The sequence below is a fragment of the Erigeron canadensis genome, chromosome 2 (genome assembly GCF_010389155.1).
Source record: "Erigeron canadensis isolate Cc75 chromosome 2, C_canadensis_v1, whole genome shotgun sequence".
NCBI lineage: Eukaryota > Viridiplantae > Streptophyta > Magnoliopsida > Asterales > Asteraceae > Erigeron > Erigeron canadensis.
The window spans coordinates 4,995,616-5,057,292 of record NC_057762.1 but is presented as its reverse complement, the minus strand read 5'-3'; the positions used below and the strand labels follow the sequence as shown (position 1 = coordinate 5,057,292).

Sequence of the window (61,677 nt, the reverse complement as noted above, 5' to 3'; positions counted from 1 at the left end):
GCGAACAAACCCTCAACAAAAGTTAAACCGATTGAGACTCGCCGGAAAATTTACCAACTTGCCGGAAAAATTAAAATCACCATAACTTTGTTGTTTATTCGAGTTTCGACTTGAAACCAACACCAAATCGCTCAAAATTGTTGTCCGAAACTCGAATAAACAACAAAGTTATGGTGATTTAAAATTTTTCCGGCGAGTTGATGAATTATTCGGCGAGTCTCAATTGGTTTAACTTTTGCCGAGGGTTTGTTCGCGGCTGATTTTTTGGGTATTTTGGTGCCAATTTCGTGGTCTAATTCGAAGAAACGAAGGTTTAATCGGATTTTTAAGTTTTCCGCGAGTTTGAAAAAAAAATAATCTGTTTTTTTTTAATTGTGTGCATAAACTAATCCCAAAAAGTTATTGTGTGCATAAACTAATCCCAAAAAGTTATTGTGTGCATGTCACGTAAGCAGTCAACGGGTCAACGTGAAAGTGGTGGCCGACTAACTTTTGACCCGGTCACTTTTGCATGCTATAGGACTATTGAACAAGTTTCCTGAATACAATAAAGTTGACCTAAAGTTCGTGCACACAATAACTTTTGAGCATTAGTTGACTGCATTTCTGGGTACTTATTCCTTGATTTTAGTACCACAACTTTTGATTATTTACCACAACTGTGCAGTTAATTTTTGTACAATTTGCATTAATACTTGTACATTGTGGTAAAAATATTTAAAAAAAAATGATACAAATATCATTACCCTTAATAAATACTAAAACAGTTTGATATAATATCCATGTCATTTCATGAAAAGACTTATTGTCCTTTCTATATGTATTTTCTTTGGAATTTGGATATGTTTTGACATCACTAAATCTTTGAATGTTAATAAAAACTTTATGTGACTATGACGAGGAATGCCAAGGTGAAGTTGATGTTGGCATATGTCTAATTTTTATAATATTCGTATAGATAGCAGTTTATGATTATATTTATATAAATTTATAGCTAAAATATAGTTGCCCCAACCTCTACTTAAAAAGATGTTAACATTTCACACTACGTCTATACTATGATTTTACTGAAGTATCATCGCATTGATTATTATACAAGCCCATTCTTCAACTTTTTCAATTTGGATTAAAGTGGAGGTGTATACTGTATAGCACATTAACTCTGTATTTGGAGTTTTGGACCATAATTATCCAAGATCGAATGGAGTCTCTTTCTCAAGCCAAGCCCAATTCTAAGTTAAGACTTCTTGATTTGTCGAATTTATCAATTTGAGCTAATTAAATCAAAAATCGTAGATTTGAGCTTAAAAAGGTTTATATGACTGACTCGAGTTGGAACTCAATCTAAGCTTGATGGAGTCAGTTTGTTGATTTCGAGTTCATATAAATATAAGAGTTAAAACATATAATGAGTAGGGATCAAGTCTATAAGAGGTCAACTGGAATTTTCATTAAACCTTTCAAACACTATTCAAGTGCTAATAATTTTTGGTGGAACTCGATCCGAGTTTGCTCAAGTGTATATAGTTCTTGACCATTATTAGTGTCTAGATATTCTTGAGCCAATATCAAAGCTATATCAAGAGAACTCGCCGAGCCAAGGAATCGAGTTAAAACTTGATCTAACACTACCTATAGAGTTGAGTTTTGCAAACATAAGTGTGATTCATTTACAGTCTTAGACCATACTTAATTACTCTTACAAAGTAACATGGTGCATGATTATGGACCATAACTAATTCACAAACCATTTATACGGATACAAAAAAGTTGCACCTCAACTCAACTTAAGTGAGTATACATCATCAAGTAATTTACACTTCAATGGGACTTTACTTTTTAGCCATTTCCATATATCTTACTTTATTAGACAACACAATAATTGAAGACATGAATAACATGAGATGTTTCCAAATTATTGAAAAGAAATCTATAAAACCCAGTGGTCTTCATCAATAACCCCATTGCTTTTGTGGGCCTTAGGCCCCAAAAACGCAAACTTCGTGCGCTGAATTTTAGAGGATCAAAAGACCCACATTAAAAAAAAAAAAGTTTTGTATTAAAAAGCAAAACAACACTTGCAAGCCACATGGGGTTTTGATACTTTGATGAGATTGTTTGGAAAAGATGCATGACATCCTTTTTGTTGTCTATAACCACTTGCAACTTTTTAACACCATTCTGTTTATACTCATTAGCATTTTATCCACACTTTATAATAGACATTTTCTATAAAACAACAATAATAATATCTAATCGTATCATGAAAATATATATATATATATATATATAACAACAATAATAATATCTAATCTTCGATAGAAAAAATTTGACAAAGATGAGATATAAATAGCCTTATCGTTATTCGAAGATAGAGAAACTAATGGGGATAATATATGGATATGTTGAGCCTTTTGGAAATCATAAATGTCCATGTATAGTTGATGTTGAATATGCAAAAAATATATAATACAAAACAACACAAGCATTCAATTACAAAATGTTGAGGGGAGGGTAGTTAAGATGGAACCAATCGAACAAACAAATGAAACCTAAGGCTTATACATCACATAACGATTGGAGACCAAAAACATGCACAATTTACCTACTATTTTTGTCTACATAAACCAACCCCTTTTATAATCATATGCGATGTTGTTGTAGTTGCAAGAGCCTAGAGTAAGCCCCCTCGGGTCGGCTTATAAGATCACCATGGCTACCTTGTTCCACGATTCGACCATCTTGGACCACACCAATACTGTTAACCCCTCGGATTGTTGATAAACGATGGGCTATCAGAACTGTGGTTCGTCCCCTCATTAGTCTTTCTAGTGCTTCTTGAAGCACGCACTCAGATTCAGCATCTAAAGCACTTGTGGCTTCGTCTAGTAAGAGAATTGTCGGGTTTTTTAGAACTGCTCGGGCAATTGCGATTCTTTGTTTTTGTCCACCCGAGAGTTGAACTCCTCTTTCACCTACCGGAGTTTTATACCCTTCGGGCAAACCACTAACAAATGCATGCACATTTGCTGCAGTTGCAGCTGCAATAATCTCTGCCTCTGTAGCTCCGTCTTTTCCGTATGCAATGTTCTCCATTATACTTGTCGCGAATAGTGCAGGTTCTTGTTGGACTAACCCAATTTTTAAACGAAGAGACTTTAGATTTAACCGTCTTATATCTTTCCCATCAATCATAACTTTTCCTGCAGTCGGGTCATAGAACCGCTCTATCAAAGCAATAACTGAACTTTTACCCGAACCACTAGCTCCCACTAGGGCTTGACTCTGGCCAGCCCGTATTCTTAGACTAAAGTCCTTGAAAACGATTACATCAGGTCTTGAAGGATATGAGAAGTCTACATGACGTAGTTCAATCTCACCCCGGATTGTTTCAACCATATCAGCATCAGGATCATCCGGGTCAATTCGTGTAGATCTATCTAGAATTGAAAATACCGACCCAATGGCTTCACCACCTCTAATGATCTCAGGAGCAAGGCTAACGGTCTCAGCTACTGAGTTTGCCGTGATAACCAAAACGATAAACACCTTGATCACTTTGGAGAAAGTGGAAAGGCCTTTTGTAACAAGGTGTGCACCATACCATAAGATTAGAGCTTCAGATGCAAAAAGAGCGAGTTGAGAGATACCAAAGAGAATGCCAGAGAACTGACTACGACGTAGGCTTTGTTTCTGAGGAACACTAAGTTCAGCAGAGAATAATGAAAGGATCTTGTCTTGGGCGTTGAAGGCTGCAACTGTTCGAATGTTGCTTACTCCTTCCCCTGCGATCATGCTCGTTTTTGCATGTGCTTTTGCTGTGTCTCCAGCGAATCCTTTGAGAGAAAGTTGCTACAAAATGCAAAATCCAACAGCATTCATTGTCAATAAGTTAAAACTAGGTCATGCTAATTTCTTGTTAAGCACATTACAAAATGCAGTATAACTAAGCTAAGAAATTAACCATTTTCAGACACAAAAAAAAAGAAAAAAGAAAAGCTAAGAACTTAACCGTTTTCAGACACGATAAGAGTTGAGTAGGTAGATTTAAGTCGCAGCTAATCAATCTGGCATAGCGTTTAGAAGGTCATTATCTGATTAAGTGACAGATAATCAGTTTTTTAGCGTTTGAAGACACCAAAACTCGTGAAATGCATGATCATTATCTGATTAGATAACAGTATAATAATCCAGTTTTTATATACATTTCATCTTAAGTTCCTAAATATGCGATGACATATATGAAATGTTTGTAAGAAAAAATGCCAAACACCCCATATCAATTTAACTTGACTTTCATCTAAAAAAATGGGGAAAGGATAGGTAAAGCATGCAATACCTATCTTAGGTAAAGCAAGGGGGGATTATGTAAAATTTAGGAGGAGATTATGTAAAATTCAGAGGGGGGCTATGTATGTTTATCAAATTCAAAGGTTTAATTTATAACTTTTTTTAAAGTAGCAGTACCTAAGCTTAGGTAAAGTCTGCAGTACGGATCATTTTCCCTTAAAAAATGTAATTACTTTTATGAAAGATATAGTGTAAAAGTGTGAAATGTTGTACCAAAAAAAGTGTAAAAGTGGAAATGACAAAACTAGCCTTGGTGTAGAATAAAGTGGTAAAAAGTTAATTAAAAACAAGAAGTTAATTTCATTTCATGTCTGGGAACTGGGACCATGAAGTGTTATAGAAGTAAATGGGTATATGACAAAAGAATACATATATCTGAATATTATCTATATTATAGTAAAGCCAATGTGCTGGTTGGTTGATCAAAATACTATAGATACAAGTCCCACATACTGTTGAAAACCAATGTAAGTGTATCAGTGCAACAGTAAGTAACCCATTTCAATCAATTTGACTCGAGATCGAGACAATGTGGTTGGTGGTGTCAATGCTTTGGGCTTGATTTTTTTTTTTTAATAGAAATTTTTTGTATCACACCACTATATTATCATCGTGCCATTGGTGGGACTACGAGATCATATTCCGACACCAAATCATTTATTCATTATCCATGAGAAAACACAATTTTTTGAGAAAGCCCCCCATAATATACGAAACCAAGACCTTATGGTCATTGAGCGTTATCTCACTTTCAAAATGTCGGTTGATCTAAATCATAATGCATACATACATTGAGATATATAGAAGAAAGAAAGCAACACAAATGGGGCCAGGGGCTAATTGGCATGATGTATAAATGCAATCTGACAACACTTGAAAATTACGAATAGAACAGTGAAAGTTGAATACCAAAAAGGATAAATAATGCAATGCATGGTGTTAGTTTATAAATATAAAAAAGGCGTGCAATGTTCACGGGATTAAGAATCTATCTCTGCCAACACTCGTGCCATTCACATCTAACATTGTCTTCTTTTTTTTTTTCTTTTTTTTCTTAGTAAATTTTGTAAGAAATTGAGGCTATATGTCCTCTTTTATCCATCTTGACAATTTTTCACCTAGGACTTTTTAACCAATAAACAAATTTTTTTAGTCATACACCACTAAACATATTGTAACAACAGGAAGCATGATTAGTGGTGTACGGCCAGATAAAAGTGGATCACCACCCCATTCAATATATATATGTGTGTAAAAAAACAGTATTAGGTGGTGCTGAAAATAAGGGAAGCGTTGCAATGACTCGAGAAATATAAAGTCAACCAAGAGAAAAAAAATATTGATTAGTAGCATTAATATACTTAATGGGCTCAAAAGGAATCATTTACAAAATCTTTGTAGTGGTCATAAGACCAATATAACTTTTCAAATGTTTTAAAAGACAGTAATATGAATTTTCAAATGTAAAATGTGGATCCTTTATTGAAGCAAGAGAGTGTATGTGTATATATATAATGTATAATTGTATGTATATTTATATATGGCAGTCTGGTGTGAGTTTCGGGAAAGTATGAACCCAAATTGAGGTAGCACATGGAGTGCAATAGCTTGATTTCTGCCCACTTTGAATATACGTTCTTGTCGTTTAATATCACAGATAATATTACCCAAAACCAAGATTCTTATATTATCAAAATTGATGATCTTCTCTTTCAAGTACAACTATAATTAAATTAAATAAATCAAATTCTATGTCTCCACATGCCTAGTTTCACAAAGTTATATCAAAAATTATCAACTTTGGTGGTTTTATATCTACAGTTTCTTCTATCTAAGATCTTATTACAAGTTAATAAGTTAACTTAGTAACCGTGGATTTCTAAACTTTTTGAGGAGTTTTTACTTAAATAAGTAATTGCCTTTGTAAATAAAATTTTCGGTTTCTCCTTGCTTAAAAATGTCGCCGAAGTAGAGTTTGACGGAAATTATTTTTTTTTTAAATTATGGATGTCTATAATGTGAAACATGGCTTAACCATTTTCTCATACTTAAGCACATTTTAGGTGTATCAATTATTATTTTTAAAAAAATTAATACCATATGTTTGCCCTTTAGAACAATAATAGAGGGATTATTGATGAGAGTAAGTTACCTGAGCAAAATGGGCAAGAACAAGAAGAGGGAAAGTGCCAAGGATGAGAAGTGAGACCCTCCATTCTACAATGAATGCAACTACAAATGAAGTGAGAAGAGATGTCATGTTCTGCAGTATAACCGAAATCCTCTCAGCTATTGCTGATTTCACATCTGCAGCATCTGTGGCTAGACGTGCTGCGACTAAACTAGAATTATGCTCCTCCTCATCGAACCATCCAACTTCATTCCTCATTATCGCTATAAAAAAACGGTTGTTACAAAGTTGCCGTATATAACTTTAAAAGAAAGAATTTATGCAAGTAGAAAATACCTGAAAGCATCATTCGTCTTACTCTCGTAGTAAGGTTCTCTCCCATAATACTAAAGAAGTAATGTTGGATTAAGTATGCAACGACAGCGTATAAGCCGGCTCCAACGTATATGAAAACATACTCCTTGGTTTTTCTTTCCATTCGAGCAGGGTTATTGAAGTAAAAAACTTCAATCATATTACTCATTACAATAGCGAAAGTTGGACCAATAAATCCAGATAGAATTGATCCTACAGCACCCATTATCGAATAAGGCCATTCAGGAGCATTCAATTTCAGAAGGCGAAAAAAATACCCTCTTGGAGCTGGATTTTTTCTTTCTGTTTCAGCATTGGATATCATTTCTATACGCCCATCAGCACCTGTACTATATTGATAGCTTAAATTTCTTAAGCTCCCGGACCTGAGGCTAAGAGATTTTGTTGACAATGAATTGCTCAAACGTGATGAACGTGTACGGTGAGTTGAAGGATTTGAAAAGTCTCGATTTCCCACCATTTCTTGGAATCTTATTAAAGATGCATAGGCTCCTGGTTTTGAAATTAGTTCTTCATGTGTTCCTGACTCCACAATTTGTCCTTGTTGAATGACTGATATTGAATCAACATTTCTTATGGTAGATAACCGATGTGCAACCACAACCGTTGTTCTTCCAACCATTAACCGATCAAGAGCTTCTTGAACGATGCTCTCGGAACCTGAATCAAGGGCACTGGTTGCTTCATCAAGGAGGAGGATTTTTGGGTTTTTCAACATTGCTCTAGCGATTGCAATTCTCTGTTTTTGGCCACCAGACAGCTGGACCCCACGCTCCCCTACTTGAGTATTGTAGCCATTTGGAAGTAAGGTGATGAAACTATGAGCATTGGCTGCAGAGGTTGCAGCCTCGACTTCAGCTGTGGTTGCATCGGGCTTTCCATAAAGTATGTTCTCGAGGATAGTTGTAGCAAAAAGTGCAGGTTCTTGATTCACTAGACCAATTTGATCGCGTAACCATCGTAGCTGCAGGGTTTTAATATCCACATTGTCTAATAATATTTGCCCTGCATAACCCGGAATATAAATAACTTGGCAATAACACAAAGAAAATTGTGATGGTCATGACTCGGGTATGTTGGGGGGGGGGGGGGGGGGGGGGGGGGGGGGGGGACGTCAGTAAAGGTCGTAACAGGCTAATAGGCCATTTATTGATACGGGTCAAAATGAAAATAGTCGATTTGCGTTGACCCACAGTCCATTTTCTTAAAACTTCTATATGAGACTAATGGATTAATGAGATTACAGAAACATGTTATTATAGATGAAAAATCTAGATTTTTGAATACAATGATAAAGCCTTATAGAGATTGTAACCATATTTAAAATACTCTAGGGGAATTTCATTCCATTTGGCCCGTTCGCTTTTAGCTAACTTAATTCATTTGGCCTGTATTAGATGAACCAAATCAACTCATTCATAAGTTAACAGGTCGAAACTGACACCTTACTCATAACTTTGGAATACAGGAAGACTTGTCTCATTTACCTTGATTAGGGTCGTAAAACCTTTCGATCAGTGAGACAACAGTGCTTTTACCAGATCCACTACCACCAACCACAGCTACCGTCTTTCCAGCAGGGAAGAAAATGGAGAAATTTCTAAAGATAAGGACATCTGGCCTTGAAGGATAACTGAAAGATATTTCTTTAAACTCGATATTGCCATTAACCTCCGATAAACACTTCCCATCTGTAGAGTCCTGAACTATAGTTGGCTTTTGGTTAATAATTTCCAAAAGCTTATAACCAGCAGCTTTGCCTTTGCTGAATGCTCCAAGATTCGAAAACGACTGACCCAAACTCCTGTTTCCATCAACTTACTTTAACTAAACCCAAACAATGATCATTCATAAAACAAGACAAGTATAGTAGAAATCTTACATGCCACCAACAATAGCAGAGAAAATAGCAGTGAACGCTTTTCCACCATCTGTTTGCCCGTTCCTAATAAAAACCCCGGCATACCAGAACACAAGCGCCCATGACATACACGCAATTCCATACGTACATCCCAGTCCCAAACCCTTTGCCATACCGGCCTTGTAACCGAGTTTAAGAGTGTGTTGTATTGCATCTGAATACGAGTCAAGGGCCTTGGTCTCACCGACATACGAGTACACTGTTCTTACTTGTGCAATAGCCTAATCATCATACATAATAATAAACATTTTAGACTTGTGATTCACAACTTGATAAATGTATATCATTATATTAGTAGTTGATTTATACCACACTAAGGAAACAATAAGTTAAAGGTGAAGGGGTAAAATTAAAAGTAACATATAAAGCAAAGTGTTCTTATTACTGTAGAGCATGCTAATATAATATATGATCACATAAACTTTGAAAGTACTTTAGTTTCAATGGTGCTCATAAAGTAACTAAATTATTTATTAAGATAGGGAAAGTTCAGTAAAATTTGTAAAGAAAATCATAGTGCTATGAAACTTGTCACAAAAGCTTGAATTGTCAAAAATCCCAAGTTGTTTTATGACTTTATCAACGTGTTACAAGTCAAGTATAACAGGCCAAGAATTAAGATTACCTGCTCAGCGATGATGCCAGCATTGGCATACGATTCACGGCTTTTAGAAGTGAGACCTGTAAGTGTATAAGCGTATAAGCCGCCTGCAAATGCGATCCCTGGAATTACTGCAACACTAAGAAGAGCTAGCTTCCATGCGGACACGAAACCAACCACCAATCCGGCCAAAAATGTTGATAAATAATGGATAAAGTTTCCCACCTAATGTTAGTCCATAGTAAATTGAGAATGTATCAGTTAAATGCCTAATGTTAAACATCAAAATTCTTCAGAATTATAACGGATGTGATACACAACTAATATTCTCTATACACTATGTTTTACACAGATGTACGCTATCAGCATGTTGATTTATGATAAAAGTGCACCATAAAATAATGTTACTAAAGTATATATATATACCCATAAAATAAGAGGTAGTTGGTCCTAAAATAAGAGGTGGTCTCAAAATATCTCACCCCATATATATATAGCCTTCTAAACACTAAAACTCTCATCATATCCAAAATTGTGTAACATCATGTTTACCTTTTCGCTAATGGCATCTTGAACAAGCAGTGTATCAGTCGATACGCTAAAAACAATATCGCCCGTTCTAGCATCCGTATCGTAAAATCCGACATCCTGTTTCAAAACTGCTTCCAAGTACCTTTTCCTTAATGCACTCGCTTGCCTTTCTCCAGTATACATCCAACATCCTATTTCTGTTAATTACTCACATTAATTAAATTACTTATTATTTTTCCAACAAAAAAACAAAAACTAATAAATTTAAAAATGATGTGGATGTGACTGAAACATACATATCGAAAAATCAAAACTTTGACCAAAAGGACAAAGGATAACAAGTAACCCACGTGCACCTGATCCTAATTGCTCAACTGGCTTAAATATACATACATATTACATTACATAACAAAAATACTCATTTTGTAACATTATGTTTTTATATCATAAGAAAAATAAACAAATGTTGATAAACATATGTAACATGTGACATGGTCTAGATAAATAGAAACTAATTTAATTAAATGTTCATATTTAGTTATTTACTATAAATAATCAAAGTTTGTTTGTCTAGCAATTTTTTTTGATAAATAGATTTAAAAGATAACTTATACACGACATTTTGTCCTGAACAAATAATTCATAAAACGAGTTACATTTTTTAAGCAGCAAATTATCGTACTTATAAATATAATTTAAATTAAATTCAGGACTGTTATTAGCTTCTCACCTGCGTAGGAAGATACACACACGACCAATCCGAGATAAACAAAATACAAAGCATACTGCATTAAATTACAACAAAAAACAATATTCAGATCTCAATAAAACTATATATTATGTATATACATGTAAAAATGTAATATAATGACTAGTAGTAATAAAAACCTTGGAGACTTCATGAGTCATGGTATGTAAATCAGATTGATTTTTGCCAAAACCATTGACCATTTGACCAAACAAAAGGAAGAAAAATGGCATGGAGGATCCATGAATGACAGCACCAATAGTACCAACAATCATTAGAAAACAATCAAGTTTGTCTGCAAATGAAAACAGTTTATAAAACGGCAACGTTTGCTCTTTTTTCTTCTCCGGCATTGCCTTGGTTGTTGTTGTTGTTGTTTCTGGCGTCTCCGCCATTTTTTTTTAAATTATACTAAAAACAAGATTGTTTGTGTGTCTTTGGTTTTTTTTTTTTAGAAAGAAGTTGTCATGGAATGGAAAGAAAGAGAGAAGTCAGTTGTAGTCAAATGGTGTGAGAGTGAGAGAATGTGAATGGTGGATGTTGGGTTATATATAAAAGAAGTGTTTAACCATGGTTTACAAAAAGGTTGCATTTTAAGGGACATAATTGGAATTTCATAATTACATTTGCAAATCTTTGTCAAACGAGTAAGCTTTGTACTTTGGAAATGTTTATAAAGGAAAATTAGCTTAGATACCTATAAATTCATAAAGATATACTAGTAGTATCATTTTACTATTTTAGCTAAGTTTTTTTCAATTTTTCACTAAATTCAACAAAATCACAATAAAAAACGCATAATCGCAATGATTCGCAAAATTGCAAACAAAAACCAAAAATCGCAATGAGAAACATGGAAATCACAATGCGAAATTCGGAAAATCGTAACGAAAAGGTCAAAAGAAAATCAAAATCGCAACGATGCGATATACTATTTTAATGCAATGTTCATTAGTCGCACTATTTCTATTTCTTAAGATAATCGCCCAATGATGGTTGTTTCAATACAATGTTTAGTTTTTTTTTATAGGTTTGTAACGTTAGATAATAAATAAATGTAGTAGCGTTAGATAATAGAAAAAATGTAAAGACGTATTTTTAATTTTTAATGTAGGAGAAGGACATAATGGTCAATAAAAAATTAAATTATTAAAATTACAGAAAATAGCTTAGAAACCCAAATATTCATAAATTTATATCATTTAAGCCAAGTTTTTTTCAATTTTTACCAAATAACCAAAGCAAAATCGCAATAGATTCGCAAAATCACAACAAAAAAATGCAAAATCGCAAACAAAAACCCGAAATCGCCATGAGAAACTCAGAAATCGCAATGCGAAACTTGGCTAAAATAAGATTTGTTTATGATTTGTTGGATATTGATGTTATTTTCTCTTTTATTAATTATTACTCGTATATTATATGAACTTATCTCTTTCGATGTATGAATTTTCTCAAATTCATAACTTAGGCCGCTTCATAAATAATCAAGCTATAATACGAGTAACTAATTTATTTGTAACAAAAAACAAAAATGAGATGGTAATTAATTATCTTTCTCTCTCGATGGTTCATAAGCATGAACTTTGAAAACATGCCGCATATTTTAATATATGAACTTGGTAATGGAAACGAACTAACGGGATACCCGTACAATGTGCACACCAGCAGTGGCGGAGCCACCTTGGGAGTGGGACGGACCATGGCCCATTCTAGACTTGGGTTTTTTAGATCCAATATATGTATATTAACCTTGATAATGGGTTTTATTATCTTTTGGCTCATCCTAGTTAGAAGACATACTCATGGTCCAATGGAAAAAACGTGTCACTGGAGCTTTCAAAACAAGTGACATTACTGTTTTCTTTAAGTTGAACTTTACAATATTCTCAATTTACAAATCTATATAGGTTTTCCTTATATATTACTGGATTGTGATTGTGATAGCATAAATCAATGCTTCTTTAGTTATAAGTATGACTTATTTAATTATTTTTTATTTTAATTCATTATAAAGTATGGAATGATTTAACATCGTTAAATTGTGAATTGGTTTATTAATTCTTTTAGACCTTTGATTTTATTAATTCTTTTAAACCTTTGTGACTAGATAGTGCCGAAATTTTTTTTGGCCCGTCCTAAGCCAATTAGCTGGCTTCGCCACTGCACACCAGATTCGATTACGTTGTAGCTTTTATATCACCGCAAAGAAATCTGTTTGAAGAAGGGTGTCCTCGGTGATATCGGTCGTGATAAGTTTCTTCATCTCATCATCGATCATACGGGGTCGAACGACGATATTGTTTGATGATGATATCATTTAAAAGTGAAAATGGAAGTTTAATGTTCTAACAGAAAAGATTGAAATTGGTCGTGTTTGGGTGGGATGAAATGTCCCTGTATAAATAGAGTGAATATTTTGTATTTTGGTCGTTTCAAGGACTACAAGTGTTACTATTTTTAGTTTTTGACTATTTTAGGAACCAAATGTGAAAATATTGTAAATATTTGACGGTTTTAGGAAATACATGTATAGAAATTTTGAATATTTTACTGTTTCAAGGACTAAAGGTGTAATTATTTTAAGTGTTAAAAGATATTTATTTGGATGGAGATTCTTTAAAGTTATAAATAACTTTCGGGGTAAAGTTAATAGGATCTTGACATTTGGATTGAAATCAAAGGTCAAAATTCAAAGATTATCTTTGAATCTTGATCCTTTAAGGGTTGAGATTAATAGCTTTACCTCTAAAGTAATAAATAACTTTAGGGAATTCCCATCCTATTTATGTAGCTTTGTGTAAAAACATAGACAATAATTAAAATTTTAAGGATGTAGTGAAGAATAGGTCCTATAACTAGTGAGTGTTCTAGGAGGTGTTCTAGAAAAAAGAAAAAATATGACGTGATGTTGGTATGGCAGGAAAAAATGGGGAAGAAATAGTCCTTTTAACAAATGGCCTTTACTTAGACAAAATCCAAACACATTAGTGAAATTCAAGAAAAAATGAACACATTTTTGTTGATGGGTCGATTCATCGTCATTTTGGCGCATTACAAAAGCTCCATTCTCTATCATTTTTGTATGTATGTTGATGGAAACGAAAGTGACTTTACTGGTTATAAAACTTAAACGAGTAATCTATAATATTCTATATAAAACAAATATATTTGAGTGATTTTAATCGCTATAAACTGTGAATAAATTTAAAATTGTCATGTCACGTAACGTACTTAGTGTTATTTGTGTTGGGGATGACTACTAAAACGAACAAATCTTATATACGAAAACTCTGAAGGCGTGTTTACTTTTAGATGGAATCAGATTTGGCGGTTTACCTAAATACTTTAATCGGATACAGTTAGGGATTGAGATTTTTCGGTGCGTGATGAGAAAAAAAACCCAGCTAAGATAAGAAGATCAATGAAGGGAAATCTCATTAATATAAATCCTTAAAGATTACGAAGTTTCAAGGTTTTTAAATCTCTTTAATATCATTACAATCAGGGGCTTCTCCCCTAATGTCATAATAAATTCAGATAACTGTCCACTTCGTACCTCCAAACCTATATTATGTCTTACCATGACGATATTGGTTAATTAGTCGGCGCAATTACGTTAAAATATCTAACAATACATTAACCAGTAAAGGGTTTAACGTTTTCTAGATTTACAAACGTTATACAAAATACAATTTCTATCAATTAAATCATGTTTGGTTTCTCTCTCTTTCACTCTTTATGTTTATTGATTGGACCACCTCACATTACACATGTGTTCATAAAGATTGGTTTATAAAACGTTTGTTATTTTAGCATTTCTTTTTATAATACCTTTTTGTATGTTGTTTTTGTTATGTACCTTCAAATCTTTACAAACTTAAGCAACAGGTCACAGGTAGCAGTTGGGCTACTAGTATTTTGGGTCGGACGAAGCAAAAGCCCGCGTAATTTGCAAAAGCATCAACCTACTCGACAAATGAAATATAGAGGTTAGGTATTGTAAAACAAGTATTAAAGTAAAACAAATAAGACAAGATCTTGACCCTTAGATCATGGTTAAATTGATGCACGAAGATTCACGAAGCATTTGATGTACGATGATTTTCATGATTCACGGTGATTATCAATGAATAAAACCTATTGTTTTATTTGTTTTATTTTAATACTTATTTTATTTTACCTAAAATCATGAAATACATTAAGCTAAAAAGTATTCGAAGTATGATCTATATATGAAATGAAAATGTTTAAAACGATACTTTCGACACAAATTTTATACTACTTTTGTGTGTCCTTATCTTATTGTTTTCTTTAAAAATATAAGTAGAAATAGAAAAATAATAGTAAAAAGGGATGTTTCTACCTTTTCTAAGAGTATAATGGTTTTATGAATTAAAGAAAGTGGTTAGTGTTAGGGCTTTTGGGGACAAAAGATTTGTTTTAGTGAATAATTTAGACCTTATAATATATGTGGTGCCACATAAAAAGGGTTGGTAAGAAGGGCATGTGATGTGCTTTATAGGGCTTAATATTTTAGGACCACTTTCATGTTCAATGTAATTGTTAATTTTGGCATTGAAAAATATGAATGTTGTTAATTCCGAGTGTTGTAATGATATTGATTCGTTCAATTCTGTTATTAGTGTAATTATTACAACCTTTGAATATATGTGATGCTTTTTAGTTTTTAGGGCTAAAATAGGTAAAATACAAAACAAAAATCTAAATTGTGTAGATTAACTTTTAATACCCCTACCGACGGCCTTGTCACTTGTTACGTCGGTTGTGTCAGAAAAGAAAAACCATTGGTATCAGTTTTGATATGTCGCTTAACTGATGATATCATTGTCTCATCAATTTTACGCGGAGTTTATATATATGTGTGTGGAATAAAGTGATGAAGGAAGTCATTAGTGTTATTAGCATGGGTGTCCCAATTTAAAGTATTTACATGACCGCTGATATGACAAAATTGACAATCAACTGATCTCGTTATTATTGGAAGAAGTCAAAGTTTTTGGGAAATTATGACAAGCTATGAACACATATATAAGTCAATACGGATTAAGATCCCTTAAATTTGATATAGGTAAAATTAGGGAATTTTGACCATTTAATTAAAATCAAAGGTGATTCAAAAATCATCCAACTTTACTTATAAAGTTGTTTCAACTTTTGAGATCTATTAATTACATTACATATAATAAACAATAAAACATGAGTGTTACATGAAGTAGTACGTTGATATATAAAAACATGACTAGATCTTGTGTTAAACCTTTTTCTTTATTGTTAGACTCAAAGTTATAATATCACTTATTAGACAAACACAACAATTGAATACAACAATTGTGTTATATGTTTTGTACTATATATAAAAAGAAATATGATTAATATGTCTAAAATTTAGGCTTAAAAATACGCATGATAAAGAATGATTGACACATGCAATGACAAGATAAATGATAAGGATTAAGAAAGAGTATATGTGGAATCCATGTGTCAAAATTTAATGAATTAAGCATACTTTTAAGCATATTTACTAGACATATCTATCATTAACCATGTAAAAATGATGTAAAGCTTGTGTAAATCTTATGTTTAAGATCTTAGGTATCTTACATCTTACAATAATTATAAAACAGCCTCTTTAAATCACTTTTGAAAAAACCGTAACCATTAGATGAAATCTAACTTTGGATTATAGCTCTTGGATTGTTTGATGACGTCATTTCCCTTTTAAATACCACAACCATTAGATGAAATCTAACTTTGGATTATAGCTCTTGGATTGTTTGATGACATCATTTTCCTTTTAAAGCTTTACTTACTATGAGTAATTTTTATTTGTCATTGTAGATTGTTTATACGTAGAAGTTTCTCCCTAGCATTTCACTATTTAACAATTCAGTCCTTAGGGTTTATGGTCTTTAATTTATCATATCACAAGTTATTGTAGATGATATTTTAGTTATAGCATTGTATGGCAAATCAATCTTACTCCGACGTAGGTCTTTTTTTCTTCTAATTTCATTATTCATGATATATTTGAGAAATACATGCAAATAACATAATGTCATAACTTTTTTTTTTTTTATCTATTAAACTTATGTTAAAAGTCCAACCCCAAATTGAATTTGGTGCGTAATTTATGTCACATGAAACCCAATTAAGGAACCCAAGCTACAAAATAAAAGATAACATAAAGCACAAATATATTGAACATATCAAAATTATTTGAAATAATTCAAGCACATGAAAAGACACATAATACTGTTTTGTTTTGTTTTTTTTTTTAATAACAAAAACAAATATTTTCTAAAAAACAAAAAAGAAAAGGATAAAAATTATGACAATATAATATGAGATTTAATACCTTAGAATGTAAACAATTTTATCTGAATTATCATGTGTATTGAAATAAAATAACATAGATAAGACATTGTTATGACAACATAACATGTCAAAATTAAAATAACATATAACACAGGGGTTATGCGTGTGCCAAAAAGGCACATAAGATCAGACGGTTCCAATCAATATACCTTTTTTTTATATAGACATGCATTATACTTTGGTAACTTAACTTTAAAGGATAACTTTTGAACTCTGATGTAATTTTGTTTTATATTTAAAAATGGTGAAGTACATATAATAACATTAAATAGATTTTAATTTGATGTAATCGAACATTATGATTGAGTAATATTTGGTTTTCATTTGATATAAAATAAAAATAAAGATGTCATTGTACCATTAGCTTAAAATTACATACTTTTATCTAAACCAAAAAATAAATAAATGCTATATTTAGACCACATATTACACTTAGAGCCTGTTTGTTTTTTAAGAACGGATGAAGTAACTGAATGGATATATAACGTTTGTATAGATTATATTTCACGTAATACGCAGATAGATATATATAACTAATAAAAATAACATTTTATAATATCGTATAATGACAATTTTTTAATTAAAAGGTGTCGAAATACAATAATGTTATATTTGGTTACATATGATGAAATGATTCTAAGTATATATAAAAAAGAATTGGTACGATGTATATTTAAAAAAAAAAGATTTTATTGATCAATTCTCATATACTTAATCATCATATGTAACAAACATAAGAGCTTCAAGTTCGATGCGTCATTATAAAGATGGTGAAAGACAACAGATCGTAAGTTTTTAAAATTTGTAATTATATTAACTCGTCTATTAATAATTTTATTTGTATCTAAGAGTTTCCATGAAAGCAAAAAATTAATAATAACTATTCATATGTTTAAATTCATATATGGAAATTAAGTATTGGGGTGAGAAAAACCTAACCAAAAACCAAAAATCATATTTAAAACGAAAAATCCGAAAACCAAAAGATAAATGGTTTTTGTTTTGATTTCCAACAACCAAAAGATATGATTCAGTTTTAGATTCAGATGGAAAATCGAACCAACCCAACCGAAACAAAATATATATTGTTTACTTAATTCTTTATTTGATCATTTTTATTAATTTAACAAAAATAAATAAAAGATGTTAAAAAATGATGATGTGGTCATTTTTATAATTTTTTATCTTTTGATTATTCTAGACACCATGTACATATCAGAAATATGTTTTATTTAACTATTACAAGAGATTAACGATTTAAGACTAAATACTTATAAGAGTTATATAACCATAACCAATATTTATTACGTTATATAATAAAAAGATATATAAAGTCATAATCTGAAATAACAATAAAATAAAAAGTGATTTTAAAAATATAATCTAAAGTTTAGGAATTATTTCACCATAATTATATCATTAAATTAGTTACTTTCTATAATTGTAAAATGTAGACAATTATTTTCCGTAATTTATAACGATATATGAATTTATTAAATTAAAATTATATCTAAAAAGGTTATAAAGGTATATGACATCAACATTTAATCTAATGATTCTATTTAAAAGTTAAACTTTATCCAAAAGTCCAAACTCCTCCATTTTGTAATTAAGGTTTCCCTTTTATATATATTTAGAGATTATTACATAAATAGATTTTCATTTGATGAAATCGAAAATTATGATTGGTTAATATTTTGGAATATGTAAAATAAAGATAAAAATGTCATTATATCATTATCTTAAATTTATATACCCTTATCTAAACCAAAAGATAAATAAATGCTATATTTAGATCACATATATTTTAGACTTAGTCTCGTGTCAATTACATCAAAAACTAACGATATTTTTATAATAAAATGAAAAATTAAATTAATGTAAATAAAAAACCTTATAAATTCAAATTTAAAAAATATAAGAAAAAATGATAATTCAATATTTACCAAAATATATGATTCTTTGATATATTATTAAAATATATCGATAATTAGTTTGTATTTTAGGATGTAGATATAAGTTATCATGCAGATTGAATTATTATCATCACTTGAAACATAGATAAGTTTTAGATTTATTGTAGAGACAAGTTTTTAATAATTTATTTATAACTAATCATGAAAACTGAAAAGTGGTAATTGTATTTTATTTAATATTTTTAAAATATAGTTTTGTATGAAATTAAAATGTGTCAATTAATTATAAAAATAAAAAAATTTAAATTAATAAGACTTTCTTTTATAATTATTAATAATATAATTATACTTAAAGCTCTTGTGGGCATATATATTTTTTTATTTTTAGTTATAATATAAAAGTCAAACTGAAAATAAAAGTCAATTTGAGAAAATAATTATGATTAGTCGATAAGTGGTTAGAATAAATATATATTAATATATAAGAAGATGACATGAGTTTTTTTATTAAACAAATATAAAACAGATACATATATGTGAGTTATCAAGTCTTCATTTTAAATATTAATTTATAAAGTTTACATCTCTTACAAAAGCTAATTATAAAGTATTTGAAAAATTAATAATTTAAAATTTCAAAAGTCTTGGGTTCAATTTTCATTAAGAGAAATTTTCTTTCACGTTTATGGGATTCCTTACATATAATATGTTTTTCTATTGGAATATGATCAGGTTTATTGTTGGTATCACATTGATTACTTTTAATGTGTTTCTTCGCGTATTACGTGGGTAAATAATCTAGTATCTTTTGTAAAACATGCTTCTTTGTAAAAATGCGACTATATAATTTTATAATACAACTGTTTGGTTTCCAACTATGAATGATTAGGGTTTGAGTATTTAACAGTCTTGATGATTAGTGAATCTTGGAAGATGTTTAGAACCTCATAATCAAGTACAAGAGATTGTTGCAAGTAATAATTACATCCACCAAGTTGAATAAAGATTATGCAAGTTTTCCTTTCCAACGAAACAAATGATGGTGCAAACAAAAGTAGCATATAAAAGGGGCAACCAAATGGACCAGAAAATACCTGTCAAACTATATCTCTTTTCTGGCTACGTCCATGACTTTAGATGTCTCCATTCTTAATTTTAAATGTGTGTGGTGTTTCATCGTAAAGGAGTAATATCTATTGATATCTCAATTTGTTGTTACATGTATATCTAATAGATCAAGATATCTTGCTAAAATGAGAAATGGGATGACATAGAAAGTAAAATGTCAAAAGTTTGAAGTTAGATGCCCCAGTTAATAATAAAAGTTAATATTATCGATTTCAGGGACACTCAAATCATACAAAGTTTTTCGATATGGTTTGTGGAGTTGTTAATGTCGATCCCAAGAATCCCGAGCATTACAAATTTCAAGCTCAAGTTAAACTCGAATAAAAGGAATAGTTCGATTGGTACCAAATAGCAACATTTAAATGGTTTTTTTTTCGTTCAAATAGTTTGATTGATTTAACAAGCCTAACAAGCATATCAAATTTGAATCTTATGTAACCTCTAAAGAATAATTCACTAATGATGAAAAACTTTATCAAAATGCTCCAGCTCAAATTACGGATCGAGCTTTATTTAGCTGGAGCTTACAAAGTGCAATTTGTGATTTAAAATTAGTTAGTTAGCTGTTTTAAAATAACTAATCAAGTACTAAGATGTCTAATAGTTTAATATCTCGCTCGATCACTATTATAAAAGTTATTGGAGCTCAAAACAAGTAGTTATTAAATGAGTCGGTCCAAATTTCTTGGACTTGGCTCGATTTGGTTGGCTAACAACCCTAGTTGCACATGGCGCACCATAGAAATGATCAACACCAAAAGACTCAACTCTCATGTATCGATTTCCTATTGTACAATAAAGGTGCTCAATGTCACGGGTATCAATTTAAGACCCAAGTAGCACTCGCAGATCCTACATTATGGATGTTAAGTATGCCTTTCGCTCATTAGGGGAGTGTGCCCAACTCTCAACCTGCCAATACGAGAATATACTCATGGCACGTACGACACCTTAAGCGTTGGGGATTGGGGTTCTAATCTCATATAAGAAAGACTTGTTGGACCAGAAACCTACACGTTCATAACAACATGGAAGAGCTATGTGGTGGAAAATAGTAACCATGACAACCCCATAATTTCTAATAAACTCTATATATTTGATTCTATTTATAAGTATCTATTTAGTTTTAGGGTAATTGGAAACTCCAATAGGGTGTAATTGAATTGTATAATTTAATTTCACACTTATTAGTATCATGAAAATTGTTCGACGATCCCAAAATAGGATTCCTGGCTCTGCCACTGTTAATGCCTTTATAATCTAGTTCGTGATATAACACTTAAATAATACATTTTAGTCTGCATAATACTAAGTTATTGGCGATTATTTTACTACATTACCCATAATGTATTGATATATCAAATCTTTAATCTCTTTAGCTCAAAATTGTACAGTAACCCAAAATTAAAATTTGGTCTTGTGATCATAATATATATATTCTTTTACCTCCTCTTGTACCTAAATGTTAATACGACTTTAATATGACTAGAATAAAAAAACAACCCATTTTGATCCGACACATACCAATATGAATATCAGTATCATGTACAACCGATACTGGTTCAATACAAATACGATTTATTAGTATTTTAGTTTCGTCTCAGGTTTTCTTACCATAACTTATCAAAAGATTGAATTAACAAAGTAATATTGTCGATCCGTACATTACTTTTTATCACCGCAAAACATGTTTTATATTGGTATACGAGTATACATATTTGTTTGATATTTGGGCTAGAAAATTATGGTGGATTCCTACGTTTGGCCCAAAAAATAAAATAAAACCAACGCAAACACAACCCAAAAACCAAGCCCCTACTCATAAACCTCATTCAAACGGCCATTTCAACAAAGTCACCCAGCCTGCCAGCTGCCACTGCCAGCCAGTCAACCAGCTATCCAAAATCCAATTCCATTTCAAAATTCAAAACATTGCGTTTTTGGAGCCATTTTAACGCACCCTCCCACTTGCATTTCTTTTTACCCCCTTTCTCTCTCTCTCTCTCTCTCTCACTATTTATATTTATATAAATGTATATATATATAGAATAACAACAAACCCTAATTTCACTCCACTCTTTTTTCACCCAAAGCAAATTTCACTTTCTTCTTTAAACAAAAAAAACAAAAACAGCTAACAAAAATGAGAGAATGCATTTCAATTCATATCGGCCAAGCCGGAATCCAAGTCGGTAACTCTTGTTGGGAACTCTATTGCCTTGAACACGGCCTTCAGGTACTAATCTGATCTGACAAATATATATATTATTGTACTGTTTAGATCTATCATTTCAAGTATTTTGTTACAATTTTGTATGTATACTCACACGCAATGTATTACTAATAATATTACATATCTGTAATTTATTTTTTATTTTTTTTATATCGTTGTACTTTTTAGATCTGTGTTGTATTTATATGATTATTTTAGTATTTTGATGTAAGTTTTTTTTAATAGTTATATATGTTAGATGTATCTAGCAATACATACACACAAGTATCTGTATATGTACAATTTTTTTTTATAAATATATTTTCGAATTTTAAGTATTTAACTTTTAAATTATGAGCTGAAATTTTTTATATTTTGAAGTAAGTACTCCATCTGTTGTGTTTTGTTTTCGGCTGAATATATACGCATATATGTATAGATACATTAATTGAAATTATTTGCAGATCTGAAATCTGACTTTTTATATTGTTTAGATCTGTGAGTTGAAGTTATTTGTGTTTTTTGACTCAGTTTTGTTGATTATTTTATGTTTTATTTTGTTAGAGACAGTAGATCTGGTGGTCAAAGTCACTTTGACTTTTGCGGTTTGTTAGGGTTTTTTGTTTTAAAGTTTTTTTTTTATTTGTGTGACAGCCTGATGGACAAATGCCAAGTGATAAGACTGTTGGAGGCGGAGACGATGCTTTCAACACCTTTTTCAGTGAGACTGGTGCCGGAAAGCACGTTCCGAGGGCTGTGTTTGTTGATTTGGAACCAACTGTTATTGACGAGGTGCGGACCGGGACTTACCGTCAGCTGTTTCACCCTGAGCAGCTTATTAGTGGTAAAGAAGATGCTGCTAATAACTTTGCCAGAGGTCACTACACAAGTAAGTCATTCGTCTTTCACTATTTGAGACATTTTGTTGAATACTTTGGCTGCCTTGTTTAATGTGTTTATAGAGTTTTTTGAGTTATTTTCCGATTCATTTTGTAATGCAGTTTTTGTTTATATTTCTTATTTGCTGTAAAAACATGAATATGAAGTTATTATGTAAATGCTTTTTATGTTGGTATATATGTTCATTGATACGTTGCGCTGAATATGTTCTGTTTAGTTTGTTGACTACATATGTCTAGTTTTGTTATTGAAGTTTTTGATTTAGGCTGTTGTATTGATTATATAGAGTTTTTGATGAAAAAAAATGCATTGTGAACTTGCTTTACTATTTTTGCTATCAAGTTAGATGAGTATCTAATTCTATGGATGCGTTATGTTCAACAGTTGGGAAGGAGATAGTGGACTTGTGTCTTGACCGTATTAGGAAGCTTGCTGATAACTGCACTGGGCTACAAGGGTTCTTGGTTTTCCATGCTGTTGGTGGCGGGACTGGATCTGGTCTAGGATCACTGCTTCTTGAAAGACTGTCTGTTGATTATGGAAAGAAATCGAAGCTTGGGTTTACTGTTTACCCTTCTCCTCAGGTCTCCACATCAGTGGTAGAGCCCTACAACTCGGTGCTCTCAACTCACTCTCTCCTTGAGCACACTGATGTCTCTGTTCTTCTTGATAATGAAGCTATCTACGATATCTGTCGCAAATCACTTGACATTGAAAGGCCTACTTACACCAATCTCAACAGGCTTGTCTCTCAGGTATATTTTTACCAAATGCTTATTGAGAACCTATAATAAGTTGTTTGTATTCAAGTGTCTTAAGTCTTAACTTTTATTTCTTTTTTGCAGGTTATTTCATCATTGACAGCTTCTCTTCGTTTTGATGGCGCCCTGAATGTGGATGTGACCGAGTTCCAGACCAATTTAGTGCCATACCCAAGAATTCATTTTATGCTTTCGTCGTATGCACCTGTGATTTCAGCTGAGAAGGCCTACCATGAACAATTATCTGTTGCTGAAATCACAAACAGTGCTTTTGAACCCGCCTCTATGATGGCCAAATGTGATCCCAGGCATGGAAAGTACATGGCTTGCTGCTTGATGTACAGAGGTGATGTGGTTCCAAAGGATGTCAATGCTGCTGTTGGTATCATCAAAACCAAGAGGACTATTCAGTTTGTCGATTGGTGCCCGACTGGGTTTAAGTGTGGTATTAATTACCAGCCACCAACAGTGGTTCCAGGTGGTGATTTGGCTAAGGTTCAACGTGCAGTGTGTATGATCTCAAATTCGACCAGTGTTGCTGAAGTGTTTTCTAGGATTGATCACAAGTTTGATCTGATGTATGCAAAGAGGGCTTTTGTGCATTGGTATGTGGGTGAAGGTATGGAGGAAGGAGAGTTTTCTGAAGCCCGTGAGGACTTGGCTGCATTGGAGAAAGATTATGAGGAAGTTGGATTGGAGTCTGCTGATGGGGAGGATGATGGTGAAGATGAGTATTAGGTTATTTCGTTCTAGTTTCAGTTGCTTTATGAATCCTAACTTTTACAAACCAAACTGGCTCTTTGGTTTTGATTGCTAAAACTGATGATTATGACTCTTATTTTGTGATTTTGTAGTGTCCTTGAATATTAGTGCAATTGGTGTGTTCTGTCATTTTAATGTGCTTTAGATTCTGATTATGAAGTTGAATGACTTCGAATCATTGTTAGATATGTGGTTTTCTTTTCTTCTTAAGTTCAAATGGATTAATTGTGCATTCTTTTAAATATCATATGTTCAGTAACATTTTTAATCGTTAGTATAAATGCTTAATCACTAGTTATACGGAGTATTAGGTAATACTTTAATCAATAGTTATATATGTGGGTATAAATTTATGTTTAAAAATACAATACACACTTTTTTTTTTAATAAACAGTTAGAATATCCATATCCAATCAAATATAAACTGTAAAGATCATGTTTGTCAGTAGATCAAGGTAAATATTCATGTTTGGAGAATATTAGATGATGACCCTATGATATTAAACTTGTCGAATAAGGGGTTGGACATTGACTCCATCCCCTGTCCTTTGTGTAATACTTCTATGGAATCTTTCAACACATTTTTGCTTCATGTTCCATGGCTCTCTCTATTTGGAACTCCCTTGTGAAATGGTGCGAGTTACCTGCTGTTAATCCTCCGTCCCATATTGCGCTACTTCATTGGGTTAAAGGCATGCGTATTTCAGTAGTAAAGAAGAAAGTAATTGAGTTCATAGTATGTTGTGGTTGGTGCATGATTTGGAAGTTTAGAAATGATGAAGTATTCTCGTCCGGGAAACTCAAGAAAGACACCCTCTTTAATTCAATTTTTTCTTATTCTAACATTATATTTTCTAGGCGATGTCAAAAAATGACCTTATTGTGGATTAAGTCACGAGTGGCTTAGAATCCACTTCTCATGATGTAATTACTCACTTTTGGCTAACTGTTGATCCCTTTTCAATCATGTAACGTATTTATTTTAAGAAATTGCAGTTAGAAAAAACATCATCACTTTTCTTGAGTATAAGTTGTAAGTTTATCATAGAATCAAATAACAGCAATTTAACCTTTTCTTTTTAATAAATAAAACAAAGATGAGGAAATCAAAGATACTTAAAAACCAAAATCCTGAGAGGGAGTCAAAGCCCAACGTTGGGACGTGTACTCGAGGTCAAACCCGCCGCTGCAGCAATTGATGTGACTGTACTTGAGGTCAATCCCGAAGTTCGTATTTCAGCAAAGCCCGACGTCGAATAACACAAAACAATCCTTGTTATGCAATGGAACACAAGAACGTAGAGTATATATAAAAAAAATATTTGGTTAGCTGATAACAGTTTGTGTAAGTATATGAGCCAATTAAAATATGAGGTTTAGTTTGAGTTGAGCAACCAATTCATTCATCAGAACTGTTATCAAAGTATTGAAGCTTTATAAGAATTTTATACACCTAAATATCATATTTCCACGAAAATTTCACATAATTAATACTCCGTAAAAAGAAAAAGGGTTAAAATTTAAAACGTTTTCAACAATAATCAAAAGATATTAAGACCTATTTGGATGGCGAAATTCATTTATCAGGATAAACTTTCTGAACTTGGGGAATTCCATTAAGGACCAAAGAAGATATAAATGAATACCATGTGTTAATCAACCAACATTTATGACTCATCCATATGATTCAAAATTGACCCACCAACCTTTTTTAACTAATGTATTAATCATGTGAGTTAGACCCAGATCATAGAATTAGAAAATTTATAACGAGCCAACCATGAACTCAAATTGCAAAGGATATCCCCACCTTATTAACAGCCTGAGTGGCTAAGTATAAACATAAAACAAATTTAACACAATTAAGCCCAAAAACATATATTGATTTAAAAAACCCAACATCTGTGGAGTTAACACACCAAATTACTCGTATTCTGAATCACCAATGCCATACAAAAGCAGCCTTTCTGGCCTGCTTTGTGTTTCTAAATTTCTTAACACGTATCGAAACACCAGATGAGCAAAAAGGAAACAAAATAAATTATGATTATGATACTCATAACTACCAGAAGCAAAGGATAACTGCGTAAGAATCTTTCAAAGCTACTCAAGTAACATACGGCCAACTAAAAGATCTCCAAAAGCATTAGCAAGCTTCCATAAGAGTAGTTTACAATAACTAGAAAGTTTCCGGACGGGGAGACATTAGAGCTAATAAGTAGTATATGACGCAACAAACCAAAACCATCTCAATAGTGGATTACAGTACAACCAACTTCACCTGTGGATGAAAAACACGTGATGATAGCTTCAATTTTGCATGGGACCGACCAGCCTCCTCTCTTTTCATAGCCTCGCTTTCAGACAATTCAATTAAATCATAGGGATGGCAAGAAGGATCTATTGTAATATTTTCAGCATTTCCTATCATGTACAAAGCAATCTGAACGTCACTCCTTATACCACGATAACCACTGATCTTGACATGCTTGAAACAGTGACCAAAAATATTAGAGCAAGTTTTTTTCTTTGTGATCGGTGCACACCAATGTAGCTGCAAATAATCATATCAATATAGTTTGTGAATTAGATAAAGTCATAAATAGACTCCTCATTGACAAGTAGAATTTCAACATATATTCTACTTATATGTACATTATTTACATGAAGCTAGCTACTTGATTAACTGAAAACATACCGATATTGTAAAAGTTTCCAAACTTCGGCACTTCTTTCCAATTTCAATATACTCTATTATAGTGTCATCGAGTTCAGTTGGCAATGTCAGGTTCAATGTCTTGACATTTGGTAGTACCGGAAATCCAGGAACATTAATTGGAATATCTTCCTGGGAAAACATAGAAACAGTCTCACTATCTTATCATTAAAAATTAAAAACACATAAATAAATTAGAGACAAACTACTAACCTTTTGACGATCTATGTCAAGGGAGAGAATCTCAAGGGTGGAAGCAACACATGAGATCATGCTAAACACCTTATTATTTAAGCCCACACTCACTTGGCCAATATCAAGTTCTTTAAGCTTTGAAAGGTTCGTAAGACTTATTTCTATCTCTCGGCCGATATACATGAACTTTTCAAGATCAAAATCACATAAAGAAATGGACTGAAGCTCAGCCCAACCCATTAACATAAAGTGCTTCAAGTTGATGTCGCGTCCACCAACATTAACCTTAGTCATCAAACCAGATCCATATAAGTAGAGTGTTTCAAGACGTGGAGAATTCTTTAGCCATCCAATTAGGGACGGTTCACTCACGTTGACACGCATAAGCAAGAGCTTTTTAAGAGACAGAGTCTCTACAACCATGGAACTGGACGACGGCCATTCTGAAAGGTGCACCATGCTTCCCTCTAATAAAGGTAGTGGTAAATCATAGTTATCCTTCGTATCACGAGGTTTGTGATGTCTTTCAAATAGATTCAGTTCAAGAAGCTCAACTTTCTTGTCAAAAGCATATCGGATCCAGTCATCAATATCTTTGGAGTATGTCTTATCCAAATTGAAACGAATCCGGAAAAACTGAAGTGTCGGGCTCACGTGACTTCGAATGACATTGTTCACCTGATTGATGTACTTAGCCTCCTCTACAACACACAGTTTCTCATCCATCTCATCAAGAGCGTCGCTACCATCAAAGTCCAGTCTTTTCAGATAAGGCCACACAAACCTCCACCTTTTGGAGAGAATGCCGGTAATCACCGCATTTTTTAGAGGTAAAAGAGATAGTATCTTCACAAGAATATCATCTGGCATTTGGCTGATGAAGTCAATCATAGTTGGCCCAGGACATTCATCATCCTCCTTCACAAAAGCAAGTCATCAATAATAAGCAACAAATACATCACTGAACAAGTAACTTACACCTTTCAATGGATAGAAACCTATAATCATCAAAGTGTACTCTGAATATTTTAGATCACAAAAAGATATAAGATATTTGAATGTACCTCCATACCCGAATCGCCCACTTTCTTCTTCCCTTTTGTTCCTGAAATAACACCAAACAGAAAGATACGAGACACAGTTAAAAGCTTAAATATATGAAATTATGATCTATGAACAATCCAAGAATAAATCAGCTGTAAGTAGTCAAACAATATACCACTACTTCTGACCTCCCCTTTTTCCACCTTTACATTTGGAAGGTCCAATAACACAAAATATCATTGTTATGCATGGAACACAAGAAAGCAGAGTGTATATAGAGAAATATTTGATTAACTGATAAGAGTTTGTGGAAATATATGACGAAAGATACCATTTAGAATTTCAGGTTTAGTTTGAGTTGAGCAACCATTTAATACCATTTACAAGAAGTTCTTCGTCAATAGCTTGCTGCTTCACAGTGTTCCCTTCAGTATATTTCATCACACGGCCAACTCCAACCCATTCATCCGAACTGTTATCAAAGTATAAAGTATATATTGAAGCTTTATTAGCATTTTTATACACTATCTAAATATCATATTTCCTTCATTGAATGATTGTATCACTTATCCAACATTCTATCCATGGAAATTTCACATAACCAACCAAAAATAGTTAAAACATTTTGAATTCAGAAGATATGTTCAGAAACTAATTAAGACCCATTTGAATGGCAAATTTCATTTTTTGGAATTTCTTAAAAAAATTCTAAACTTCGTGAATTCTTTGAAGGACCAAAAGAAGACATAAATGAGTAGCATGCCATAGAAGAAAAAGTTATTGGTTAAAATGTTTGCAACTTTAAGGCATTGAACATTTAAACGAACAATTGCACTAAACCATAATTATATAGTAAAATGTTACTTGTTTCTACAACGGAAAATCTAAATCACACTTCAACACAGACTTTCACATAAGATTGGCTTGTAGCCGACTTCAAATCCTAAACTAAAGTGCGGGCCGCAGGCCCCGTAATCATACTTCTCCCTCGGATTAAGTTTTAGCCTCCAAGGGTTTAAATTTTTGGATTTTAGAATGCAACTTTTCTAAAATGTATGCATAAAATCAAAAATGATTTTGCATTGATTTTTAACATTATATATGTGAAATCAATTTCGATTTTACACAAATAGTCTTAAAAAGACACTTATACCTTAAAACGTACAAACTTGAACTGTATAGCTTTTTCATGCTCTATACTTTTCTAAAATGTATGCATAAAATCAAAAATGATTTTGCATTGATTTTTAACATTATATATGTGAAATCAATTTCGATTTTACACAGATAGTCTTAAAAAGACACTTATACATTAAAACGTACAAACTTGAACTGTATAGCTTTTTCATGCTCTATTCTTAAAATCAATTTTGATTTTGAATGGTTTTCTTTGTATGGAACTCATTGGATTTTGTATAGGTTTTACCCAATGTATGCGTAAAATCATTTTTGATTTTGAATAGTTGATTTTGTATATGTTTTTCACAATTTATTCCTAAAATCATTTTTGATTCTAGGCATAAGAACATAGGTAACTAAAACCTCAATACAAAATCAAGTTTGATTGTAGAAACAAAGTTATAAAACACAAATCTATAGAATCTATATATAAAATCAAATATGATTTTACACATACAGTTACAAAAACAGAAATCAATAAAATGTCAATACATAATCAGATATGATTTTAAACATTAAGTAAACAATAACAAATAACTTACATAATCAAATTTGATTTTATTCAGAATTATAAAGGTGATTAAATTAATCATATTAAGTTTTTGGTTTAGACAGTTTATCAAACACCTTGTATGCAATACTCAATCAAATATGATTTGATTCTAAATTATATATAAGAAACTTTGGTTTAGACATTTTATCAAATACATAGTAGGCAATATTGTACCAAACAACAAAATTAATCAAATAACTGTTAAAATTTAACAAATTCAAGATGTTAGAATAGATCTAATCACATGTTATTTAATTACATTGGATTATCACATGACAAATTTTGAATTTACATAAAAATAAAAGTCATCTATTTATATTCAATAAATCTTCCATTGTTTATTAACATATTCAAGATCAATTGATGATGACTGATGGAGATAATTGCTGCTACTGATGAGTTTCCAAGAGGGGGAAGAGAAAGCGATCTGTGTGTGTGTGTGTGTATGTTTTTGGAGCTGAGAAGAGTAGGGAATGAAATAATAAGCCAAATGACAAAACTACCCCTCTATGTGTTTTTTTTTTAATTTTGAGCCGTGGATTGTTTTTGATCCAAAAGCTGAGATACAGCCCTTGGTTTCACCACTTTTTGTGGTTTCTTTTAATCACAACTCATAATAATAATATTTATTATTATTTATTATTACAACTTGTGTGATACTGAATTGTGACATTGTCCATATATAACAGGTAAATGAGTTAAAATTATTTTTATACAAAATATATTTTGGAAAACCGGTCCCTTTTAGTAAATTATTTACTCACGTTCACATTCAACAATCATCAACTTGCGTTCACACATTTTTGGAACATTCTGTATACTAGCAAATGATCCAATTTTTCTCATGAAGACATGTTACTCCAAGGTCCTAACACCGAATGTTTTTTTTTTTTTTTTTTTTTTTTTCTTTTTTCCGAGTTTTAGTCCTAATATCTGCAAGGACTATGGAATACGTTGAGATATAGACAATCTTACATCTATTTTAGGTAGAGAGACTACTTCCTGGTTCTATCTAAATGATAGAAAAGACTTCTAGCATTTGCTGAGATAAAGATTGAACCCTTGACCCATCTCTCCAGAGACAAAGGTGTTAACCACTTTTGTTTGTTTGGTGACTTAATAAACTTAATTGACACAATAAAATTATTTAATTTATTAACTCAGTCGATATTTTTTTTTTTACATAATAAACGAAAACAACTGTATTGATTTAATACAGATAGACATTGTCTATCCATTTAATTACTTTAACCTATTCATGTAGAAAAAAAATTGCCCTAAGCATATTTGGAGAAAATTACAACTATTTAATTTTTACATATGATAAATGTAGGGGTTTGAATGTATTTTTCTTTCTAAATGTCTAGGTGATAAGAGTTTCTCACTCAAAGAGTTAAAATAAGGATCTATTTTGCGAAACTCTTTAATGCGGACCAGGTAAGTTAGAATTCATACGTTTCAAAGTTATTTTTAAAAATTTAGGTGCAAGATGTTAAAATACGCGTTTGGTGAGTAGTGCAATAGTTTGTTCCTTTAATTATTATCAACTAAACACTAAATCAAAAGACAATTTAGGTACCACCTATTAGGTTATCAAATTAAGTTAAAATGTTTGATGTGAACCAACAAATATTTATTAAACTCTATCTTCTTCTTCTTCTTCTTATATATTATTAAAGGTATTAATCACACACTTTCATCAATTTTATTTCAAGAAATTACAAGTGCAACTTTTATGAGTGACCACATTCGTTTTCGATACAAATAATATTTCAAGATATGGACGAATGTGGAACCAACCGTCAAAAGATCACTGTTTGAGAAAGTCCAACGAGAGTACTTCCTGTACACATGACTGAAGACTTTTGCTACAATCTAGTCTATTTGCCGCCGGCACTAACCTCCATGTTCTGGAAATTAATATAGGTAAAAAAAAAATTGTGTGTTCACCATAGTAACAATAAAGTAATGGTGGTTTTTATATATTTACGCTATGGATATCTATTACAGAAATTTTTAAGATGTTTATCAGTAAACGGCCATTTAAGATTCTTTCCACATAGTGTGTTTATTGTGAAGAAAGTCGAAAACTAACAAATATGTAATGACATTGACTTGTGCTAACTAACAAATAAAAAATAAAACCGCACCCCATGTAAGAACATATTGAATTGTTTTATTACGGAACCTCCCTCAGCTCGCATATATATAAATAAACACTCTCATTGTTGTACTAAACACCCATCGATCTCATCTGATTTCAGTAAATAAACTGATACGATCGAGTAACAAAAAACATACTTCATGCCTCCAAAAAAGAATAATGATCAATCCTCGAAGAAAATGATTCCTGAATCCTTGAAGAAAATGATTCCTGAATCCTGGAAAAAGATGTTAATCAGTAAACGTGCAACGCACCAAGACCAGTACTGGTCGAATCCTCCACCAACACAATTGGATATTCCTCACGCTGGAAAGAATTCTACTAAACCAAATGGATGGGCCACGAACCAAGACCACTTGTCGATTCCTCCACCAACACAATTGGATATATCTCACGCTGGAAAGAATTCTGCTAAACCAAATGGATGGGCCACGAACCAAGACCAGTACTGGTCGAATCCTCCACCAACACAATTGGATATTCCTCACGCTGGAAAGAATTCTGTAGACACATGGGGAAATAACACTTATGTTGGTGGACCGAGTTTTAGTAATTGCTTGCCCCAAAATGAATCTAAAAAGAAGAAGTCCCATGTTTCTTCTAGTTCCAATCAAAAGAATCCTGGAAAAAAACCGGCACGTTGAGTTGTGAAGCACAATGTCCTGGTGAGTTTCCATATAATATTAGGGATGATTTGCCGCACCCCGGTCGACTAGCCGGGGAAACGCTGATGTACGTTGCTCGTTTTGTTTGGTTTTTGTTGACAGTGTGTTTTTGTGTGTACGTGTTGTGGGAATTAAACCTCGTTAAAATGCGGGGATTGTCAAAGCAAGTTAATCATTAGTGTGTTTTTAGTTTGATCGATCTTGAGCTGGTTTCAAAATTATTGTGTTTGCTATCAACCAACAATTGTCATTCTATTTTTAATGTAATTTATATAAGGAGCAAGGATGTAGTGCCATAAATTGGTTATTTGGTAAGTTTTTGCCAAGTTTACCACCTATAAGAGTATGACATGTGTCCATGTCGATTAATTTTGAGTAAATTCTTTCCCATTCTTTGCCAAAAACCTATAGTGTAGTCCCAAAACTTGTCAATTCTTGCCAAATAAAATATTACCAAATACACCCTAAAGTTTCATTAAAATTAAAGAACACAATACAAATTAAAAACATTGCAACTACGAATAAAAAAACAATACAACTAGAAAATTAAAAACAACCTAAATCAACCCATCTTGAGGCTACCCGTACTTGTCAGCGATGTCGCATTTGCATTGCAAAACTATGCTACCTAAGGGATCGACCAAATGATCGTAAGGTTGAGAAAAGATATGGATGTCTTGATCCATTGTCTTTTGTCGTTGCCAGTCGAGTTGGGATTGTAGCAAATCCAGCGCAAGCTTCTCACGTTGTTCAAGGACAGCCAACCTCATTTGCCGAGCAAGCCTCTTGTCTTCTTTGTTTGCCAAATTCACCTCCCTATACTCCTCAACGTGATCAAGCAAAACATCTTTGTTTTTACCCGCACTCGTTCCCCTACTACGTGTTTTGCAAGGAAACAAGGGCATCGATGTCACACGGCGACTAAGGCGGAAAACTCGGGATGCGACGCAAAGTACATGCGTCATGGATATTACATAAGAAGACTAAATGAATCCACAAATATAGACAGTCTTATCATAGATTAACACAAACATTCAACATAAATCCAAACACAAATAAAGTATAATCCAACTCCCACGCAGGGGATCAAAGGTTAGGCATAATGCCATACTAATACAAAGAGAACATAAGTAAACATAGCAGCAACAAGGAATCCTAGAGTCCAAAGTCTGCTATAAAGGCTCCATGCTACTCTCATCAACCACCTCCAACCTGTGCACCTGGAAGGATACTCAAAAGCGTCAACACAATGGTTGGTGAGTTCGTAGGATTATGTTATCAGGTTAACGTGATGCATTTCAAGTATACTCAATGTGGCCATGTCACAATACTGCCAAAATCACAAGGTTGCCATGGACTTATCAAGTTTGTCTATGTAGGGCCTTACGGTTCAACAACTTGCCGACACATCTAGTGTAGTCAGGACTTACGGTTCAACAACCAGCCGATGCATCTAGTGTAATCATAACGTAAATCAACAAGTATCCAAGCTATGAAATCATATACGTATTCCAAACATGTTATCAAGATGTATCCAAAAAAGAGGTCATCACAATATCATATCAAATAAGTATAGTATTACAAGAAAACATTTTGTATCCTTTCAGTCCCGAGAAAACATGTAAAAAGGGGACTACGAAGCTCACCTGAATGCTAGCAACAAGATTACGCTACGCAAGATATCAGAAAGCAAGTAACTGGCACGCAACAATCTGTTTCAAGTAATTCACAATTAAGTATATGTTCATTATAAGTAAACGTGCTCATAACGTGTCGCCAAGTGTTGACTAAGTTGTCCAAAAGCGTAATAGTTTGACTTTGACCAGATTTTACAAGTTTGACCAAAGTTGACCAAATTACAAGTTTGACTAAATTGAACAAATCGACTAAAGTTGACCAAACCGACGAAAGTTGACTAAAGTTGACTGAATCAAGGTAGTAATCGAAGTCCGAGGTCTCAATTGATCTTGAGGTCTTAAATTGAATTTGGGGTCTTATTTCACTAAAAGACAAAATTAAAACTGAGAGGCTATATTTGAGAGGCTAGTAAATCTGGGGTCTCATTTGAAAATACGAGGTCACATTGAAATACGATGTCACATTTGGAATACGAGGTCACATTTGAAATACGAGGTCGCAAATAGAAATACGAGGTCACATTTGGCGGGGTCGTAAACTGGATTGTTCTTCCCCAAAATTCATTCTAGAAAACCCTAATCCGTTTCTTTCGATCTGAAAGGTGTTTTTAAGATAAGATTGTACTTTTAGACACCCAAATATGATAGAAAAACAATACAAACGTTGGAAACTCAGAAACGGACTTAAACCCGAAAGCCCATTTGAACAAAGTTGATAAAAGAGTGTATAAAAATTCTTATATCTCAAGATTTTGTTAACGAAATCACACGAAACTTTGACAATAGTTGTAGTATATGATTCTAAACGTTTTGGACGTAAAAAGTTTGATACTTGGCGGGTGTAGTGTGTATTAAAAGAAAAACCGAAAATATTCAAAAGAAGAGCATAAAAAGGGTTTTGATTCTTACATCAAATCTGACCAAAATAGTTGTTTGTAATGATGTTAAGATGGTAGAAACTCAGTTTTTGACACTAAATCTAAACAAAAGTAAGTTTGGATTTCATTAAAACTTGTTGTTTATGGGGTAGTAATGGTGAGGTAGTAAAGATGGGGTAACAAGGGAATATGGGGAAGTGTGTGTGTGTGTGTGTGTGTGTGTGTGTTTGTTAAGAGGCTAAGGTGGTGAAAAAATGAGAATGTGTAGAGAATGAGAGTATTTATAGGTAGGGTAAAATAAGAAGGATTCCATACAAGGCCGAACCAAAAACGAAGCTAACACCAAAAATACGAGGCCGACACAAATGCGAGGCTAATCTCCAAATACGATGCTACACTTAGTTTACGATGTTGACTTAAATACGAGGCTGAGTCCAAATTACGAGGTCGTATTTACTAAAAACTTTATTTTAACTCGAAAACTTAAATTGTCAACTCACGGGTGTTACAACCGAGTTCTCATTCAAATCGGGAACTCGAGTGTAGTTGATCGACTCATCGGTTCTAACCTTTTTCTCACTCCTGCTAGTACCTTCGGTGCGAGAGGAATGTCGGTCGTAGAAATAGTAGGCTCGGTCGAAGTACCACCAAAACCACCCGCCGGTGGAACATATGATGAAAACTTATCATGTTCCTTCGCAACTTTCCATGCTTTAAGATGTTTGAATCCCTAACAATGTTCCTTCGTCGGAGGATCATGGTGGTAGTCAGAGATGATCATGGTGGTGGTGCTGGTGGTGGCCGAAAAAGGAGGTAGAAGGAGTCCCTAACAGTCCCTAAAATAAGGATTCCATAATTTAACTTTTCCCTATATATATATATTGAGGTTGGTTTTGGATCCACCCGTGAGTGGCAGAACCAGGATTTAAAAAGGCCCGTAGTACAATTTTTTTACCACTAGCCTTGTATCGTTGAGAAGTAACGATAACGACTAGATTATTACGAATTTTAACATGTTACTGATTTTTTTTACTGTTTTTAGCAGTTTTTATGAGTTTTTCGGCATTTTGGTAGTTTTCATTTCTTATTTAGTTGCACAAGTATGTATTTCTAAGTTTTATTATTAGGAAAATCTTTTAAAAATTCAGTTTTTGTTATATTGACCGGTATCTCATATTACTCCAACCTGTAGCACCAATAAAAAATATATATATCATTTTCTAAAAGAATTTATATTACATCGACTTAATAGACCCGTAGCCCGAGCTACCTAAAGACAATGTGGTTCTGCCTATGCCACCCGCTGTCCCCAAGTCTTCTTTCGAGGGACCCAAGGAGCACCCATGAATCAAGAAAAAACCCACATGCATTTCACTGCGGAGAGTCAAACAAATGACACGTGGGTAAAACCTGGATGCATCCGCCATTTGATCCTGGCTTCAATTGCTTTATTAAAAGTTATATTTTACTTTATTTTTTGAATACAAAATCGAAAAACAATCCTAAACGTGTAAGATAATTTGTGGTAGTATCTTTTATTATACTAAAATATAGTTGCTCTAATAAATTATTGACTAATTATATTTTTCGATTTCTTAATCTTGACTTTTGTTTTTCAATTTTGACTTTAATTTACGTTTTTTTGTTTTTCATCACAGATTTACACTTTTTACTCAATAATTTTAATACAATAAATAATTAATAATAGCTAATATATATCTAATAATATGTTCAATCACACACATATATATATATATATATATATATATAACTAATTAAAAATACATTAAATTTAATGTAAATATATTAACATCTTAATAATAATTGTACTATTTTAATTCTACTTTATTTTAATATATACTAAAATAAAGTTGAACTAATAACTTATTAACCAATCATATCGTTCGATTTTATCAAATTGACTCCTGTTGATGTCATCATTTGATTTTTTACATAAATTTATTTAATTAATAAAAAACAAATAACTAAAATAATTATTTTTACAATGTTAATAAAATTGGTTTCTATCTACAAAGCCCAGCTTTCACACACGAACAATTGTACATTGCAGTATCTTGAGTTAACTTGAGAAAGGCTTTAAAGTGTTAAATTGTGACAAAGTTGAGAAGACCAAAAAACACTACAACAAATTTCATCTATAAAGAAGTCTTTCAAATGCTGAAGGAGAGTATATGTTTATCTACTTATATCTTTAACATTGAACTTATAAGCTTTTATGAGTTATATGTATTAATATATAATATTAATAATGTCGTAAGTCTCGTATCCAATGTTGGACACGGGTCTAAAATCTAGTTATATTATTAAACCTTTATTGCATGTAGCAAAGATACATACAACAACTTGCAAAATCATTTTAAATATTACTATATCATTAATGGTGAGGCTTATGAACAGTGTCACGTGCCACGTGGCGCTGTTCTATTGGTCTCGCCTGTATCCCGCGTTTTCCCCGGATTTTGCCATATTGGATTCCGTTAAGGTTATTTTTTGTTCGGTTTTTCTTGGTTTCCTACATAGTTTTTTTTGCTTTTGTGTTTTCTTTCTATTGGTCCACCTATACCCCGCGTTTTTTCAGATTTTGCTATATCGGATCCCGTTAAGGTTATTTTTCTTTCGGTTTTTGTTGGTTTATTACATAATTTTTTTGCTTTTGTGTTTTCTTTCTATTGGTTCATCGTATACCCCCCATCACTATTTAGATTTTGTCATTTTGGATCCCGTTTAGGGTTTTCTCTTGGTGTTCATCATAGTTTTTTGGCTTTTGTGTTCTGAATTAATATATTGAAAACTTTTACACAATATTTAATTTTTCCTTTGTTATTTCTATTTTCGTTAAGGTTATTTATCTTTTGGTTTTTCTTGGTTTTTTGATACCTTTTTTTTGCTTATATGATCTCTTTTATTGGTTCACCATATACCCCGCATCACTCTTTAGATTCTGACATTACGGATCCCATTTTCATTTTTTTCTTTCGTTTTTTTTGGCATGGTTATCAATAGTCACCATGCTTATTAAAACTTGACAGTCGCATCGGCTATAAAGTGACACATCGCACGTTTCCCATAGTTTGGATTTTGCCACATTGCATCCTGTTCGGATTTTGTCATGTCTTTTTCTTTTTTAGTTTTCTTTTTCCTTTTCGGATTTTTTATTACGGGTTATTTCTTTTGTTTTTTTCACACTTTCTAATTGTCATTCAACCTTATTGTGATATACCCTGTACCACTACTTGCATTTTGCTATATGGTATCCACCTGATATCTGAATTAATATATTAATATTTTTGTCATATCACATCCCGTTCAGGTTTCTATTACGGATTACGTTTTGTTTTCTTTCATACTTTTAAACAAACATATTAATGACAAAATTATTTTTATTAAGCTGTCGAAAATTCACGACATATATACTAAAATAACGAATCGTTTCAACAAAAGAATTGAGACCCCGCAACGCGGGGTCCAAAATTTTCTAGTTAATACTAATAGACAAGTAACAAACAAAAGATTAGTTTATGATAACAAATAAGGAGTGTATATATATAGATATAGATATAGATGCATGTAAAAGTTTGGATATATAATAATAAAAAGGAAACATACAATGGCTTGGTAGATACGAGGACCATGATAAACCAGAACTTTTTCACCCATGTCGCCGTCACCTTCACCGCCATCGGAATTTTTCTCAGACATCTTCTTTTTAAAGTAAGTAAGTAACTGCTCAGTACCGCCTTCCGCGGGTTTTGAGCCCCAATACCTTGACGGTGTGTGAGGGAGGTTAAGATGTAGGCATATCTTAGCTCTACCTAAGTAGAGAGGCTGCTTCTAGTTTCTACCTAAATGGTAGAAAAGGCCCTCCAACCTTTACATGGGATGAGGATCGAACTCATGACATCTGTTTTCAGAGGCAAGGGTGTTTACCATTGATCCAACCATGCTGCTTTACACATCTTCTTTTTAGTCTATTCAAATTGTTGTTTGTTTGCTTCCTTATAGAATTTGGAAACCCTAATTAACTAATAGAAAGATTTGAGGCTTGGACTATCCACTCACGAACTCTTGGGTCGGGTTAATATTTTGTAAAGGTTAATGTAAATCTACAATAATTTTTACCACTTACAACAAATATATATATTGAAAAGTTATTTTGAGAACTTTTTTTTGCGAGAACCTTTGAGAACTTTTCAAATCAAGTCCAACCGATGATTGTTCTTTACATGAAAATTATTTTTTTGATTGTTTTCTAAATAACTTATGTGTAGTTTTGAAGTTTATAATTGTGTAGAGGTATGGATTATCATCCGTTATACAATTATTTGGATTATTGATCACATGTGTACGAATATTGCTATGATTACATGTGATCGACTTGCATACATGTGATCATAACAATATTCGTGCACATGTGATCAAGAATCCAAATCTCCACATAATTGTATAACGAATGATAATCCATGCTCCACATAATTATAAATTTCAAAATTACACATAAGTTATTTAGAAAACAATCAAAAAACAATTTTCAAGTAAAGAACAATTATCGGTTGGGCTTGATTTGAAAACTTCTTAAAGGTTCTCGCAAAAAAAATGTTCTCAAAATAACTTTACCCTATATATATAAATATATATATTTTATTGTATATAACTATGTAAAAATGTTTCATTGTAAATGATTACAAGTTGTTTAAGTTTATCATTCTATCTTTATCAAGTTTTAAAGTTATTCTTGTTTAATTTTACGAGTCATGTGCTTAAACAATGTGACGTCGGTGATGGTAGTGGCGCGGGGTGGTGGTGGCGGCGGCGATGACAGTGATGATGGATGGTGGGGGAGTCAATGATAATGAATGTAAAAGTAATTTGTTTTTCTTGAATGACAAATTTGGATCATTAACGGACCACTGAGTATCATCGTGCCACCAGGGTACCACCCGATCATATCCTCACTAAACAATAATATCAATACACCAATCCAAGAGGAAACTCAATAAATATGAGAAAATCCCTTATATGGGTTTTGAACCCATGACCTTATGGTCATTATGCTTAAAGTTATTACTCAATTACATTAATAAAGATAAGGGTTATGTGCACGCAAATGTAATCAACTAAAGCCGAAAAGTTATTGTGCGCATGAACTTATAGAACGTTTATTGTATGCATGAACAAAATCAGAAACGTTATCAAATACACGATTGACCTGCTATTCCCTTAGCTGATAACTTTTTTGAATTTCTTAGCTACCTGCTGACGCCAGCATGACGTCAGCAATTTTGTCATTTTCTGCAGGTGCTTTTTTATTTATTTATTTTTTATTTTTACGATTGTATATTTTTATAATTTCTTATTTTTATCACTTAATTTTTAGGTTTTATCACTTTAGTCTAACTTTTTATATATACAAGTATAATTTACTTTTAAAGTTTTTAATTTTTATTAATTAACTTTGGATTTTAACAGTAATTATCATTTTTTTATAATTTCTTTTTCTACTTTTTATTTTTTATTTTAACGCTTTTAACTTATTTGTACCACTTAATTTAGTGGTTTTTTAACTTTAGTCTAAATTTTTGTATACAAACTTAATTATAGTTTAGTTTTATAATTTTTAATTTTTATCAATTAACTTTGAGTTTTCTAACTTTAATCATTTTTTTTAGTAGATACGTTTAATACGAGTAACATTTTAACGAACATCAATTTTTGGCAAAATAAAGACTTAGTATCATTAAATAAACTGATCATGAAAACTGACGTATAAATATCTTTTATTATTTATTACGAATAATAATATAGCAACCATAATAAAACAATAACGTAAACAAGTATTCGTTATTACTTAACATTTGTTTACGATGTTAATTATATCAAACAAATCAAGTTTTTATTGAGAATATATATCTATAACGACTTAACTTGAACGCACTTAACTGCATCATTTTTGGATGTAGTTACCATGAAAATTCAGGGAGTATTTTTATAATATATCAATCATCTATGTGATATGTGTGTGACTGCATCTAAAAACTTTGCAGCCAACTGCATATTCGATTTTCCCTATCTATGATCTTTATCTATCTATAATCTATATACTATTTATTATAAAGCAAAAGGCCTTTAGATTTTCAACATTCAACTTAAATTTTTTAATATTGATTTTAAGTACTTTCCCAAAATGTCCCTCTTATCTATTTTATATTTATCTAAAATAACTATAATACCATTTTTCTCTCCTCAAATATCAACCAAACATTTTTTTTGTCTCTCCTGCATAAATCATTTATTCCTCTAATTCATTCAAAATCATTTATCTAAAAAACCGTACATCGATAAATTATAAAAATTATATGGGTATTCTTAAAATTTCATGCTCTTTTATTAGAGATGTCGTTCGATATACTTTTGACGAATTTTTAAATCCGAAGATGGAGCCCGTACGGCTAAGGCATTTGACTATCATACTTTATGACATATCAACTCCTATGACCTATCACACTTTATGACATATCACACCCTATAACCTAGCTATCACATCCACCATCTCACCGGCGCAACGCGCGGATACTTACTCTCGTACATAATAAAGCAACAACCCTTTTCTAAAATTTCAATTAAGGAATTGAAATACTTAGAATATCACTCTCCCTTATTCATTAAATTAAACATCTCTACCTAATATAACTTAATGAAATAAATTATAGCTTAATTTCTCAATCGTTAAACTAACTACACTACTGCTTTTAACATTAATTTTTTAAAAACTTTCAAGAATGCAGTGAAATAGTTTGGCAATTGATAAAAGAAAAGTCCTTTAAGCATAAGTGGTTCCTTGATTTTAATACGAAGACTAAACCGTTTTTTGATTTTATTTTGCAAAACCTTTTTTTGGATTTATTTTTTTTTAACCATATGAGTAAACTCCAAAATATAGTTACCGAATGATTAAGAAGGATGTATCCATAATACCTTATAAAGCAAACTGGATTCCTCCCTTAACTTAATTAAGAACCTGATAAGACAAAAATGCCCTTAAATAATCTTCCTTGCTAAGCACCCTCTCACGTGATATACCAATTATGCTCTTCAACCATTTTCGTCTCTAGCAAAGTAAAACCCTATCAACGCCACCACCAGATTGTCTTCCCCACCACCGCCGCATTGCGCGGGTACCATGCTCGTTATATCATTAAACTAACGGGATCACGAAAGTTTTCTTAGGGAGTTTAATTTCACACAGTAAAAATTTCTTATTTTTGCATTAACAAGATCGAAGCAAACACAAACACCTAATATTTTATCAGATTTTTTAAGTACTAAGTTTTTAACTTAATATGTTTTAAATCCATATAATTTTCAATTGATCCTGAACCTATTTGACGTGAAACCATCCCATATGACCCGAAATCGACCAACCAACTTTTTTTAGCTCATGTACATTATTAATCAAGTCACGTGAGTTGCATCCAAATCAATTATTTATAGACAAGAGTTGAGATTTCTAACCCGCGATTGGAAAATTTCAAGGAGCCAACCATGAACCCAAACTGCCAATGATATCCCTGACTCAGTTTAAGTATAAACATATAACAATTTCTAATACTATTGGGCCCAAAAACAATAATCCAACATTTGTGGAGTTACCATCCACGGCCCAATACCTGACCGAATCACTACACTCGTATTATCACGAATTCCATACAAAAGCAGCCTCTCTGACCTGCTTTGTGTTTCTAATTTTGTAGCGCAAACCACCAAAAGCAAAGGATAACTGCATAAGAATCTTTCAAAGGTACTCATGTAACATACGACCAACTAAAAAATCTCTAAACATGATCCAAAAGCATTAACAAGCTTCCATAGGAGTAGTTTATAATAACTAGGAAGTTACCCAACGGGGAGACATTAGAGCTAATAAGTAGTATATGACGCAACAAACCAAAACCATCTCAATAGTGGATTACAGTACGACCAACTTCACCCGTGGATGAAAAACACATGGTGATAGCTTCGATTTTGCATGGAACCGACCAGCCTCCTCTCTCTTCATAGCCTCGCTTTCAGACAATCCAACTAAATCATAGGGATGACAAGAAGGATCTATTGTAATATTTTCAGCATTTCCTATCACGTACAAAGCAATCTGAACGTCACTCCTTATACCACGATAACCACTGATCTTGACATGCTTGAAATAGTGACCAAAAATATTAGACCTAGTTTTTTCCTTTGTGATCGGTGCACACCAATATAGCTGCAAATTATCATATCAATATAGTATGTGAATTAGATAAAGTCAGAAACAGACTCCTTATTGACAAGTAGAATGTCAACATATATTCTACTTATATATACATTATTTACAAGGCCGGCTCAAGCTTTTTCGGGGCTCTACGCAGGACTAATTTTGGGGGCCTCCCTTATAACTCCAACAATTATTTAGTTAGTTCTACACCAGACCAATTTTAAAAATTTTGTCAATGATTTTGATTTATGCCACTGTCATATTTAATCGCTAATTAGATTACATGCATAACAATGAGGGATATAAGTGTTTTATAACTAAAACCAATATGTTATTGTTGTTGATGTTTTCATGTGTCTTCTTTACAACCCTAAACCCTAAAGATTTATATGTACAAATAAAACTCATATCAGAAATTAATAGAAAAAAAAATAGCCAACAATCAAAACATACAAAACAAAAATAAAGTTAAAATCATTATACATAATAAATAAAGCCAAGTAAAAACCTTAATATATACTCAGTAGTATATGTATATGCATAATAATAAAAAGATTGTTGAGGATGGGGGGGAGGGGATTGAAAGCCATCAGAAATAGAGAAAGGTAGAAATATTATTTGTTTTTCCCAAAAGCTCGATCTTTCCTCGGTTACCCCCCCATATTCAAAAAAACTAGTGGTGGCAAGCCTTAAGTAAATACCCATTCCGTTAAAATTTGGGGGCCTTAGTTAAGTGTGGGCCTTAGGTACCTGCCTAGCGCACCATAACTATGAAGCCGGCACTGATTATTTACACGAAGCTAGCTACGTGATTAACTGAAAACATACCGATATTGTAAACGTTTCCAAACTTCTGCACTTCTTTCCTATTTCAATATACTCTATTATAGTGTCATCAGGTTCTGTTGGCAAAGTCAGGTTCAATGTCTTCACATTTGGTAGTACCGGAAATCCAGAAACATTAATTGGAATATCCTCCTGGAAAAACATGAACACATTCTCACTATCTTATCATTAAAGATTAAAAACACATGAATAAATTAGCGACGAACTACTAACCCGTTGATGGTCAATGTCTAACTTCAGAACCACAAGGGTGGAAGCAGCACATGAGATCACACTAACCCGTTGACGGTCAAGTTCTTTAATCTTTGAAAGGTTGTTAAGGCGAATTTCTATATCTGGACCGATATACTGAAACTTCTCAAGATCACAATCATATAGAGAAACAGACTGAAGCTCAGTGCATTCCATCAACATCAAGTGTTTCAAGTTGATGTGGAGTCCACCAACATTAACATCGGTCAACAACCCAGATCCAACAATTTACAGCTTTTCGAGACTTGGAGAATGCTTTAATAATCCACTCAGAGCCGGTTCACTCATGTTGACACTCAGAAGCACGAGCATTTTAAGAGACAGTGTCTCTACAATTATGGAACTAGACGGCGGCCATTCTGAAAGGCGTACCATGCTTCCATCTGATAATGGTAGCGGTAAATCATAATTTTCCCTCATATCACGAAATGTTAGTTGGTTTCCACGTAAATCCAATTCAAGAACCTCGACTTTCCTGTCAAGGGCAAATCAGAGCCAATTATCTAAATCTTTTAGATATTTCTTATCCAAATCAAAACCAATCTGAAACAACTGAAGTTTTGGGCTCAAGTGACTTCGAAGGACACTGTTTACTTGATTGATGTACTTGGCCTGCTCTATAGCACTAGGTTTATCATCAATCTCATCAAGAGCTTCGCTAGCATCGAAGTCTAGGCTTTTCAGATAGGGCCATACAGAATTCCATCTTTTGGAGAGAATGCCGGTAATAACCGCATCTTTTAAAGTCAAATGAGATAGTATCTTTAAAAGTATATCATCGGGCATTTGGCTGATGGTATCTGGTCCAGGGCAGTCCTAATCCTCCTTTACAAGAAGCAAGTCATCAATAATAATTAACAAATACAAGACTGAATAAGTAAACCTAATGTGTATTAATTTACAAATTTCAATGGATAAAAAAACTATAATCATCAATGTGTACTCTGTATTTTTTAAATCACAAGAAGATATAAGATATGTGAATATACCTCCATACTCGAATCACCCATTTTCTTCTTTCCTTTTGCTCCTGAAACAACACCAAACAGAAAGATACCAGACACTTAAAAACTTCGATAAATGAAAGCATGACCTATGAACAATGCAAAAATGAATAGGCCACTACTCTTGACGTCCTCTTTTTCCACCTTTTCATATAAAAGGTCCAATAACACAAACGATTACTGTTATGCATAATGCAGAAGAATGCAGAGTGTATACCAAAAACGATTTGATTAACGGATAAGATTCCTTAATATAACTAGTGATAAGTTGACAGAGGTAAGGAATACCATTTGATACTTCAGGTTGAGTTTGAGTTGAGACACCAGGCTTCAGGTTCGTGCCAACACCCTGTTTTTCGTCAAGAGGTTGCTGCTTCACAATGTTCTTTTCAGTATACTTCATCAAACGATCACCTCCAACCCATTCATCAGAACTGTAATCAAATTATTGGAGCTTTATAAGTATTATTATACACTTTCTGGGTATTGGTTTTTATATATCGCTTGCCAGACATTCTATCCACAAACGTTTTGCAGAAACAACAAAAATGGTTAAACTATTTTCTGAAGATAGTAAGAGTACTTTAAGACCTATTTGACGGCAACATTAGAAGTTTCTTTAAAGAATAATTTTTAAGAGTAAAGCCAAAAATATCTTACCTTTCACTCGAATCCTGCGAAAAGAGAGAAAGCAATCGGTTAAATGATGTTACACTATAAAGACAAACATTTTATCACAAACTTCTAAAAACAATTAAGAGCATGTGCTACATGATTACAAATTGGTAACCAGTGTTGTCAAAGGCGAGCGCTTCATTCGCCTAGGCGCAAAAGGAAGGCGAGACGCACCTCCAGCCCCTGAAACCCTAGGCCTAAGTCGACCATGAAAAAGACGGTCAACTGTGGTGGTCAACAGCGGTCAAAATGGTCAAATGGATCAAGATTTGACCAAATCATTCAAGATCGGCCAAATCGTGGCTAGATCTAATGTTTTCCGGCCAAAATGAGTGACCATATATATTATTTTTATGTAAAAAGTTATGTTTTTTTTATATATGTTTATAATAGTCTAATAATTTGAAGTTATTGGTTGAAAAGTTTATATTTTTTTTAATGATATTTGGTTTTATAAATGACATTTGATTTATTTTACTATTATTTTTCACCATATATAAATATTTTATATTTATTTACTCAGTGCACTTTTTTTTTTGGGCGTGCGCTTTTTTTGTGCCTCTCGCCTTCGCCCTACTTGGGGTCTTTGCGTTTTGAGGTCGCCTTCGCTTTTGACAACTATGCTGGTAACTAAACAGTACATGAAACCAAACTTACAAGGTAATGGACAAAGTAATCCCACTGATTCTTCCGTATCTCAGCCCATAGAACCTGCAAGACAAAAATGGAAAAAAAAACACAAAATATTCAATTTTCAAGCACTTGTATTATTATTATTATGTAGAACAGAGCACATAAACCGTTCGACATATAGCTAAATACATACAAAAGACTTGCAAGTCATTTTAATAGACAACCAACAAAAGATAATATATGCTCTCTGTAGCTAAAAAGTTATCTATATCAGTTATCACGTAGGAGTTAGGTCATACACCACTTGCACAGTTTCTACGGCTGGAAAAGAAGAGGATCAGAGTGTTGGTTTCAGGCCCCTTGGTTTACACACACAAACACACACCTACGTAAATTATATTAGAGAAGATAAAAATGGAGGAAAACTTCTATATTCCCAATATAAAAGATACCCAGATAACATCTACCTATGCTATTTATAATAAACTAAAAGAAACATGTGCAAATAAAACTAAATCCACGATCTCTTGGAAGTTGAAAACGCATCAACTTTATCCCGTAACATCTTGACCAATTCAGAAAACAGACTTACACCAAAAGATTTTAACGTCACGTCCAAATGGAAGGTTAAAAGACTGTTTTACCCGTTGACCCTTTAGTCTCTTGACCCGCAAGGCCGCAACCTACTGACCCATTTGACACACAACCTACTGACCGTTTGACCCGCAACCTACGAACCGTTTGACCCGCTGAACCGTGAACAAATTGACTAATCCAACACAGAGTCTGTTCATGTTCACTTGTTTAACTTCAACCGAGCAGACGAATGAACACTTACGTCATGTTTGGCAAAAGTTTTTTAGGAGGTTTTAAGCTTTTTTTTTTTGAACATGAGCTTTTAGCTTTTAGTTTTGACTTTTGAAATAAGTTTCCATTATGTTAAAAGCCTTGTTTAGAATAAGTTTCTATTATGTTAAAAGCAATTAGCTGAAACCATTATTTCGAAAGAAATAACAAAATGCTACATAACTACTTCCACTTTTTCTGTATATAACATTGAAGAACAAGCACTCACTGTTTATGATAGAAAAAAGGCTTGGAGTATCCGACAATCCGCTCTCAGCTCCTGGGTCGGGTTGATTAGCTAAAAGTCTAAAACGCTGCTTCTAAATGTTATCTCTAAAAGTACTTATAAGTCGAGAATCGAGATCAAACATGGCTCAACTCGTTTACAATTTCATTAGGGATTATATCGGTCTTAATATCATATCATACTCATTATTGTCTCGCATAATACGCGAGTGAACATATATAATTACTATATAATTAATATAATGTTGTCGTATTTATTCATTAACCTATGATATTATGATCATGACAAATTTTGTTTTGATTATGTAAACTAACAAGATATATACACTAAATTTTTATAAAAATGGTCTAACATGTCATTAAAACTAACAAAGTTTCACAATTTATTCACTTTTATATTATTCTCAATTTTGAAGTTTATTTCATCTTGGACATCATGTTTATTTGTATACAAAAGGTGAAAATCAAACGAAAGGGTACCATTCATTCGATTTCATAGTAATCACCGAGTTGATCGAACTAAACTTGTATTAGTGCGGCCAATGGATTGGTGACCCATTGGTAAGGTCTTAGACCTTGGGGAAATATCGAATCCCACTTTTTACATTTGTAGGAGTGGATTATTAAGAGGTTTTTCGAGAGTCTTGGGTTTCACCCTAGGCATGCGTGGTTCGAGCACCGCATACTGCCCAATTGGATGTTACTGTGGTGTTTTGAATGCTAACTGCTAACTATTAATTACTAACTCGCTCTTAAAAAAAAACCCTTTTTTAAATACTTCGAATGGGTTAAATAGGCATCCAAACTTCAATGTTCTAAAAAGCAAGGATACTAATAGAAATATTTGGAAAATACGAAACACAATGTGTGTATAAGTAATTTACTAACTAAGAGCATCAACAACTAGATCTATACCCGGTCGTTGACCGGGATAGAAACAATAAAATATATTGATAAGCATACAAAACATGATCAACTTTATCTCATAAACTTAAACAAAATAATCTTACGTTAAAATAATCATTGGTATAAGATGGCATTGTGATATCTACAAAGAGATTTAAATTTAATTGTCCTAACCAGATCCTCCTTCGAGAGTTACCCAAATTTAATCAGTTTGATATATATTAAAATTTTCAATCCTTGATCTTACCTCAATTTTGACTTGAAACCGACTTGAAAGATTGGGTTAGGGTGGTGAAATCTTGACCTGGTAACCCGCCAACTTGATTTTTTTGGTTTGGGATCAGGTTGACTTTTGGGGTTGATAAGTCAACCTGCCAACAAACTCATTTTATCCCACAACCAATTTGACTTAGAATCAACCTCTCAAGTGCCAACCCACCAACACACATGACACGGGATTAAACCGCCAACTCATTTAAGTTGCCTACCTACCTTTACTAACCCATGTGATCTGAAATCAACCTACCAACCCACCTGAAATCAACATATTAATTAGATCGCTTCGGTAGAACTGACTCAGGTTCAAGTTGAAGTTACTGTCTTAAAAAATTTATAAGGTTAAGTTGGGGTAATAAAGTTTCAATCCGTCAACCGTATGCAGATCCGAAATAGGCTTACTGCAAAGTATATGATTGGTCTTAGTTTTAAATAATAAGTACCAATATAACATATTAAGTCTCTACCTTATAGCTTTAATATTTATATTATTTATATATAATTATTCAACCTAACCTTTTTTTTAAACATTCCACCATTAAATTACAATCAAAATTTAAAATAGATGATTGACAAAGCTGGTCACCATTACCCCAGTTACCGCATATAGTACTGAACTAATATGTTTGTTTTGATATAAACATATGACATAAAGTGGGAAAAATATAAATTTATCTTGTATAGAAAGCTTTAAAATGTAAACTCAAATAGCTATTATTTCTTATGACTTTGAACTTAGATTCAACAAACTAACATTTTTATAACATTTTTACTTGACATATGAACTCTTAATTAAACGTTTATATCATAGTTTATCACCGTAGGATTCAAACAATCTTATAGATTTACTTGACATGCGATCTCACAATAAAATGGTAATTTATTTTATTTTTTAATTATTTAGAAAATCTGTAAGCCAAACTTCTTATATATTTGTTTAATTCATATTTTAAATATTGTTTAGTCTATAAATGTGTTACTTGGTAATTATAACACATTATTATTATTATTATTATTATTAATATTATTATTATTATTATTATTGTACAGATACATATATATAATTAAAAGCTAACAAAATAAGGAATAACAATACATCTAAAGAAACAAAACTAAAGATTTAATATGATTAAAAAAATGGGACCGATCAGTATACATATTGTTAAAAGGAAAAAGAAAAATTAATCTCCAACAAAAAATAGTATAATGATATTAAATTGCTATATGATAAAGAATTTAGAAATCTAATATATATATATATATATATAAATTAAATGATGATATACAGGTATACTAATTTTCAAACAGTTGAAGAATAATAAATTATGAGATTGCAAAAGTTATCAAAAATTAAAGCTAATAATTAAAATGATTATGTACGTCTGGTTTTAAGTAAGCTTTTCCACAGCAACCAAAAATAGTTTCCATCTCACACCCCATCGGTCCTTTTATATAATCACTATCCCTTTCCGTTTTTAATCTTTTCTTCTATTATATTACATTGCATCATATTAATAAATTAATAATAGTGTTGATTTTTATAAGTTGTTAAAACATAAAAACCATTATACGGTAAAGTTTTTCTAATGTCGTGTCACTGAGTTGTTGCAAAAAAAAAAAAAAGCAAGGGGGTTTTGGAGGCTTTTAGGAGTTTAAAAGCCCCAAGCTTTCATCGTTAAAATGATAGTGCTGTTTGGATATTCATTCGAGATCAAAAGTCTCAACCCGAAAAAAGCTCCTAAAGAACCCGAAAAAGGGTTTTTAAAATAAAAGTTTTGTGTAAAGAGGTTGTAATAAAAGTTTCAGCTCCTAACTACATCTCGAAGCTCCTAGACACAACTCTAGCTTGAAAGTTTTATACCAAACATACCCTAAAACTTAGTTAAAGTTTTAAAGTTTATGTCTTCTATCTACACTAAAAAAATATCATAAATACTAATGAAATCCTGTACAATATCTATCTTAATTAAAATGTTTTGTATTTGTTAAAGCATCTAGATGCTACAACTTTTTTGTCATAAGCTTTTGCTACCTCTACCTATGTATCATTAACTAAGTTAACGTAAAGAAGAATTATTAATAAAAGTTGGTATATATTACTGTATATATGTAAATGTCCATAAGCAACTTACACGAAATGCACAGCTTCATCACTTACAATATTTGTTAAACTCTAAAAAGCAAGTTTATTAATGTGATGTATAATAATAGTTACATTAAATATCATAAAAGATTTACCATAGTTAGATAACATAGTTGACTTTCAATTTAAATGGTGGAGATTAATTTGTGGGTTTATTTTCAATGGTTTAGATCAAAAGATAATCTTATTTTTTTCTCTTTGTAGTGGTAGCCATATATATATATATAATATATAATGTTGTGTTTTCAAAAGCTTTTTTATGAAAAAGGTGTTAAAGGTTTTTATAAAAAGTTTTTCTCTCCATTGGAATTCAAAAGTTTAAAGTTACTTAAAACATAAACTTTTAAATAAAAGACTAAATGAAAAGTTGAATATCTATCAACTTATATGTTATGTCTTCCACCTATTTTTGTACTATATTAATGTATTTTAATTATCAAAAAGCTTTTGAAAAGCTTTTTACCATTAGAAAGGAATTTTTTTTATAAAAACCTCTTACAACTTCTTACACCTTTTTGACATAAAAAAAGCAATTGAAAATAAACCATTGTGGATTCCCTAATTATGATTATCAAATTTCACAGTCAACTTAATCCCATTATTTTCAATTTTCTTATACACGGATGATTATTGTACATTTGTACATGAACAAATTTGTTCAACTTTTTAATCTATAATTGGTGCAGTACTAATGTCTACGGACTAAAAAATAAAGCACAATGATTTAAAAAATCATACATTATATTTTGAAATATGCGGAAAAATGAAAACTATTATAAAAAAAAAATACAAAGTTCGTTACATAACTCATAAGATATATACACATAGTCACATTTTTTTAACGGCAAGTGTTAGATGTTGATGATTTGAACCCAACAGTGACATTCAAGGTGGGCAGTATGCTGAAATTGGAACACACATTTATTTAGCATTATAATAAAATTTTAAAAAAAACACAATATCTCCATTTTTATATAAAATCATAAATCAAATTACTAACTTTAAAGTGTAATATGTATTTGTTTTATACAAGAAACATAACTTTCATAATAAAGTTACATTACATTGACCATACTCAATAAATATTACCCATTATGTCTTAAGTTAAAGTGTTTATAATAAAAATGATATATATAATTATAGAACAATAAAATATAAATTTAACACTTATCTTATGATGGGTATAATAGGAATCATATTTTAACAGTACAACATTTTCTTAATTAACATTTTTTAAAGTTTAACAAACTAAGCAGAATTATAATAAGACATAATTATGCTATATGCATTAAATTAGAATACATATATGTGTGCGCATGTAAAATTTAAAGGTTTTTATTTTGAAACGACATAATATCGTATTTATATTTTTAAATTACATGCATAATTAAGATGGAATTTAAGACTTCTGAAAAACTTCTTAATAATTCAACCCTACAAATATAATATAAAAGATAAGACTCGAATCCAAAAAAGAGTGCTTACTTTAATATATTTTTTATATTTGTTTTTTTTTTCCACATTTTCACCTAATACAATAAGTTTACACTAGATTATAGCCCGTAAAACGCGGAAAAAACCTATAAAAAAATTACATTTGTACGTATAAAAAGTTAGCACAGTGGTATAATAAATACTTAAAGGCTATTAAAAAATGACAGAATAATAAATGAAATAAGAATAATGAAAATAAACCAGTTTTTTTTTTCCATAAATCAACCATGGTATAAATATAATTTCAAAGACTAAGGTTTGACACCTAACAAGTGTTTTCTAGTTTTATGAAGTATCACAAATGATTATATTTTTGAAGATTACAATGTACGCTTTTTTCTAGTTAAATACGTATAGTATAAAAAGTTATAAGGATTCACGGTATTCACAAAATAATTTGATACACAAATAGTAGTGTTTTTGTAGAAGCCCTATGATCCACAAGCATGTAATCTCCTTTATTGAAGCCATAACGAAGTTATTGATTTCCCTAAACGCCTCCTTCATTAAAGAGAGACTCGAATGGGACAACTTTTGGGTTGTCTTATACGTTTGCTTCTAAAGTAAGACAACTTTAACCCAAATGTTCCAAGATTCCTTGAATGCATCGATTTCAGTCATTCTAGCGAACACAACTTGACCTGCCATGAATTTGTATATAGTGATATGGAAGCAAATATGTATTTTTATTATGCTAATGCGTAGTTGATGTATAATATTCACACATTTTTCATATCACGATAATAACTCTTTGTCACAATATCTTCTATGGGCTCATTCAAATGATACACTATAAACAATAACAACCCTATTTTTCAACCTTAATCATATATAATCAAGTGTATAGTTATACTTCATAACATATGGTTAATTTAAACCATAATAAAATACAAAATTATTTGTAAGAAAATCAAATACGAAAAATAAACTATAATAGAAGATGGATCATCAAAATAAAATTAAAAGAAAAAATAGATGATGATGTGAATAAAAAAGGTATAAAAAACTTAGACATATTAATTTTGATATGATTAGGAGAATATTAATTAATAATATGTATTGTTGGAACGTTTAATCCATAGTTGAAGGACTAAAAGAGTATTTGATTAAAAATTGAGTCAATGATGATGTCATTATCTTGATCTAAGGGTGGGAAAATAAGAAATAAATTTAATAAATGGTCAAAATTAATCATTTTTGAATTAAGAGTTCTCTATTAGTATTTATTAAAGATTTGTATGTTTTACTAAAGTGAACATTCTTTTTCATAATTGAAATGACAAACTTTTGTAAATTGTTATACCATTTAAGGTTATGAATGTAGTAATTTACGTGTTCAACTCACACTTTTGGCAACTCAATAAAACGTTTAGACTTGGGAAGAGGATACACATATATATGTATCAACATCTTACCGAATAGTTAAAATGTAGGACTAAATAGTTAGCATTCTTTTGTAAAAGCAAATTTCATTGTTTACTTATAGCTTTTGTTAAAAAATCAAAATGCTAATGTCGTACTTTTAAAAGTTAAGTTGGATTTATTTTAAATATGAATTTATTCATATTAACTTATTATTTACCTACTTAAAATATATTATTATAATTAATTTATAATAATATCAATATTTTATTATTTTTAATATTAAACCTGTATGTAAGTATATGTAACGAAATATATGAAACATGCATTGAATTTAATTATATATATATATATGTAGGAATGGCAATGGGTCGGGTTTGGCGCGGATAGTGTCAAATCCAAACCCAAATCCGATAAGGAATATGCGCCCTCGGGTACTATCGGGGACCCCGTCGAGGGTAAAATAATGTCCCAAAACCTGAAACTCGAAACCCGCCCCGATAAGGAATAGTTATTTTTCAATAATAATTACCAAAATTTTGTTTAATTTGAGAAATGATGTTTTGAGAAATGGATGGAATGTAGATACAAATTAATTGATATTAGTGTGAAACATTGTAACTACAACGGTGAAATATAAATTCAAAACTAATCACTTATATATATTTATATAAATATTAAAACAGTAGGAATCTTAGCTTTTTAAAACCCTCTTTAATTTAAAACTATTTTTAAAATTTGCCACATAGGATTTTATCCTATGTGTCATATTTATAATTTTCCACAACATTTATTTATTTATGCAATAAAAAATATTAAATATATATTGGTATGTAAAAAATAAAATTATGAAATTAATAAAATTTATTTTGTTTCCTAAAAACCAACATTAGTTTCATATATAGATTACATAATTGTGTCGACACATCACACCATTGTCATATTTTTTTTTAAAGTTGTTTTTTGATTTCATCTTCAAATTCTTTTCGACTTTTAATATGAAAAATAATTGGGTTGTTAATTTTTATGTGCTTTATATATCATTATATTTCTCAAAAAGTTCATATGCTTTAATGTATTATTATATATTAGTTCATGTTCATTTTTATTCTTTTTACGTAGGTTATTTTAAATAGCCACACATCGTGCGGGTAAAAGACCTATATATATATATATGGCCATATTTTATATAATTATTGATATCGGGTCGGGTTGGGTCGGGGTGGACATGCCCCACTCCCTGCTTCGAACGGGTTCGGGTATCGAGTTTCCCCGTCGGGTCGGGTTTTTTTTCCATCCCTATATATATATATGTAGGTTTTGGAGTTTTTGTATTTGATTTGGAAACAAATATTGTTTATCTATATGAACGGATCGACATTAGATGTTTGTATTTATTATTAAGAGTATGTATGTATGTGATGTTTTTGAGAAGAAAAAAAAAAAATTAGAACTACTATTTTGGGTAAGAAAGAAAACATGGAGCCGGTTAAATGTACATATAATCATTTACTTTTACATGATTGAGAACAGAATATTTTGTTTAATCATATAAATTATAAGTATTGATATTGTCATTAATTAAAGATAAAATAATTAAATTTGATCTAATGAATATAAATCAAAGATGAGATCCATCTAAAAGCTCCTATTTATTTAAGATTGAATTTAAGACCTTGTTATATATATATTGGTAGATTCTCTAATATCTTAAACCCACCGAACTATTTTCATAGTACCAACATTACTTTATTGTTTAGTTAACTGAAGGAAAAAAATGAATGATAAAAGTTTCTCTTCCTAATCACCTAAAAAATGAGAGAGAAAACAAAAAAACAACTAAATTTTTTTCTCTTATCCTTTCCATTTCTTCCTTTTCCACACTTAAAAAAAATTTTTAAAATGCATTTTATAATTTTCTCCCCTATTCTTTATTTTTTACACCTTTAAATAAACGAAACAATATAGTTTCATACCCATTATTTTATATTGATAGATACTGAATCCTAGACAAAATAGAAATATAGATTTTTTTTGGTGCATATTTTGAATTTTTATAACAAGATACCTATATTACATTACACATATCTATATCTATACTATCTATATAAACAAACTATCCATCTAAAATTTAACACTATACCTTTAAAATATCTAATTTACCTTTTTAATCTATATTACCATCAAAAATTTTATTCATGGAATTCCAAAAATACCCTTAAAAAAACATTACGCGTGTCCATTCCCTTCCCTTAAGTTGCTCCAATAGTATACCAAAAAAACACACATGCGTTACCGAATTTAATAATCAATCAACATAAAAAAACACTCACTCTAAAACAACAACGGCGGTAAGAAACACTTGAGTTAAATCTTACATTCATGTAATAACATGGTACAACTACTTAACCAACGTTTTTTCCTATGCCCCGCTGCATCGCGCGGATACAAGACTAGTAGAAGCAATATATTGTTAACTCGTTGTTTTTAAAAGATTATAGATATCAAGGAGTTCTATAAGGTTTAACAGTTATCGACTAATTTTTCAATTTTAGTCCGAAAAAAACCTCTCATAATTTTAAGTTTCAATAATTTTCAAATTATAACCGATACCAAAGTGCGTAATATTGAAAACTAAAACTTTAAAAAATCTTAAAAGTGAAACCGATACCAACTCTTTATTAAGAACACGTCTTATTTATTTCTATCTCTATTTATGAAATTATGTCATTATATAAAAATTTTAAGGAAAATTACATAAATGGTCAATTTCAATTGTATATATCTTAATCTGGACAAGTAAAGAAAAAATTACTTTGATGGTTTTAAAATCCTTATTACTTACCACTTTTGGTAAGAAATATCATCAAACTAGTGTATATGAGAGTTTTAAATTCTTGTACTAGAATTCTTCTTTTTTTCATGTACTTATTAACAAAAAAAATAAATCACCGAGCTCTCATTGAAGTTTGCCTAAACCTCCATAGTTTATACGAAACAAAAAAGAAAGAATTGATCGACTATTGGATAATATGATACATTCACTTCTCATAATTTATAGAATAATTTTCCTTTTTTTCTATGATGTTGCCCAAAGTTATTATGAATATTATGTTATCTTGGATTCTTTATAGCATTAGCAAATATAAGACATTTGGATTATTGCTTTCCCGGTCCAAACTTAGAAAATTAGGTCTCGTATTCGATCATTCCCAATTGTTTTTTCAAATTAATTCAATAGGCGAGATGTTATCATATATCATTTTTAATATGGTGCCTGTTTTATTTTAGAGAAAATTACATTTGTGTGCATCGAATCAAAATAGGTGCATGTATCCTGTGTATAGAAAATACGGCAATTTTTTTTGTTGAATAAAATCTAAATTGACTTAAATGATGCGGCAAACGGCAATACTGTCTTTTTTGCTCTATTTACAGCAAAGTTTTGGCTCTATATATAACATACTAACTTAATACTCTCAATTTCCCATCATTTTGTTTTGTACGTAACAATTAAGGATGGACTTGCTTTGTTTATGTGGTCTATTTTACTGAAATTTTAAAGGATAAAATTTGACGAGCTAGTTAAAATGAAATTTGGAATGAATATTATATAAGTCGAAGATGATTCTTCTTCTAGTTTCCGTTCATTTTGTACGTAACAATGGTTTTATTTACTAATGAAGAAGTATATAATAAATTAGTACAAATGGTGAAGTCATCATGGCCAACCTCATTTTATTGGTTGAATTTATTTCTTACCTATGGTATTAGGTAGTAAGAATTATATGATTATTTTAGACGATTTTTTTTAGATGTCTAAATTAGTACGAGTATATAGTTATATAAACTATAATATTTCATCATCTAAGTAATTTTTTTAAAATTTCAAGCTACTTTTAGAAATATTTAAAAATATATATAGACCATTAGTCCATTATATATATACTTATAAAATTTACCCGATTCTCTTTAATAAACTAATAATTCTATGTATCTTTTGAAATATTTCTACTACTTACCAACTTAGTCAAGGTTGCAATTCTGCTTTCATCACACTTATACCTAAGACTTTGGATCCGGGAAGCCTTAACGATTACAGGCCTATTACTCTTGTTGGGGTCATTAGCAAGGTGATATCAAAAAGTTTGAGTAATCTGCTGAAACCTGTTCTTAGTCCTTTGATTTCTAAGTGATAGATTGATCCTAGATGGCCCGTTGGTGATAAATGAGTTAATTACTTGGGCGAAGAAAAGCAAAAACAAATCATTCATTTTCAAGGTTGACTTTAACAAAGCTTACTACAACGTTAATTGGAACTTCTTGATAGAAATTATGGATCAAATGGGGTTTCCGAAAAAATGGTGCAAGTGGATTTATGGCATTCTTTCGTCGGCTAGAGCTGCGGTGTTAGTCAATGGGTCACCAACATTTGAATTTCAATGCCAAAAAGGAATGCCACAACGTGATCCTATATCCCCATTCCTCTTTTTATTGGTAATGGAAGGCTTACATGCTTGGTAAATAAAGCTCGAACTCGGGCTCGTTGTTTGGTTTTAAACTACCTAATGAAGGATCGATTCTTACACACCTTCTATATGCGGATGACTGCACTTTTTTGGGCGAATGGACTGAGGAGAATCTAAAGAATGTTGCTCGAATTTTGCGGGTATTCTTCTTATGTTCCGGTTTGAAAATCAATCTTAGTAAGTCTAATCTTTTTGGAATTTGTGTCGAAGACAATGAAGTAAAAAATATGGCTAACATGATAAAGTGCAAGGAAGGATCTCTACCTTTTACTCACCTAGGAATCCGGATTGGTAGTAATATGAATTGGATAGATAACTGGAACTTCTTATTTGATATATTTGAGAAATGATTGGCGCGGTGGAAGTCAGATACTATTTCAATCGGTGGTAGAGTTACACTAATTAAAGCCGTGTTGGAAAGCTTGCCGACTTATTATTTCTCTCTTTTTAAAGTCCTGGAATCGGTAATTGAAGGCTTAGAATCTATTATGAGAAAATTTCTTTGGGGAGGGATTGCAGAAAAACGAAAAAAAAAAATGGGTGGCTTGGGATCGTGTGGCGTTACCTTCAAAAGACGGAGGTTTGGGAATTGGGAAACTTAAAGATGCCAACATTGCTTTACTCTCAAAATGAATTTGGAGTTATAAAATAGAGCCAACTGCATTATGGAGGTCTATTATAGATGCTTTACATGGTACGACGAGAGGGTGGAAACTAGTTCCTTGTTCAACTTCCATGGCTGGGGTGTGGACGACTATCATCAAGACCGTGGAACGGTTCAAAGTCGCAGCTAAGTCCATTTGCAGCTTTTTCAAAGGTGTATGTGGGCGTGGAGATAAAATAAGATTTTGGCTAGATCCATGGGTCAACGATACATGTTTAACAAATCTGTTTCCTAATATTTTCAAAATCGAAGAGGAGAAAAGAGTGTTGTAGTGAAACAAGAAGATTTGTGGGGTGTAATTCGTGGCTCGATTCCGTTTTCACAAGAACTGTTGGACAAATGGCTAGTGTTTCGAGATATGATTGACGAATGCAGGGTGTTACAAATAGAAGATCGGTGGGTATGGATAGGGGACAATGGCGAGAACTTTTCTATCAAGAGTGTCAAACGATTATTCAAAGTTGGAGAAGCTATGATGGGCGTTTTATCTTCAAATGGGCAAAAGCGGTTATGAAGAAATGTAACATTTTTGTGTGGCGAGCTGCTCTTGATCGCTTACCTACGTACAAAGCACTTAGCTATCGGAATTTTAATTTTGGAAATACTCATTGCGGTTTATGTGAGGCATGGGAGGAAACTATAGACCATCTACTTTGCTACTGCCAATTTGCTTTGGAAGTTTGGGGTCTTATAAGTAATTGGTGTAAGGTTGAAAATCTTAGCTTCTCTTCTGTGAAGGAATTGATCTTGGCAGCGGACAACATGGGGCTCGGGAAAAAGTCGACCAAGGTGTGTAAAGGGATTGTTTTTGTTATGAGTTGGTGCCTTTGGAAAGCTAGAAACGAAAAGGTTTTTGATTAAGCATCTATTAGCGTCGACAAAGTGTTCATAGAAGCCAAAGCGATAGGTTTTATGTGGTATAAAAATAGAATGAAAAAAGGTAGTATTAGTTGGGAGGAATGAAATTCTTTCAATGTAACTTCCAACTTTTGTAATCTTACTACTCCGTAATTGCGGAATAGGGTGAATATATACGACATATACTTTTAAAAAAAAAAATACTTACCAACTTTACATCTACCATAATCCCTTCATATTTTAAATTTCCGTAATTTTTACGAGTAATTTACTTCGATAAAACCAGTCCCAAACGGATGGGGATTCTCTAAAGCATTTTGACCTTTGGATTGAAATCAAAGGTCAAAATTTAAAGATCATCTTTAAATCTTGACCCTTAATTTTAATTCAATGGTTAAGATTAACAACTTTACCTCTAAAGTTAATCCTCATCCGTCCCAAACCCCAAAACAAAAACTTTTAACTCTTAAAAGTGAAACCCGTAACAACTCTTTATTAACAAAAAAAAACGCCTTAACTATTTACAACATATACGTACAAAATCTATACACAATAGATAACAAAAAAAAAAGTACACTTTGTAACATATATACCAACTCTTTCAGTATTTCAGTTCTCGGACTTGATCAAAGACGACGTCGTTTTGCCACCAAGCGGAGACGCCGGCCGTGAAAACATCTGATTAACATCAATCCGATCATTTCCGCCGAGTTTACAGACCAAACCTTCACCGATATCTTCACCGATCTGCGAATCCTCACATCGGATTCTCAAAATCGGATTAGGAAAACGAGATCTGAAAACATGACCGTTAGCATCCTTGGGTGACGTCATCATCATTGACACAACTGATTTCGGCGAGTAATATTCCATATCTTCATTAGAAGAACCGCTGCTTTCTTGATCTG

General features: G+C 31.8%; 5 protein-coding genes and 1 long non-coding RNA gene across 6 annotated transcripts; 2 read left to right on the top strand and 4 right to left on the bottom strand.

Annotated features, from left to right (window-relative positions):
• Positions 1-2,441: 2,441 nt before the first annotated feature.
• On the bottom strand, positions 2,442-11,110 carry LOC122589737 (ABC transporter B family member 19). Its single transcript, XM_043762063.1, has 9 exons — positions 10,798-11,110; positions 10,640-10,694; positions 9,931-10,106; positions 9,403-9,603; positions 8,739-8,998; positions 8,344-8,660; positions 6,818-7,861; positions 6,503-6,744; positions 2,442-3,852 (listed from the first exon to the last, which is right to left on the bottom strand). Exons 1-9 carry the CDS (start codon positions 11,050-11,052, stop codon positions 2,644-2,646), a joined length of 3,759 nt encoding a protein of 1,252 aa, XP_043617998.1. The 5' UTR covers positions 11,053-11,110; the 3' UTR covers positions 2,442-2,643.
• Positions 11,111-22,133: 11,023 nt separating this feature from the next.
• On the top strand, positions 22,134-24,864 carry LOC122586922 (tubulin alpha chain-like). Its single transcript, XM_043758953.1, has 4 exons — positions 22,134-22,336; positions 22,967-23,201; positions 23,597-23,967; positions 24,058-24,864. The coding sequence occupies exons 1-4, from the start codon at positions 22,244-22,246 to the stop codon at positions 24,709-24,711; spliced, it is 1,353 nt and encodes a 450-aa protein (XP_043614888.1). The 5' UTR covers positions 22,134-22,243; the 3' UTR covers positions 24,712-24,864.
• Positions 24,865-26,860: 1,996 nt separating this feature from the next.
• Positions 26,861-29,131, bottom strand: LOC122587570 (F-box protein At5g03100-like). Its single transcript, XM_043759751.1, has 5 exons — positions 29,068-29,131; positions 28,711-28,751; positions 27,665-28,564; positions 27,434-27,583; positions 26,861-27,289 (listed from the first exon to the last, which is right to left on the bottom strand). The coding sequence occupies exons 1-5, from the start codon at positions 29,129-29,131 to the stop codon at positions 26,996-26,998; spliced, it is 1,449 nt and encodes a 482-aa protein (XP_043615686.1). The 3' UTR covers positions 26,861-26,995.
• A 14,402-nt stretch (positions 29,132-43,533) lies between these two features.
• Positions 43,534-45,289, bottom strand: LOC122587569. The gene is made up of 3 exons (XM_043759750.1): positions 45,095-45,289; positions 44,864-45,013; positions 43,534-44,044 (listed from the first exon to the last, which is right to left on the bottom strand). Exons 1-3 carry the CDS (start codon positions 45,287-45,289, stop codon positions 43,751-43,753), a joined length of 639 nt encoding a protein of 212 aa, XP_043615685.1. The 3' UTR covers positions 43,534-43,750.
• An 832-nt stretch (positions 45,290-46,121) lies between these two features.
• LOC122586577 lies at positions 46,122-46,811 on the bottom strand. Its single transcript, XR_006322039.1, has 3 exons — positions 46,798-46,811; positions 46,426-46,571; positions 46,122-46,163 (listed from the first exon to the last, which is right to left on the bottom strand). It is a non-coding gene; the product is annotated as an uncharacterized LOC122586577 (long non-coding RNA).
• Positions 46,812-60,280: 13,469 nt separating this feature from the next.
• On the top strand, positions 60,281-60,772 carry LOC122587568. The gene has a single exon (XM_043759749.1). It carries the CDS (start codon positions 60,281-60,283, stop codon positions 60,770-60,772), a length of 492 nt encoding a protein of 163 aa, XP_043615684.1.
• Positions 60,773-61,677: the final 905 nt, after the last annotated feature.

Excerpts from the sequence above, each read along its gene's own strand:
- LOC122587570 (XM_043759751.1), bottom strand. The coding sequence starts at position 29,131 with ATGAAATATACTGAAGGGAACACTGTGAAGCAGCAAGCTATTGACGAA. Across the intron at positions 28,565-28,710 it reads TGGGCGATTCGGGTATGGAG|GAGGATGATGAATGTCCTGG; the intron begins GTACATTCAAAT and ends GCTTTTGTGAAG. Across the intron at positions 27,584-27,664 it reads TTGACATAGATCGTCAAAAG|GAAGATATTCCAATTAATGT; the intron begins GTTAGTAGTTTG and ends ATGTTTTCCCAG.
- LOC122587569 (XM_043759750.1), bottom strand. The coding sequence starts at position 45,289 with ATGGAATGCACTGAGCTTCAGTCTGTTTCTCTATATGATTGTGATCTT. Across the intron at positions 45,014-45,094 it reads TAGACATTGACCATCAACGG|GAGGATATTCCAATTAATGT; the intron begins GTTAGTAGTTCG and ends ATGTTTTTCCAG. Across the intron at positions 44,045-44,863 it reads TGGAAACGTTTACAATATCG|CTATATTGGTGTGCACCGAT; the intron begins GTATGTTTTCAG and ends GATAATTTGCAG.
- LOC122587568 (XM_043759749.1), top strand. The coding sequence starts at position 60,281 with ATGCAGGGTGTTACAAATAGAAGATCGGTGGGTATGGATAGGGGACAA.
- LOC122586922 (XM_043758953.1), top strand. The coding sequence starts at position 22,244 with ATGAGAGAATGCATTTCAATTCATATCGGCCAAGCCGGAATCCAAGTC. Across the intron at positions 23,202-23,596 it reads TGCCAGAGGTCACTACACAA|TTGGGAAGGAGATAGTGGAC; the intron begins GTAAGTCATTCG and ends TATGTTCAACAG. Across the intron at positions 23,968-24,057 it reads TCAACAGGCTTGTCTCTCAG|GTTATTTCATCATTGACAGC; the intron begins GTATATTTTTAC and ends TCTTTTTTGCAG.
- LOC122589737 (XM_043762063.1), bottom strand. The coding sequence starts at position 11,052 with ATGGCGGAGACGCCAGAAACAACAACAACAACAACCAAGGCAATGCCG. Across the intron at positions 9,604-9,930 it reads AAGATGCCATTAGCGAAAAG|GTGGGAAACTTTATCCATTA; the intron begins GTAAACATGATG and ends GACTAACATTAG. Across the intron at positions 3,853-6,502 it reads TTCTTGCCCATTTTGCTCAG|CAACTTTCTCTCAAAGGATT; the intron begins GTAACTTACTCT and ends TGCATTTTGTAG.